This window comes from Nyctereutes procyonoides, unplaced genomic scaffold (assembly GCF_905146905.1).
Source record: "Nyctereutes procyonoides isolate TBG_1078 unplaced genomic scaffold, NYPRO_anot_genome, whole genome shotgun sequence".
NCBI lineage: Eukaryota > Metazoa > Chordata > Mammalia > Carnivora > Canidae > Nyctereutes > Nyctereutes procyonoides.
The window spans coordinates 46,296,316-46,368,404 of NW_026575142.1; positions in this window are offsets into that span (position 1 = coordinate 46,296,316).

The following is a 72,089-nucleotide window of genomic DNA, read 5'->3' on the forward strand; positions in this document are numbered from 1 at the left end:
GTAAGAGCAGCCCAGGATGAGTGGAAGCTGATAAAAAAAAAATGCCAAACACTATAGAGTTGCTTTCAAGTAAGGGAAATGAGAGAGAGAGAGAGAGAGAGAGAGAGAGAGAGAGAGAGAGAGCTATAAAAGTGAAGGTGGATGGCATGGGTAAGCATGTCCTATAAACTGTGAGGAGATGCAGAATTCGAGGAGGCCTGGTTCTGATCAGTGTTAGGCCCCTTCCTTGGGGAATCTTTTGCTTTGTTACCAGGAATCACTTCTATTTGCCCATGGACTGATCTAACAGGAAGAATAATCTTTAAACTGGGAGGGCAGAACAAACAATGCAAGGAGGAAATGGAGTGAAGGCAGATGAAGAGAGAGAGTATCAAGTGCCCTTAATGAGAAAACGTTCTATGATTGCAAAAGCAGCATCCCAAGATGCTGAGACACCTGAAAGATATGATCAAAGGACCAGTCTTGCTGCTTCTAAGAAACCACGGAGAACAGGAGAGTCAGAAGACTGAAGGATAAACACCATCCCAGGTTTCTAACGAGATAGAAGGATAAAGCGTGTGTCTGATGAATACAATATTGTTCTCTAGCAAAAATAGGATACATTTTTCAATTAGAGAGTTTGTGAGCACATTGTGATAAAAGCAGCACACATGAAGAGTCAACATGACTCTCTAAGAAGAAATCCTGGTTATTAAACACACACACACACACACACACACACACACACACAGACAGACAACAGTCCTAGACTGGTAGTTACAAGCAGAACTATAGCCTACAAAGATGTCCTCATTCTCATTCCTGAACCTGTAAATAAGTTAGGTTTACATGGCAAGGAGGATTTAAGGTTGTAGTTGTTAATCAACTGAATTTGAATGCGGAGATTGCCCTGGTTTATCTGGAAGGGCCCAATGTAATCACAAAGCTCCCTAAATGTGGAAGACGGAGGCAGAAGAGTCAATGTCAGAGTGATGCCTTGAATGAAAGACTCCACTAGCCATTGCACCTTTGGAAATAGAAGAGTTCCATGAGCCAAGGAATGCTAGCAGTCTCTAATAGCTAGAAAAGGCAAACCCCCCCACAATTCTCTAGAACCCACAGAAGGAACACAGTCCTACAGACACCTTGATTTTACCGCAGTGTGACCCGTTTTAGACTTCTGATCTCTAGAACTGTAAAATAATAAATTTGTGCTGTTTGAAGCCACTGAATTGGCAGCAATCTGTTTACAGGAGTAACAAGAATTTAACGCAGGAGGTACAGAGAGTGTCTTGACTCCACAAAGTCTCTGAGAGACTTTCCCTGATGGGAAAATTGATTAGTAATATTGTTTAGATGAATTTCCAATTTCTTGAGCAATCATTTCATGTCACCCTGACAGAGATTGCCCTGCATCCTGCCACAGGACTCTGCCCTGGGTTCATTCAGTCATTCAGTCACTTAATAAATATCTGCTGAGCATATTTTTTGTCACAGGCACTGTTATAAGAACTGAGAATTCAGCAGAGAACAAGAAAACAAGGTCCCTACACTCAGAGTTTACATTTCAATGGAACAAACAGACAAAAAACAATTTCTAGTAGTGATGTGTACTTTGAAGGAAAGTCAAGCTGACCATGAGAATTAAAAGAATGCAGAGGATGCCTTTTTCTTTTCTTTCTTTTTCCTTTTGGATAGAATGGTCAGGAAATGAGTCTTTGGGGTGATATTTGAGCAGACAACCGAAAGCCATGAGAAGGTCTGATGAAAGAACGTTTCTAGGAGAGAGGAGCAGACAGTGCAAAGACCCTGATAGGAGAAAGAACTTACAATGTTCTGAAGACAGCGAGAAGGTCAGAGGGGCCAAAATTAAACAAGCAAGAAGGAGAGCAATAGGAGATAAGATAGTAGAGGAAGTAGATCATACAGTGTTTGAGCAGTGGTTACCCATGAGGCATGGTTGGTCTCCATCTTTGATTCTCAACCTCAGAGCTACGACAAGAGAGAAGAAAGCATATTGCTTTGAATCTGGTCGCTTCTTCGTCTGCGGCCACTGTTGCTAGGGTTTGGTATCTCTTACTCTAATACTGCTCACGCTCCTCTCTCTGACCTGAGAGGTAAAGGACACAGAATAATTTACTCCTCTGTAGCATAAATTTAGTTAAGATTCATTTGGCGGTATCACTTCTAAAACCTCCTTAATCTTTACGGTTGTATGATCATGTAATTAGCTCTCCCACGGGACCACATTGCTACTGGTCTATAGCATCTCATGGGTGACAGCAATATCCACTCTTCTTTTCTCTAAAGGTTACCCTGGGGATAGATTGTGATGAAATGTCTGAGAGTATATTACAAGGATTAGAGCTGCACAAATGCAAGTTGCTGTTATTAATAAATGATATTTTTTTTGTTTCTTATTCACTCTTTATAAACCATGGTCATTTTGAGTTCTTACCTAATACTCTCAATGGACACCTTTCTACTTAATAACACTATGAACCCAAATAAAATTTGAATAATCAAAGGAATAACAGTAAATGATTCTAGGGAAATTCCCACTGAATACCATGTACCGTTTCTTTGTATATTGATTGTGGGTCCATTGACAACTCCAACCTCAACCTTCTAAGTGGTTGGAATTGGTGTGATAACTAGGCAAACTAAGATACATGATAGTGTGGTGACTGAAAGTGTAGACTTTGGGGTTGAGTCTCAGCCCTTTCATTTCCTAAGTGTATAAACTTGAGCAAGTAACTTCACTGCTTTGTGCCTCAGCTTTCTCATCTGTAAAATGGTACTAATATATGAATCAATTTATGTAAAGCACTTAAAGCAGCACTTGGCACAGAGAAAACACTCAACATAAGCTATTATTTATTAGCTATATTAATTACTTAATCCTGCATAACAGTATTATCACAAACTTAGTGCTTAAAACAATATATTCGTTATTTCATGGTTTCAGTGAGTCCAGGCTTAATTGGCTTAGCTAGGTCTTTTGCTTCAGGAGATCACAGGCTGGAATCAAGGTATTTGCTGGGGCTGCAAATTCATCTTGACTGAGGAAGCATCTGCTTCCACACTTGTAAAATTATTTGAAGCATTCTGTTCCTTGCACGTTGTTGGACTGCGGACCGCAATTTCTTTCTGGCTTAACAGATGAATGTCATACTCCTCTCCGTGCTACATGAATCTCTCCATATAGAAGCTCACAGCATGGCAGCTTGCTTCTTCAAAACTAGCAAGGGAGAAATCACATACAAGCAATCACATATCTCCTGTCACCTCTACCACATTCCATCGGCGAAAAGTGAGTCACAGATCCTGCTCACTCTCAAGGAGAGGGAACCACACAAGGGTATGAATACTAGGATCATGGGGGCTATAATAGAGTGTGTCTGCGATGTCTATTTTCTCAATTCCCCAATAAATGTACTTCAGATAGAGGAGACATATCATATGTGCAACTGTTCCCTTATGAAGTACTGAGAACTTGATCCAACTACTTCACTGAAATTGTGGTTATTAAAGATAGTAAAATACCTTGCTAGACTTTTGTCCCATTAGATCATAAAAGCAATAGGCTTTCTGTTGATACCAGTGTAGCTGAAATATTAGTCAAATATTTGCTTTTGCTATATATTATAAATGATATAAATTCATGATGAGCGATTCCTAAATACCCTCCCCAACCAAGGAGTTCATAGTTCTGTTGTTACCTTGCAAATGAACTGAATTAAAACAAACTCATTCAGTTGTAAAAATTTGGTGTTTTATTTTATATATATAGTAGGTAAATGATCAGAGAAATAAAGGCTCAGATTTAGAGAAAATCAACATTTTTTTAAAAAATTATTTTACTGAAAAATCCTCATTTTTTAAGTAAAGAGTAAATCTCTTCCTGAGAGTAGAGTTTTTGATAATTTGTTCTTCAAGACTGCGTACTGTCTTCTTGTGATTCTTGCTTTGTGTTCCAGACATTTGTAAGCCACCTACTTCATGATGTGCCCTGCTTGCCTCTTCATCATCATCTCATGCCACTCTTGCCACTCTCCTCCTTTCTCATGATGCTCTAGCCACATTGGCCTTCTTTCTGTGTCTCACACTCACCAAGATTTTCTGCCTCGAGGTCTTCTCAGTGCTATTTCCTTTTCATGGAAAATGCCTCCCCAAATTTCTCACATGACGAGTTCCTTCTCAGTATTCAGACCTCAGCCCAAACATCCTCAGAGAGGCCTTTCTGGAGTTCTCAGGCTAAAGTTCCCTTTTGTCCTGCCACAAAGCCATCTATCACATGAGTTCTTGAGCTTTGCTGTGCATCAAATTCCCTGGAGAACTTGTTAAAAACACAGATTGCTGTGTCAGAGTTTCTGAGTCAGTGGAGCCCAACAACTTGCATTTCTAACAAGTTCCCAGCTGATGGCCCAAGGGCCACACTTGGAGAGCCCCTGATCTATCACATCCTATTTTGTCTTTTTCATTGCACTCATCACTTATTTTCTCAGTATCTATTTACTTATTTATTAGACATTAGGTCCTATGAACATTAAGGACTATTTAACACGTTATTAAAACAGTGTCTAGCTGCCTGGTATATAGTTTCTATTCGATAAAAAATAATAAGTAGATTGATATACGGAAGAAAATTCTACTAGAAGACATATTGGTTTTGGGAACTAAATTGGAGGATCCATTTCTACCTGTGGTTTCACAAGTAGATATTAAAGATTGCTAAGAAAAATATATTTTAAGCTTGAAAATACAATAATTAAAAAGAAACTACTTGTGAATCTATCCACATATAGCACTAGGTTGCCCTAATAATTATATGAGGGTTTGGGACAAGTGTAACATTAAACAGGTTAATTTTATAAGTGGTATGTATTAGTGAAAACATTTCAATAAAAATCTTAAGCTCAATGTATTTTAAACAGGGTAAGTTTTAATTTTATCTGGAAAATATATTTTCCTCTCATTTTATGCTTTTTTCTCTTTCCTGTCTCATAAGAATAACAAGAATTGTGTTTTTGCCCCGGCTGTAGATTGATATATCTGTTCTTCTATCCCCAGAGTGTTTCAGTCACTTTCTTTCCTTTCATTATAACTGTGACATCTTTGTTAGCATACATTCATCATCAATTCCCTGCGACACCTGTGGATATCACATGCAGAATGTAAATCTTTTTAAATGAAGAGTCTAATTAGAGTTGGTATAAGCTAATTATGAGACATATCTTGCAAAAAGGATAAGCCAGGAAAATATACAATAAAATAATTTTATTTTAAAATATTTAATATTACATATTATTATATTATATTAACACACAAATACACAGACACACAGTCTCAAAGTCACTGTGAAATTGGTTTCCACTGAAGGGTGTGTTATGAGGTTGTGTACAAATATCATCAAAGAAGTGAAGATCTCGCAGTTATCCCCCTGATTTTAACCCTGACTGATCAGATCATAAATTCTGTCACCTGAGTTGACTATGGTGACCAGGTGAACCTGATCTGATACCTTTCAGATCTCACTTCCAACTTATATTGAAAAGATATTGCTGTTGAGTAAAATGCAAATATTTATGCTCAGGTCTAAGCAATTTCAGCAAATAGCCAATGCTTATAGCCTTCTTCATCTCTGAATGAATAGCTTTTGATTAACTGTATTGTAAAGCAAAGTCACAAAATCTTGGGTGTTATAGTTAGAAATGGCTCTAGAGATTATTATTTTTTAAAGCTTCTCCTTTAAGAGATAAGGATATTGACACATAGATAAGTAAAGTGATTTTCCCAAGGTCACACAGGAAGTTAATGGCTGAACTAGGACCATATTCATGTCTCTGCAGTGCTCTTTGCCTCTGGCACACTTTTCTCCCACTATTCACATTCCATTTACTGTTAGGTAACTTAGAGAAAACCTACTTGATCTAAGCTACCACAAGTTTTAAACAATGTGAAAAACTAACTAATAATTATATACATATATGTAATATTGCCATAATTTCATGTTTCCATTTAAATTGTATCAGAGCCTGATATGGACTGAATTGGGTGTCTCCCTCCCCCAGCCCTGCTAAACTTCTATGTGGAAGCTCTAAGCCCCAGTGTGACTATATTTGGAAATAGGGATTTTAATGAGGTTATTAAGGTTAAATGAGGTCCTAAGGGTGGAGGCCTTAATCCAAGAGGACTGGTGTCCTTATAAAATGAGGAAGAGATACCAGCAATACACATACATGGAGGAAAGGCCATGGTGAGGACTTTGCAAGAAGGCAGCCATCTGAAAACCAAGGAGAGAGGTATCAGAAGAAACCAAACCTACTTCTAGAAAAAATAAATTTTTGTTGTCTAAGCCACCCAGTTGGTGGTTCTTTCTTATTGCAGCCCTAACAGATGAATACAGGGCTGGCTCAAAGTCAAGTGTTACTCCTAGACAGAGCTTTGGAACTGAGCCCAATTCCACTCCTCCCCCCCGCCCCCCCGCCTTGTTTCTGTTCTTACACTAGAAATAAAGCTACCACATCTTGCCCATAGCTGTATTGTTCCTTTGGTAAACAACTAGGTCTCTTTAAAAATTCTTTCTGAACCAGAAATGTGATTCTATTTGGCTGCACTCACATATCGCACATTAAATTCCTGCCACCAGGGCAGGAAGGCTTTGCCCAGAAGCTCACCTCTTGGGACTAGTCGCTTCTTCCTCTATTTTCTCTCCCTAGTTTCTGCCACAGTGCAGTCATCTTCCCAGTCACATTTTTTGCTTAAGAGGAATAGAAGGTGGGATCCCTGGGTGGCGCAGCGGTTTGGCGCCTGCCTTTGGCCCAGGGCGCGATCCTGGAGACCCGGGATCGAATCCCACGTCGGGCTCCCAGTGCATGGAGTCTGCTTCTCCCTCTGCCTATGTCTCTGCCTCTCTCTCTCTGTGTGTGTGACTATCATAAATAAATAAAAATTTAAAAAAAGAGGAATAGAAGGTAAGAACAGATAAAGAATGTTTATCGAGGAGAAATTGTAATTGTGGGTGAAAATAAGTGAGCAGAACTCTACTCCAAGTCTGGTTTGGAAGATGACCACTGATTTTGGAGATTTGGTGAGAAGAATATTGGATTTGTAACATTATTACATCCTTATCATCATGCACACAGCTCATACCTTAATTTCATGAGTGAGTCACCAGAATAAATGTGTTAGGAGAAAGTTTTGAGATGGGGCATCAGCTGGCTGCAGCCTTCCCTTTTGTCTCTGAGTAAAAAGAAACGTTATAATGACTGAAGCTGCTTTGAGTTAGAGTCTCCATGTGATTCTGGTTCCCTTTTTCCTGCCCCATGATGCCTAGCCCTTTGGACTGGCCTTTGGTGTTTCTCTGCTTGTCTGTCCCACCCGGCTCACCCAGACTGACATCACAGGCCTTCTCAGCACTAGTTCCACCCTTCGGGCTCACCCTTGCTCATCTTCTTCCCAGAAAAATCTCCTTCTTACCTAAATTCTGCCAGTTTTCAAGGACTCACCTTAAATTCCACTGCCTCTAAGAAACCCACAAAGATACTTAATCATCTCAATCTTGCTTTTTCCAAATTGCATTGCAATTTGTCATTACCACATGATTAGTTTCTTAGTATAGACTCTTTGACCCATAAATTGTCTGTTTTTAACTCTGTGCAATACTAGTGGCTACATAGTGTCAACCCTGCATAGAAGAAAAAATTATGGGTTTTAGAAATAGATCTGGGTTAAAATCTCAGATCTGCCATTCATGAGCTGAATGACTTGCGTAAGTTACTTAGCCTTTCTAAGTCCTAATGGCTTTGTCTGTAAACAAGGGTAGTAATAACTACTTTCTAGTGTTTTTGTAAGAATTAAGTTAAATGAGAACATGTAAATGGCATGCTTCCTCCATGAATATTAGTCCTCTTTTCTCCACAGTTAATAATATTGACAGTTATTTAGACTTATTCAATTTATAAAGCACTTTTCATATATATTCTATCAGTTAAGAGCTCTTTCCTTTGTGGGATGATTCTAAGACTCTCTGTGGATGGGAATTAAGTTATCGATGTTTTCCATACTGGAAAGCTAGAAGCATACAGGAAACATTGTATGTTCAGTCAGTTCCAAGCACAAGGCACGCGGAGATCTCTATCACCCTCTACAGAAGAGAGGAGGAAGCTAACAGCAGAAGGGAGCTAGAGAAACTTGTGGGCTCTAACACTGGTTCTTTTGTCCATTTATCCAATACATAGTGTGCACAAAGTCACCATTTGATCAAGGGCCAATACCATAGCAGGTGTAATCTAGTGGGTGGCAATCAGAAATTAGAATCTTAAGAACAGCAAAGTCATTTCTGTGACAATACACTTTCCGGACATCAGTCTACTTCAGATAGATGCCATGAAGAGAAGACACAAATAACAGAGACATTGGGACCATCTCCCAGAAATGGAGAAAGGGAATCATCTTAACCCCAGTCAAGGGCTCCAGAATCCAGAGTAGAGTTCAATTTCCAAGATAATAGAAGCTGAAGTTATGGCCAAGCTGATGAAGATCAGAAGAGCCTAGAAGCCCAGATGTGTGCCCAGGGTCTTGGTAGGCAAAACAGACAGCAGATTCATGGTAACAGGACTAATTTCAGGTCTCACCAGCTGGTCACCTGGGCCCTGTTCTCTTCTTTCTGCTTGCAGTCCTTTGAAAACATTTGACCACCTGGTAAGCTTGGCTTGAAGTGCCAGCCAAGGAAATAGGCAATAGCCCTTGATTCAGGAATATACCAGACATCTCTCTCACTGATCCTTTTGTTCTCCCTGTCTCTACATGCCTTATAGCTCCGACTCTGTATACTTATTTCTCGTCCATCTTTGGAAAACTCATTTAAACTGCCTTTTCAGGCTTAACTCCCTCACATGCATACACATCCAAACATGACTTTTGACCCTGCATACACTCATTTAATTTAAAACAGTGTCTGCCGTTCTTGGAAAAGGTGTCTGCAGCATTTGCTTCCAGCCCTGGCCATGGTGCCCTCACTCTTTAATTATAGCCAGCCTCTTGGACAGAGCAAGACTTGCCCTATTCTGTTTTGGCCCAGGGACCAGACAGGGGATGGGATGGGGTCTGGCTGAGCATGCTGTAAAGAACCTCAGTAACTCCAGCTGGAAGAGCCAGGGCAAGGTCACAAGTGACAGACACAGAAAAAGCCATCTTGATTCTTTTGTTGGGAGACAACCATGAACTTAGGAATAATTCTGCCCTTGATAATGGGGAGATTTAATTTTCAACTTCAGGCTCTTGCCTTGGCTAGCTTCCTTAGGAGCTAAAATAAACCATCTGCTTAACTTCCTATGCCCACTTGCTTGCTGGAAGAATTGTTTGTCTACCCTCCCACCTGGCTAAAGCTCATAGAGGAAAGAAATAATGATGCCCAGAGGCTTTTCCCCAGTGTCTCTTAAAAGCATCATGAGATTTCTGTATCTAGAAATGCATTTCCTGTCTTATTCCTTAGTCATTTTTGAAAGTCTTTTCAGCATTTTCATTGGCTTTATTTTCCATTCAGAAAAATGGAGATGGTTTCCTCAGTACCACAGTATAATCAAAAGATACTTTTCCAATTACCTTGAGCCCAAATTTATAGCATAACTGAGGGGTATATATATCCTCACAGATAAGAAGACATTCAAAGTAATAGCTCCACACTAAAACACATAAAGAATTACACCCTTCTGATCTGTAAACTGTAAACAGCTACACATATGCTTTGTGGAATGCTAACCACGTTGCCATTTCAAAGAGAGTATGACTATTTCAACTGTCCCAAGTTTTTAATTTCACAAATTTTATATAAAAGTGAGGACTTTTAAATAGTACAGCTGGAGGAGCACAAGGAAAATGGCTTTTCAGGACAAACGCCTTCAGTGGCTCTCCATGGTGTAAAAATCAAAATTGCCTCATCACATAATATCTTTGCCAGTTTTCCCACAAGGTAACTTTCTGACTTTATCCTCTCTTCTCTCCTCTAAGTGATTTTGTATCAACATAACACACCAACCTCACAGAAAGAAAAGTGCCCTCCCTGCCCCAAATCACACATTTAAGAGTAGTAGTTCATTTCTTGTTAATGAAATCTTAACATATCTATACAAACTAGATAAACTTCACTCTGACCAAGAGTTGCATCTGAGTGAGAAGTTCTGGCATGGAGTACAGTCTAAGATGTTCTGCACTGCGGGGAGGTCTTGCCCTGAAGCAGAAGGGCAGCTATGTATGAAACCCTGCAAAAATACTTTCATTTTCACAGAGAAAAGTCTATGAACATCACTTTCTAGAATTCTCACAGAATTCTATGAAAGCAGAATATAGAGCAGCTTTTTCTGCCATCAACTTCCCTTCCCCCCACCACCTCCAAGATCCAAACTCAGAAGTAATATACACAAAAGTGTTTAATGCATTTTTAAGGCCCTGATAATACTAGGTTCTTGGAGTCTGGGTTCCTCTGAGGGTACAATCACAAGTGTGTATGTATCTGCATGTTTGCATGTGTGCGTGTGTGCGTGCGTGTGTGGGTATGTGTCTGAACTGGCGTGAATGTGTGCATGTTTGGATGGCCGGCGGGTACATTTTCATGCATTTGGCTCTACCCTCATGGTCTGTATAAGCCATATTGCCTGCTGTTGCTAATCTTGGGACCTACCCTAATTCTTGGAGTTATTGCCCCATTTTTCATTGTAGGATAACAAGTATCTTGACTGTAATCTATTAATTGAATAATTGAATAAACTTGTTTCCCTCCAGTGTGAGCATATTGTTTGCACACAGTGTCATCCTGGGCCCTCCAGCTATGGAAGGCCTGCCAGATATGTTTATTAAACCCCCTGTGCTTGGAAAGAACACAGAAAACTGTCATCTAGAGCAATACAAAAGTGCCTATCTCAGCTGGAGATCTTGCTGTTATGAATAAAGGAAGAGTTTGTGGTACAGTTTTGAGATGTAAAGAGAAAAAGCTTCCCCATGGTGCAAATGTGTTGTAACCCTCAGGCGAGAAAAAAATATTGAATTGTTGCTGGCAGTACAATGTAATCATTGAGTTAGTGGCAGCTATGTTTCTAAGCTTCTTAAGGTAAAAATCATATTAATTTGGCCTTCTCCAAAGGACATTCCAGGTTGTTAAATGGAACTGTTGAAACATTTTTCGCTAATGAACCTAGCCAATGAACAGCCACTTCCACTTAAGTCAAATACTGGACAAGTTGGCAGAGAGAGAGAGAGAGAGAGAGAGAGAGAGGAGATGTGCAACAGTGGAAGCTGTCTTTTGTTAACTTTAGGCTACACTGCCTTAGGATATGTTTTCCAAACTCCTGAGGTTCAGGCATTTGACCCAGGTGGTAACCAAGTAAGCAGCATGATGGAAACTACAGTGATGTACTCAGAAAAGCAAGTGAGTCAAAACTTGGCTTCTTTCTTTAGAAGGACAGAACTCATGGTGCACCTCCTGGGATGATGGGCATGAGGCCAGGAGCTTTCCAAGATGCTATCTTCTAGACAAAAAAAAAAAAAAAACCACTCAGCTCCTGGAAAATGATGGCTTTTGCCCTTCAATTTGATTCCTTAAGTCATTTATGAGTCAGTTAGACCTCACCCTTGAATGGCATCACTCATGCAAGGCCAGGAAAAAAGCCAGGTTTGCTCTGGGATCCAAACTGAGATTTGAGGTTCTCTTGTGGCAGTCAGGTATCATTCCACGTGATACAAAAACCTATATTCTTGTGGTAGGGGTCCTCCATGAAGTGTCACTGGAAAAAAATCCGTGTTTCCAGTAGCAAACAGGCTACGGGAGCCTACTAGGTTCACTTGGTGTGCTAGTCTCTTGGATACTGAGAGGATAATTTTCTTGACAACCGGGTCAAACTCTTTGTAGGTTCCTCCTCCTTACTTTACTGCGTGGGATCAGGGTAATGCACTCAACAGAGGGGATTAGTAGCTAAGGAAGTGAAACTGAGGACCCCTTGACTGTTTATGCTTCAATATAATGTACTAATTGATTCAAGGAGGCAGTGTAGTGTAGCGAAAAGAGTCGAATCTAAAGCAACACTGAACTAGGTTTATATTTCTTAGACTTGTAGACACGGGCCAGCCACTTAACCTCTTTGAGCCTCAATTTCAAAATATATTGACTGAGTTTTAAAGTGCATAATTTTTGAGAATTAGATATGTCTGTAAAGAGAATAGAATTATATCTGGCAAACAGCAGAACCAATGAATTTAGCTATTGCTGTTTTTTTTTTTTTTAATTGATGAAATAAAAAGTACCTAAAAGACCCAAAAGAGTAAATCCAGATTGCAAGGGTCTTTACAATGCAAGGAGTCTCACAAGCATGTATTCTGGGAAGTATAAGAGGTTCTTCCTCAGTTTGGAGCAATTGGAACCTTGTTTTTAAAGCTCCTTCTGCAGTCTGGCATGCTGCTGGTACTTAACCTGAGCATGAGTCAGCAGGAGGACTATTCAACAGATCTTGAGCCTCAAAGCCAGGCAGGAATCCCATGCTTGTATACCAGAGTTTTCTGTGGCCTTTGATGTGAGGCTACTCATTTGTTGATATATATGAGAGAGAGAGAGAGAGAGAGAGAGAGAGCACTTAGTGATAAGTTTTTAAAAGTGCTTTCAAAATACAAAGTCTTTAACACCGATATTGGACTAGATGGTTAGTGGTTTTATTAAGGATGGGCCCCATATATTTAGGATACTTCTCTGGGCAGGAAGAAGGAAATATTCAGAGTTCTAAGATATGACAGGAGAAAGTGAGAATAGCAATGGAGTAAAATATCCATTTGTGAAATTGGCTTCTTCAGAAGTCCAGAAAACTGGTTTCTACACTCAACCAATTTTCCTAAAGGGAGACAGAAGCTCTCCAGGACTTGCAAGAGATGCAATACTTTGGTGTTTCAGCTCTATATGATACATTCTAAGAAGGTAGCACCCTGAATAACATAAGCTGACTGTCCATCATGTGGCAGACCATTTAGAGACATTGCCTATTTATTGATCTCAATGACCCTGCAGGGAGGTAGAAGAACATTTTTATTTTAACGATGGACAAACTGTGTTTCAGAGAGTTGAAATCATCTGGTCACTTTCACACAGCTCCTGATGTTTGACTCCAAATTATGACCTTTCCTTAACATCATACTGCTTCTCATAGAACACAAAGGCAAGTATTTTTCCTCTTTACATCTTGGTTGGAGCTTCCCAGCATGCTTTGCAGCATGAAATGTAACAATAGTCCCCCTCAAGGGAACAAAAGCTGGGATAACTGTGTTACGTACCTTGGTATTATTTGCGTGGCCAAATAAAGCTATCTTGCTACAGATGTAACCTTCGATAATTTATTGATGTAAAAGTGGCCTCAGGTACCAGGTTTTTGGCAGCTGTTACACTGTCAGAGTACACTGTAGAACATGGCATCCATGAATATTTTATGCGGAGAAGAAATGGAAAAATACACCTTTCAATATATCAGTTCCCAGCCCTGATCTTCGTTACTGAAATATGAATCGCATCCCATCTCTGAATTTGATCAACCAAAACTGTGCAAACTGAGCACTCCTTAAATTGGGTTTCAGCAGTGAATTGATTTGAGCCCTAATTTTTGTTGAGTACATCAGCTGTTTATGTCAGCCTGTCCTGTAGTGATGGGTTAGTGACCTCAGTGATATGTTGGAAGCTACAGACTTAACTGTCAATAGGATTGGCTTGGCCCTTTATCCGTCAGCGGCAGATAAATAGAGCCCCATTCAGTAGGTTCATTGTGTGGGGATTTGTTGGAGTTCTATTTATGCAGATTTGGAAGCAGTTGGAGATCATCAACATCCAATACACCCTCTGTCAAATATTTCTCTTCCATTGTCGGGTTATTAAAATATGGGTTGGGAGGTTGGGGGACTCTGTCCTTTTTAGAAGCAAATACTTAAAAAAAATAATCAAAGGAGCATTTTTTTTATTTGTATTTTTTGGTATCCAGGGTACCTCTGAGTAGTAGATTTTTGATCTTTAGCCCATCCTCAAAACTGAAAACCAACTCTCCATTTCTCCAGGGTTTACCTTTTCATCACTTGAAGACCAGTGGTTATATGATTTGGACCCACTGAGGAAGGTAGAATGATATCAGTTCAAAAGTATTGGATACCTGTGGAGCACTTTGCAAGATATTGCAGGATTTTCTGGGCTTTCTATAGAACTACACAGAAGTATTGCTGAGTACTTTGCAATATGAATTCCTGCAATTTGCAGGAATCTGTCATGCTTTTCAGGTGATCATACTAGGTAAGTGCTTCATTTTTATCTCAATTGGTTTGATTTTGTGCTTTCATTATATTATTGCATTTGGGTTTTGCATACTTGGGGGTTTACATTTTTTAACCGATCTTTAATCCCATCTCCTCTGATGAGCACCTGACTCAGCCTAGCTATATCTTTAATTGATGCTCTCTTCAACTCTATATGCAAAATTGCAATTCCTAAAGAGATAGGCAGTTTAATCAATGTACAAGTTACTCTACTTATTTTAAATAAATGCCTTTCAGACATAGTAAACACCATTAGGGGAAACGTGGATGGTTTAAAACAAGGTAAGTGATTTATGCTTCCTCAAATGAAGCCCTTACATTCATCTAATGAACGAAATTCTTATATGACCCTTAGGAAATTTATTTTTGTGTAAAGTATGCTTTTGTTTTCAGAATTCCATAATTGAGCAAGATTCCTTTAAGACAGATTGGGAGTACACCCTTGTTGGCAGCTGTTAGATCTTCTGCTAATAATCTAGGGTTCTAAATTTAGAAGGTTAAGATAGCAACCCCCCATAATATTTTCTATAACCTAAAATTTAACAAAAGGGAATAGTTAGATTATTATTGCATTTAACATTTGAGAACTAAAGCACCATAGTTTTTTAGATTTTAAAAGGGAGTGCCAAATAACTACTGGGTTTTATGAATAAGCCTAAAAATTTTAATTAAACTTCCAGAGCTACCTAACCATAAATGTAGCCATAAATGAACGAGGATGTTGAGAGAATACAGTTCATCACACTTCATTTCTAAGAGTTGAAACGCCCGGGGAATCCCCGGGTTCCATCCCAGTGAGAAAGTAACAAATGCCTGCTTTACTTTTTTATGCCCAACTTCTACTAACTAGCTGATACAGAGTCAGAATTAAAACTCAAGTCTTCTGATTCTAAGCTGAAAGGTTTTTCCACAGTTGCACCTCTCTTGAATGCTCTGCTTTAGCCCTGATATATAAGTGAATAAATCAAACACGAATATCTAGCCTATTCAGTTTTAGAAGAAGAGTGGAAACATACCTTCTTACCTACCAATTGGTGAGCTTGGTTTTTCGCACTACAGTTCTAGAGTACTTGGCTGATCTGGAGCAATAAAGCTTCAGGGTGTTATAAAACATCATTAACTGCCAGAACTACTTATTCTGAAAGAATCATGGGCTGTATTTTTCCTGGGAGTCTCACCTTCAGTATTATTTTTCTTGTACCAATAAACATACTGATACTGATCAGATAGTGGATGCAGATTGCTTATCTCAGAAATATAGTTATTTAACTATAGGATTCCTTTAACTGGAAGAAACTTTGGTAAATTTAAACTATCATGTGCTTCAGAAAATAATCAATACTCAGAAAAAATATCTCTCTCCAATCGCCCCAAACTCCCACCATTAGTCAAAATTTGAGTTAAGTCACCGAAAAGCTCTCCTTTAAATGTCAATACAATCATAATAATAATTACCATTTGTTGAATGCCTACAGAGGGGCAGACTAGGTGCTTTACATACATTATATCTTTAATCCCCAAGTCTGTCATTGAAAGTCTGCATTATTATCCTTATTCTAAGGATCAGGATAAGCAACTTGCCCAAGGCCACACAGCTAGTAAGTCCTAGGGCCAAGGCTGGAATCCAGGTCTCTGTGTTTCTGAAGCCTTTTCATTTCTCTCTATAAGATGGAGTAATGAATGCATAAAGCTATACTGATCAATGACACCAAGTCCACATTACTTTAAAACTAATGCAGGTTCTAAACTGATGGTCCCGAGTAAGATGCCACAGGAGAGACACTTAGGGTGGAGTGTAAAGACTTGACTTCATTTCCTTCATAGTTTTACCTCAAATCCAAACACTTTGCTTGCCCTACTTGATATTTTGCATGTTTTGGCAAGCCAGGGTAGAACTGGCTCTTTTTGGTTACTCAGCCTCTCTCTCATCATTCAAATGCATGCTTTGATGTATAACCAAAGTAAGAATTTCAACGGCATCTGGTTACAAAGAAGGAATAGCCAATCACCACCTGTTAGGCAGTTACAGACAGCAGAATGACCACAGCTGAACCTGCACTGGTCATGTGTCAGCATACTCCCCTCCCACGTTGTACTACCCTGGGGTAACCAGGACTCCACTGCTTCTGTGCAGTGATTCGGTGTAAGAAGTAGAGTTTCCCACCAAACTTATATCAGATTTCATAAGCATGAACAGAGTCCTCAAGTACCCTCAGGGGGTATCCCAGCAGAGGTGACATATTTGTTTGTAGCCATTTTGTAACCTATGGCACATGGTGGCTGGATGGTCACTGATGATCATATCTTTAGTACCTGAAGTTCCCCAGACCCGCTCCTTGTTTTTTTTGCACATACTGTACCTCTCCTTGGATCATCCTGCCTTCTTTTCTTTAGGAGGTTAATGTCTGCACATCCTTCAGGGTTTGGCTTAAATGTTGCCTCCTCTGACCTTCACATCTGGATTTAATGATTCCCTATGTATCCCCATAGTAACCCAATTCCTGCTCTACTCAACAGCAGTTATCACTAATCTGAAAATGGCATTTTAATTCATCTTTCTCTCCTAGAAGACTAAGATCACTGAAGGCAGGGACTTAGAGACAATACTGCATCTGATTAACATGGACTCTGGAATCAGACAAAACTAGTTTTAAATCCTGACTTCAGCATTTACTTACCTACCTTACTCTGTGTAAGGTTTACCTTGGATTAAAGAACCACCCAGAGCTTTAGTTTCCACATCATCAAGATTGTGATAACAATAAAAAACTATCTTGTTGAGTTGTTTTGAGGATTAACTGCAATAATGAACATAAGGTACTTAAGGCAGGGCTTCGTATATAATACATGTACAACAAAGGGCACAGATATTTATTAATTGTTGTACCACATTTTTTACCATAGTACCTACTTAATAAATATGTTTGGAATTCAGATTGTATTAGAGAGCTTGAAAAAGACAGCAGTTAACAACATCTAATCTGAAGTTCCACCTTAGCTCTTGCAGGGGCCTCAGGTCTTTCTTCCTGTGCCATTGTGAATAGTTGATAATTGCTTGTTTAGTGCTAAATCCCCCCATTCAACACCAACAGCTCAATTGCTCCCTGCTTTTTTGTTCCAAATTAGCAGGAGAGGGAAAAGCAAGACATATAGAAACTGCAACTGAAGATCAGAACTAAGGTCTAGCCAGGGCCGAAAGGACTTATCAATAAGCCCATCATTCTTATACATGTCAACCAGACTGCAAGCTCCAAGGACTGAGAATTATAATTTGTGTTCACTATGGCATTGCTAGCATATTGAATAGGTCTGAGACATAGTACATACTCAATAAATATTTTCTGAATGAAGTAGTAAACATATCTGAAAGGTTTGATTCTGTGCAATTTCTGTTAGGAACCATTTAGCCCTGTGATTCACTGGTTTGGGTCACCTTTTGAAACATTTTGCTATAATTACATAAATAATACCTGAAATTATGCAGAGAAGACTTCTTACCAGAGCCTGTATTCACCTTACTAAAGATTGTATTCATCTTCTAAAAGATTCCTTTTTGTTTTATTATTTTCAGGATTTTGTTAACATGTTTACATTAATCATACTATTTGTGATTTGTAGATTTTGTCCATGTGCCTCTCTGGGCTAAAATGATAGAAATTTTGAGACCTGCCCATACATAGCATCCCTGTACTCATTTCAGTTATATTGGTTGAATCCTACACTTATAAGTTACCTTCCATACTGCCAATGCGAGGCACCGTGCAAAGTGCTGAGAATACTGAGACTTTCTGTGGTCCAATGACAATCTTCCTTGGGATTGGGTCATGATCCAGACTTTCCTCCATGTGCAGCATGTTTTAGAGCAGGTCATTATTTGGGGTTTTGTTCCTAATCACCTCCTTGGAGATGCTGGATCTGTATTGGCCTCTTGGATGCTTCTGTATTGCTTTCTTGTGCTGGTTCTTTTTCCTACATGAAAGATCCACTCCATTGCTCAAGACTTTACTCCATCTCAAAAACCCTTACAAGGGGAGCCAGCATTATCTCAAAAGTCTCATTATATTTTTCGACTGGCATTGTTGTGCAGACCCTGTTTTGTTTTTGTTTTTTCCTAAGTGTGCAGGACACCAGTTCTTGTTCTAGTTCTGCATGGTACTATGGAGAACCCTGGATCTGAAGTCAAAAGACATGGGTTCCATACTTAATTTAGCTGTATGACCTTGGGCAGGGCATTTAACGTTGTGAATTTATTTAGCTGAAAATGAAATTAAAACTTAACTCACATGTTTTCTGTGAGGATTATAAACTACTATGTATGAAAATAACATAAATAGTAAACTCGCAAATGTAAATTGTTATTCATTATCACCTACAGTGACTTTTAGAGGATTTCTGTAGATATATTGGGCAATATAATCTTTTAGAAGCTCAAAGAGTTGGGGCACCAGGACACTAATTTCCCAATCTCCACATGAAAACTTGACTTAATGATATGTATTTCTTTGAAGATTAATGAAATCGTCTACGTAAAAACAATGTGAGTTTCTTGAAGGCAAGAAACTCTTTTTCATGAGTTTATAGTTAGCAAAGAATAATATTAAAGAAACAAAGGAAGAGAGAGGTTTTTTGTGTTGTTTTTTGGTTTTCCTCAGCTTGTGCTATAGCTAAACTAGGAAGGAATAAAGAATGTTCTCTCTTAATGATTCACTCTATAAATGTGTAATTCAGTGAACATTCCAATCAACAAACATTGGATGTTTGTTCTGTGGGTACTATGCTAGAAGTAGTTTATCTAGAAGTAGTTTTCCAGTTGTTAAATTTAGACTTTGGTATTTATTAATGTGAAAGCATTAAATTCTCAGTCTTTGGCCAAAATGCAAAGTAAAATGCAGCTGTAGATATGGAAAAATGAGTAAGACATGATCTCTATCTTCAAGGCACTTACAATTTAGTTGAGAGAGAGAGATAATTAAACAACTCACTATAATATGAGCTAGAATAAAGCAAACAAACAAAAAATAAAACATCAAGAGTCACTAGGAAGTAGGGAAGGAAGGTAAGGAGAATGCCAAAGAGCAGTACGTCTTGGCCAATTTAGATCAAGCAGTTCTCATCCTAATAAAGTCTCCTCGGTTAGTGACTATTGATCTTATCTTTCAGAAGTAATGGGATTATTCTATTCAGAATAGAGTAAGGAAAAAATCTCTTCCAAACAAGGCAAGGAAGAGTATTCCTGACTAAGAGTGAGGCTCTTCCTGGTTGGCACAAAAGATGTGTTTGGCAGAAGAACTGGGGGCACGCTAGGGAACGGGTGAGAAGTGTGGTATGTCAGGCATTGGAGGCTTATTTATGGAGTGCTCCCTCTATGCAAACAAGAGAGATGGACTTTATTTCACAAATGATAGGGACCTAAAGAGTTCTGGAAGAAGAACTATGACATAATTCAGGGAATACAACTCCAGTGACAATTCGAAGACTGGATCTAGGAGGTAAGATAAAATGTCAGTGGCATGAAATGATGAAGAAGAGGCTTAGGAATTAACAAGGCAAGAAGAGGGATGAGGCAGTTGTGGTTCTCTGATATACGGGCCAGATTTGTGGTTATTGTATCAGTGTTTGCTTCCCATGCCTCAGTTTCAAATCGAAGCAGACCATACAGTGCTTTATAAAGAAAGCTTTATGTAGAAAATATAAACCGTTTATTCAATAGTCTCATCTTAAAGAAGCTGACTTTATATGAGAAATATGAACATGTAAACAATATCAAAATCAAATAAATTATTTTGAGGAAGTAGGAGGGTGTTGTGTGCATGCATGTGTAGCCAATGCCCTTCGCTAGAGATGGAGATTATAAAGATGCCTATGAGAATAGAATAAGATTTAGTATGTAAAACTCTGCAGAACATCTTGCCTAAATCATCCACAATTGATACTTAGCAAAGAGTGAAATCTACTAATTTTTATCTTTCTGCAATATTCTCTATATTAAAGATAACCCTATATTAACTATATAATTAAATCAAATGTTTTATAACATTAATTTCAAGTAGCAATGCATAGAAGGAATTGCTTGGGTAATACCAATCAACTACATAAATAAAGCCCTCAAAGTTCTTTTAATTTTTTATTTGTTTTACTTATGATAGGCACTATATCTTACAGATGAAAATAGATACCTAAAAGAACTGGTTTGACAATTGAAATATTTAAATCAGATATCTTGCAGTTGATTTGTTTAACTATTATCTTTACTCATATCTTCACTCAGGAGTGTGCTTTCTTACTCACAACTGTTTTTTTTTTGTCTTTTTTTTTTTTTTTTTTTGTCAAACTCCAGTTCAAATCCACTTGCTCCAAGAAGTTTCCCCATTACCCAAAGGAAGAATGAACCTTGTCCTCTGGGCTCTTAGAGCAAAGCTCTGGGCTTTAAGCTTACCTAGGACCACATCTAATCTTGGCCAGAAAGAAGACACATCAATCTACAATTAGTTCATTCTATCAACAATGCCATAGGTGAATGGACCCTACACAATAATATCATATATAAGATAGGACCATCAACAAAAAAAAAATCAGGGAGTCCATCTAGCACTAAGACTTGGCAGCCCCTGGTCAGGGCTTGGAAAGTATACAGTATATATAAAAAGACGCAACAACATCTTGGTTTTCTTTTTATGACAAAGAGAAGATTGTAGATATTGTTGATAAATGATAATTAAAAATGTTCCAATTCTGTTCAGTGTGACTTAGCTATGGTAGATCATTAGCACTGAGGGCACAAGAATTGAAGAGAAGAAGGGCACCCTAACCTGCCAGTTACTGATTTTATGATATTGAGAGAGTCACCTGAACCTCAGTTTTCCCATCTTGTTCACAAAGTCAGGGTACCCAATGAAATAACTGATAGAAAACACTAAGGATGTACCCCACACATAGTAGATCCCAAGTAGACATTACTTATGGAAAAGTGCTTTGAGAAGAGTACAACACTGTACATATCAAACCAGTGCCATTGTTAAAGGTGATAATTATTCATATATGAATAAAATATATATGCTATAAAATAAATATAAATTTATATTTATAAATAAAATATAAAATGCTAGTGACTTCTGTTTGGGTAAGATAGCTTTTGATAAAATGGTTATAATCTGCATATGACTGTAATAATGTTTTTACTATATTAACAGTCAATCTTCTAAATCTATAGTTCCTCTTTTTCTAGTAGGGATATTATAGACATTAACTATTTTTTTAAAGATTTTATTTATTTATTCATGAGAGACAAAGAGAGAGAGAGGCAGAGACACAGGCCGAGGGTGAAGCAGGCTCCCCGTGGGGAGCCCAATGCAGGACTCAACCCCAAGACCCTGGGGATCACGACCTGAGCTAAAGGCAGATGCTCAACCACTGAGCCACCCAGATGTCCCAAGATGTTAACTACTTTAATAAAGTTCATTAAAAAAAATGTTTCTAAAGGTATACGCTAGCTAGGACTTTTCCCCCAAAAATGTATAATAAGTTTTGCGGTTGTTTTTAACACTCAAATGACAAGACAGTCTTTTTACTGCTCTTGCCCTTACTGCTCAGTTGTAGGACACAGAGCCTGTGATGACAGACTGGAGACTTGCAGTCCCCATCCATGTGTCTCTTCTGCCCCATTGACCTGTTGGCATCCATTCTCTTTGGGCTGAGTGTTTCCTGTGGTCCTGTTGGTGGGTCTTCCCTCCTGCTTATGGCGACCTGGTGTGGCCTCCATGTCAAGTGAACTTGGCTCACTTTTAGGTTTTGTCAACTACTTTAGCTGAAAAATGTAAATGGGCAAAAGAGTTGGGTACAGGGGGAATTTGGGGGCCAGTGAGGGAGAGGGCAAGAGACATTAGTAAATAATTTTCCTAAATTGCACACTGTCTGCTCTGGGGCTGTGAGTAAGGATGTGTCGACTGAGCTGGGGGCACGGGGATGCTTCCTGGGCATGAAGAAGGGGCAAGGGGCTCACTAGCTCCGTACTGCCAGACAGAAATATTCCTCTAAAGCCCAGAGTTTCTTTGAAGACAGAGTTTGAGGAACTATTGACTGAAATCTTTGGGGTATAGAAGAGGAATTAATTTGACAAACTTACTCCTTCTACCCACTGTTCATTAAGGGAAACTGACACCTTTTGCATATCTGGGGTATGCACATTAACACAGAAAGATACATTTTTAAATAATCTGAACTTGTACTAAATTACATTAAGCTTCTTTTCCTCATTGTATCTGTAAAAAAAAAAAAAAAGAAAAGAAACATGCTTCACTCACAAAAATCTCTCCTTTTATTTTTGCTTCTACATCATGGTATCTGCCAAAGCCATAAGTTTCCAGTACGACAAAGGAAAAATGTGGTTGGTTTCTACCTAAGTTAATTCTGGGATATGAGCTATAGTTTTATATCAAAGTGGAGCTGTCTAATCCCAGTTATGCTTCCAGTCTGAGAAGGAGTAAGAAATATTGGCGAGAACAGAGGCTTTAAAGACCAGCAGCCTGGGTTTGAATCTTTACTCAGCCCCTCACTGTCTGTGTGACCTTGTGCTCTGGGCCTCACTTACTTTGCCTTTACAATGGGTGTATTAAATTTAAGGATTAGCTCATGTAAAGCCCTCAGCTCTGTGTCTTGTCTGGCCCATAGGAGGCATGCATCCTCCTGTAATCGGAAATCCCATCCTGTAATCGACGTAGAAGAGCTTTGAATGCACAGATCAGGATGTGTTTACAACCTGTTCAACTTTTTCTTTTGCTTTAATTAAGGTTTATTTGAGTTTGAATGAAGAGAGGATATATTTGGGCAAATCTGACAATATGGAAAGCACAGTCCTTTGTTTCAGCTTCCCACTTTGGATTCCTGAAGAGATCATCCTTGTTGAAACCCTCTGAATTCAGCACAAAGCAGGTTCTGATTCTGATGAAATCTTGCAGTCTGTTTAACCTGCACAAAAATATTTCAAGGGTAACTAGAAAGTACGTAAGAGGATTCAGATGTTTCATGACATACATTTAAAATTCTTCCATTTCCAAATGAGAGCACCATAATATGCAGAAGCAAAAGTGCATCAAAAAGATGAGAGTCCTTTGAGGCAGGCGTTTGGAGAGCTGTCTAAGTATCATTTGAAAAATAATTCCCAAAGAAGGATCAGGAGAAGAAAGCATGTAAGTGAGGGGCCCAGAGGCTGAGGCTCCGTATTTGCAAATGAGACTGCAATAGGAACTTGACCCATTCAGGTAATTTTACCAAGTTGTACCAGTTACCCTACCCAAGCCTCTCCCTGAATGTGAGAGCATGCAAGTGGTGCAAACACAAGGGAGCCAGGAATCTGCCTTCGGTGTGAGTTGGTTGTACATGGAGGGTGAGGAGCTTATGTTGCTCTAGTGGGGCATTCTGCAGAAAGATCTACACAGATAGGCTCCCTCAGGCCACTTAGAAAGTCAAGTGCCAGCAAGTTGGCAGCTGAATCAATGGTAGCAACAATGCCAAGCTACCAGACAAGGAAGGACAATATGAGCAACACTTTCCTATTTAAAGAGACCTCAGTATGTACGAAGCACCACTTGAACTTATATATTATTTTGATTTTTGCAACACCTCTGTAAGGAAACATCCATTATCATTCCCCTTTTATAGATGAACAAACTGAAGCTCGATGGCTCACTGACTTGCCCAACATCGTTGTTAGTCAGTGGTAAAACTACAGTTTGAATTCACATTTGCCTGGCTGCAAAACCTCTGTTTACTTATGGGCATAAGAATATAATAACAAAGGGGCACCTAGCTGGCTCAGTCGGCAGATCTTTGGCATCTTTAATGCCTGTTTCCAAAGTTGTTTGACTTGTCATTACTTCCCAGGCAGCAACAAGGATGAGAGAGAAAATGCATGGCAAGTGGCTTCATCTTTGAAGAGATGACCCAGAGTTGCACACATCACTTCAACTCTCATCCCATTGGCTCAAATGCAGCCCCCAGTGGTACCGCACTGCAAAGAAGTCTGGAAATGCTTGTAGACTTCAGTTGGGCAGTCAGTCAAGTACTCATCTGAAACTCAGGTCTTCTGTTATTAGAGAGAAAAGCAAGAGAGAGGACTCTGGGGACAAGCCGCTGCCTCTGCCACCATCTGTTTCCAGTCTGGTCATCAGTCTGATTTCAACTGAGGTGATAAAAGTATTAAGTACCAATCTTAAATGCTCAATGCCAGCAATCTTAAAATGATAAGCAAATAAAACTAAAGAAATCTGATGATCAAGTTTGTGGGCTTCTAGGACACTTAGACCCTTTCTCTGGAAAAATTTTTACAGTCAGATCCACATCAAGCTGGTTGAGTTGATAGTTAATAATCTGGGAGAGTCGTTTATAAAGAGCTAACATTATATTTGTTTGGATGGATGACTAATATATGATTATTTAAATGTCCACGTCATGAAATGAGAGTTTGTTTAGAAATTTAGAGTGAAATTGAAGAAAGAGATCTTGTCTAATTCCATATTTTCACAGATGAGGAAACGGGAGCCCAGAGTGGTTAAATGACTTCTTTTAAGTAACTGAGCTGGGGAAATGGAAAAGCATTTTGTAAAAGAGTTCTATTTACAGTAGTGTCTATTCAGTGCTAGTGGGGCTAGTATGTGAATGAATGAATGAATGTTTGAATTTATATAAATATGAAAGTTAGAGTAAGACATTGTTGAGAAACTAAGTAGCAAAGAAATTGTCATTTTCAGGTAAATAGATGGCCGATTAAAAAGTCACATGGTAGTCATACTTAAATTTTATGAGACTTAAGTTTTAAATGGGCCACCCTGAACTAGACATTTACATTGAATTTTTCCTGAGAACTGTTTTGACTTTGCCTATAAACACATCATCATGACACCATGCAGGTTTCCTCTTCTAAAGCTCTGCTTATTCCAGAATTCAATCAGGTTAGGTCAGATACCTTGAAAACCATGAACAGAATCTTCAAAAGAAACCTAGCACAACTTTTTGAAAATGTATTTTTCCTATTATTAAGACAGGGCACTGTCTTGCTGAGCTGTTTTTTCCTGTACCTCGACAAGTGTTTCATGAGTCACCTTTGCTCAGCCTGACAGCGGAATGGTTCAGAAGGTCACAGCCTTCTTCCTGGCTCTAAAAACCTGCACATTCCTGGAACGAAGGGCATTGTTTCATTGGAAGAAAGCTAATTAGGTAAAGAGAAACATTAATGAGCTCCGCAGGAGTCTATACACAGTAAATAAAGAAGGGAAAGGATAACAAGGAAAAGAAAGCCAAAACACATAATGAAAGCCTTAGAAAGTTGAGTTTTCACACATAAAACTATCTGAAGAAAACCAGAAAGAAAAATTAATTTGCTTCTTCAGTCCTTAGAACACTGATTCCCAACCTTGGTTTTGTGACACTCCAGGATGTCCCCAATTATCTCAACAAATGTCATGAAATGTTCCAAAGGATTCTCAAAATGAAATTAGTTTTATTTCATTTAAAAATAGATGGGCAGTAGCTCTTTCAAGAGTAAGGGAATCAAATGAGCATTTGGCTGCCACCAGCTCGAAAGGTTTCCATGCACCAGGTAAGGGCTGATGAAAGAGGCACAGCCATTTTGGAATAGAAATTATTAATACTTATCTAGACATCTTTATCCCCCTAAGCCATGAGATTTCTTTTTGAAAAACAGAATAACGGGCACTGAGGGGGGCATTTGACAGGATGAGCACTGGGTATTACACTATATGTTGGCAAATCAAACTCCAATAAAAAATATACACCCCCCACAAAGAAACCCCCTAAACAAACAAACAAACAAAAAAGAAAAACAGGATAACAATAATAATGATGACATTGTTCACATGTTTCCTTTACAAATTGACCTCAGGGGTGGGGGGCGGGGGTGGGCAGTAGATCCTCAGAACATAAGAGCATCAGAAGCGACCTTTGAGGTCAATTCTATTGGACTCCCTTTGAGGAACAGAAAACCTGAACCAAGAGGAATGCGGTGGCTTATCCAACCGAGTTAAGGACCACAGCCTCCCATGCAGTCATACTGCTGCCTCTGCCTTGTAGGATGTACGAGATTCAGAATTAGGGGAACAAGTCTTTCTGCCAGACTTAAAAAACATCCCTGCTTTGATTTTCCAAAGCTAGATCTCACATATTATCCTAATTTTCAAATGGAGAAACTGAGTTCTCAGGTGGGTAAAATCTTCTGCCTAACAATAGAGAACACTTAGGAAATGGATTTTGTTGCAGTCAGCCTTAAAGTCATGGGGAGTAGAGAGAGGGCTGCCATGAGACATGAGCATAAAGAAAAGTCATAGGTACAAGTCAACAATTAAGACACGAGCGAGTGATTAGATATATGCGGAACTCCATTCGACCTTTACCAGAAATCTGGCTATACTGAGAAAGGTCCGGAGTAGCCCTTTAACAGGACGTGGAAACCCAAGTTCATCACAGAAGCTGAGCAGATGAAAGGTGCTAATTAACACTGCTAGGAAACCGTTTGCTTAGAAAATTTTGTATAGTTCTACTTCATGCTATTTTATAAACCTTTACCAAAGCAGTCCATTTTAGAATCATATAAGTGCCATAAATATTTTCTTCCCTACCCTCCTTATAGAATTATAGAATCTCGGGATTTAAAAGGTCATTTAGTTCAACCTCTAACTCAAAATGAAAATTCCTTCCTCGGCATTCTAGCAAACCAGCCTCCGTTTGACCACCCTCCGCTAACAAGGTAATGCCTGATTTAGGAACCATCTCTAATGGAAAAGAATCCACAGAAATAGGGCTGGGATAAAGTGAGCATGACTGTGCACCTTACAGATGTGTATTGGCAAATCAGGTTCCATTGACTAATAATGAAAATAACACTCTCACTTCAAGTCTACACACTAAGCAGCACTTTTGAGGATTCCCTTTTCAGATGCTGTTTATGTGTCAGACAAGAGGTCATGCTCGCACTGGAGTTTTAGCTGTGTTCAGCGCAAATACAGCAATATGTGCAAAACAAACAATGGGATAACAGAGGAGAGTGCAAGCAAACAGTGTGGGCTGCACATTTTTGAGAAAAATGCTCCAGGTATGGAAGTGCCCGAGAGGTTAAAAGGTCACATATCAGCCACATGTGTCCCATTCCATAAAAGGGTAATTGGGACGGGTGTTAGAGTAAATTTGCTTTTCAAGGAAGAAGTGACACCTTATCTTTTTTTTTTTTTTTTTGAAACTTCCAACCCAACCCAAGATCAAGAGTCCCATACTCTACTGACTGAGCCAGTAAAAGTGCCCTGAAGCTACACCTTACTTAATGCATGGATCAAGATGTGGCTGAGCCATCCAAATTGCTAAACTAAATATTTGATTAAATTTAACCTCCTTCTGTGCCACAATTGCAAATGTAACCCAAAAATATGTGTTGCCAATCTAGCAGTTTGATCATCTTGTAGGGTGTGGCCGAAAGAGATACTAAGAACTGGTAACCAAAGAAAGTATTCATGTTTATACTTTGAACCTTTGAACACTGGGAAAGTTTTAAACAATTTTTTCTTCATTTATTTACCCCTTGACACTTTAGACATGTTTGAATTATTAGCAATACCTTAGGGAGTAGTGTAGCAATGTTTCCAAATTCACAGGTCACAATTCATAACCTGTCCCGGTTATAAAAACTCGTATTATGTGTCAGGTGCAAGCATATAAACATACATAGAAATGATCTCTGCTCTCAAATACCCTGGAGAAAGTAGAAATGAAGCAATGAAAGCAAAGTTACAGTTTGTCCTCTTTTCATTAAAAAAGATCAAATACTCACAAGTAGATTTTATGTACAGCTAGTAAATAGTAAAGCCAAATTTTAAACCCATCTATTTTCTTCTATAAATATAAATGAAAGCAACGTGAAGTGTTATGGTAAATACACTTAAAATCTACCTGTGAATTTTTCTACTGTTTTAGTGTTACCACTTTGTATTTTTTAGTCATGTAAACATCTAAAGAGACATAGAAAAAATATGTGTTGTAAAACATGTGAACTGGGCCCTGGGTAGTTCAGAGGGTTAGTGTTCAACTCTTAATTTCAGCTCAGGTCATGATCTCAGGGTCCTGGGATTGAGGCCCGAATTGGGCTCTGCACTCAGCATGGAGTCTGCTTGGGATTCTTTCTCCCTCTCCCTCTGCCCCTCCCCTACTCTTCCTCGCTCTCTCTCTCTCTAAATAAATAAATAAATACATAAGTAAATAAAATAAAATAAACAAACAAACATAAACGTTTGAACTAACCATCTGGAGGATTAAAACATGACCAATGTGTTAGTTCTTTTCTGAGAATTCTGACCACTCTCTCTTAATGTTAAGATAACTATCAACACTTACCATAAAATGTTAGTTTATTTTATTACTAAGTTCATATTTCTTAGAATTACAGGTAATGGTTTTAATACAATGTTTGTGAGAATGGTAAAAGAAGTAGTGGAGTGGGATATTGGGTCTGGGGTGGAGGGGTTTTAAGAAGGGAGACTGCTGTTTATCCATTGACAGTAACATCTAAATATGCCCTGGATGCCATTTATTGGGAGGTTAGGCTAAATCCCATTTTTTCTGTAGGAACTATGCTCTGTGGTTGCATAAAGTATAATAAAATTGCATGTTACTAGCACTTTGTAAATTTAAGAATGCCAAAGAAAATTGTCTTATTTAGCATTACTTAGTTACCTAAAAGATATAATGTTAGAAACTAATATTTTTTACAGAAGACTGACATTAATGATTGGTTATACTTCCCTTAAGAGCTTAATAATCTTGATGAATAAAAAATTATTTTCTGAAGAGAATTAAGAAAACATTTTAGAAGCTAAACTGTTGACAGAGGACTCTTTCCTTGTCTAGTAACCCAAATTGACCATCATAATCACCAATTAATGCCTATATAAGTATCTGTCACAGAAGAGAGTTTCAGGTGATGATATAGACTTGCTATGTTCAAGGAAAACAAAAATTTCCTGCCAACAGTACATAAAACAGGTTTCTCATATAAGGTCGACAAATGCTGAAGTAAAAGATGTGAGTTTTGGAAAGGAAGCTTATCTCTAATTTTAGTGTTAAAAATGTTGAGAAACATCAGTTTTAAGGATAATATAATGCGTGTATTTTTGGTTACCTCTTGTGGCTGCTAATTACAATTTTTGTATTTATGTGTCCTCGTCTTGAATTATTTCAAAACTTTCCTGAAAAAGTTTTTTTGTTTTGTTTTGTTTTTATGATTCCACCGCACACATGGTCATAACGCACTCTTTCTTAAATAATAAGCCTAGGGACAATAATAGTGGTCTGTTTTCCGTAGCTGTATAAATGACACATAGTCCCATGCCTGAGCAGCAGTAATAATCAGAGGTTCAAATCGTGAGTCTGGGACTATTATAATCAAAAGTGATGCCCTGTGGAAATCCGTGCTTTCTAAAGGACTAAGGAACTGTATTCCCATGGGAGCACTATTTGTGTTTTTTTACCTTAAGCATTAATCATTTTATTCTTTTGGTAAGGAGACGCACTGATAAAGATGTTAAAGAAAACTCTTAGTGAATAGAGAAATCTTTTTGCTTTTAGTTTTTGTTAGAAATCTTTCCTGTAGTGCCTCTCCTGGCCATTTCAACACTTCCCCTGCTTTCACCCCCCCTCCAACACACAAACACACACACACACACACACACACACACACACACACTGGTGTCTCTCTCAGTCTGGTCTCTGCTGCCTGGGGGGCTTCTGGGGCAGCTGTGATATCCTGAAGGGTGTGTGAAATTGAAGACAAACATTTTTACTAGAGTTTACAGCCTTAACAAAGTAAACTGTGAGCCCTCCAGGTGTCCTTGATGGTAGGAACAAAGGCCTGTGGTGTCTCAAAAAGAGATCTGGATTTTGAATTAGAAGGAGCTACCCTTAAATTTTTGCTCCAAGTTCAAGAGCTGGGTGAACTTGGGCAATCACTTTCTCTCTCTGAGTCTGGGTTTCACCATGAGTCAGCTGGGGGGGCAGCAGGGAGGGGGAGAGGTGGGTAGACCAGATCACCTCCAAAAGTCTTAAATGCCTAGAAACCAAAGAATTCAATTATATTTCAACAGTACTAATGGCTTTGGGTGATTTTTTTCCTTTCATTTTTAATAATTAAGTTGCCTTTAAAAACAAACCAAAGAGAGAGAGGGAGAGAAAAGTTACCTAATTTAAATTTCTCTTTTCAAGAAGCCAAAAGCTAGTAGTGGTAATTTGTTGCCTCTTCCGAGCAAAGGAATTCTTATTTCCTTATTACTCTAAGATAATTCATTTTTCAAATATTTAATAAAAAGCCCTCCTAAACCATAAGGTTTTTTTATATTAATCAGTATTAATTATGAAATTTTATACCATGCATTTTAGTTTATATGCAGGATTCCACTTCCTTATCTAGCCCTGATCCCACTCTTTTAGAATCACTCCATCTGACCAGTGGGGAAAGGAGGCTCAGAGAGCTTATGACTCGGCCAAGGCTTCAGAGACCCTTAGAAACATGATCTGAATGTAGACATCATCTAGTGCTGGTTCCTGTGTAAATGTGATTAAACTAAAGTTATTTACTTCAAGGCTACTATATCATTAAGTGATATTTCATCTGGAAGGAGTCCAGAAGTTTACTTCATTTGTAGTTCGAAGCTTAGATTCCTTGAGTCTATAAAATGGTTCAATAACTGGTCATGGTTTGAGTTGAAAGATTGGTGTATTCATTTGAAGATTGGGAATGTCCTTTGATGGGTAGTAAAGAACCCAATAAATCATTCACAGGAAAAAAAAAAAAAAGAAAAAGGAAAAAGAATAAAGCACATTTCTTCAGAATTCTGGAGCCATTGTCTCCTGATTGAAGAATGTGGATTTGGACATGTGTGTAGGGGGGTGGGGGGTGGATTTGGATTTTAGCACTATGTGGGCCAAGTAGAAACCCTGGCTCTGCCTCTTCCTGGGTTTTACACATTCAGCAATGCATCCCTTGGAGACTCTGCTTAGTCATATATTAAAGTGGAGTTAATATAAATATTTAACTTGCAAGGTCATTTGTAAGCATTAGAAATAATTTTATAAAGTTCCTGCTATATAGTATTTTACAAAATCATCACTTCAATAAAGGTGACAATGGCTAATAGGGTTCATTTCCTTTCAACTTGTTGGGTCTGTTCTGTGATATATTGTATTATTTGATATAAGAAATCTAGTGTTAAAAAAGAAAGAAAGAAATCTAGTGTTGGAGCACCAGGGTGGCTCAGTCAGTTAAGGGTCTGTCTTGGGCTAAGGTCATGATCTCCAGGATCTGGGCTAGAGCCCCTCATCAGGCTCCCTGCTGCAAGGGGAGCCTGCTTCTCCCTCTCACTCTGTCCCTCCTCCTGCTTGTGCTCTCTCTCTCTCTCTCTCTCTCTCTAATACATACACTTTCTCAAACAAATAAATAAAATCTTAAAAAAAATCTAGTGTAAGCAGAGGGAGAGTTCTGTCAATGGGAGAGCAGTTGAACTAGATAATCTATGAGATGCCTTGAAACTCTGAGCTCCTATTATTATAATTTATATTTTCCAATGTGTCCTATCTATTAGAGATTCTAATATGGTAGCAAAATAGACACTATTGTTCTAGATCGATCGATTGATTGATTGATTGATTGATATATTGCAAATAACTTTCAGAATAGAACCTGGCCATATGCCCAAAGGAAAAGGCTGGTCTTCCTGGTGATAAACAATGCCAGAAGGAGATGCACACTGGTAACAATAGTAACAATAGCAGTAATAGCAACAATCATTTTTAAATTATCTACTGTATTTCAGGCACCTTAAGCCACATTACAAAAGTTGACTGTTACCTTAAGACCCTGGAGACCATGGCCCTGTGATTGTGCCAGGGATGGAGGAGACACACTGTGCGCTGTGTGTTGTGATGCTGAAGTGTCCACAAAAGACTGCAAAACATTTCTACAGGGCAGGTGTGCCATGGAAAATATGCTGCTATTAGCATCTTACAATCAGAATCTCTCTCTCATTAGTTCTGAGTGACCGTGCACAAGTCACAGTCTTTCTAGACCTCAGTTTTCTCAACTATAAAAAAAAAAAAAAGCTGAGATAATCTCCTTCCAAGTCTAGCATCCTATGCCCTGATGCGGTATTCAGTTATTTAACTCACCTGAACCCTGTGGGTTCTTCTAAGTGTGTACAATTCTATAGGTGAATACAATTCACTAATTTTCTTTCTTTTTCCCTCCTTAAAACAACATTAATATCCAATTTTTAGCCTGAATAAACTGGAACATGACACGTTTGTATGAATATCTGAACTGACTCACAAATACGTTTCCTAATTAAGTTTTAATTATTAAGATTTCGCGGCAGAATCAGCTCCATCAATCTTGCAATGTTTAAATAGTATCAGAAAATCAAAGCTTTCTGTTGAGGACTGACACCGGAGCAGATTTTCTTTTTGTCAAGTGTGCATTAATTTCCTGTTAAGCAACATTGTAGTTGTCATAAATTTCAGAGTAATCAGACCCATAGGAACTAAATAAAGTGAAGTGGGTGTCAGAGATCCAATTGCTATGTCATAAAAATGTCTACATGAAATTTTGAACTCTTGGCTCAATCCTTTTCCTTCTTCCTAAGTGGCCCCTAAGGACAGTGATATATTTAGGAAAAATCTAGAAATTAGATTGCAAAAAAAAAAAAAAAAAAAAAGTAGAAAAAAAAAAAACAGTACCAGGCAACAGGGGTAAAACTGTCTCTATAAATGTGACAGACATAAAAGAAAGTGAAGGGAAGTTAAAAATTACCATAGGGCAGGCAGGACACCTGTTAAAGAACCCACTGCTGCCAGTCACAGCTGGAAAGAAAAATGAAAGAGATGCAAACAACTGTCCTGGAAGCATGAAATCATTCTTTTGTCTTTTTTTTCTTATGAACAATTACAGTATGCAAAAATTAAGGGGGATCTCAAAGTATTGGGATGAAAATTTCATCAGTCTCTGCATATAAATAGCAGAGGCAAGGAAGTGTGCCTCTTTGAAAACAGGCCCTGTTTGGGAGCTCCCCGTGCATTGAAGGAAGTGGTAATTAATGCAGAGTGAATGACTTTGAATGAAGGATGAATAGGGGGCATAACAATGGGTAGGTTTTTTTCTTTCTTTCCTTTTATTTTCTTTTTCTTTCTTTTTTTCTTCTTTCTTTTCTTTCTCTCTCTCTCTCTCTCTCTCTCTCTTTTTTTTTTTTTTAGGTTAAAGCATTGAAGAAAGAAAGCTGTTAAAAGATGGCTACTGTGAGGCCAGAACTTCAATGTCTGTCTTGTGTGGCTCTCCCTTCCAGGCTGTGGTGGGAGTTTGTTTTGTACCGCTCTCCCATCACAATGCAGTTAATTTGCACCAATTTCATTTTTGTGCGTGCTCCTCGATGTTTTTCCTTTCTGCTGGATGTTTTTTAAAAAATATTATTTTGGCAGGGCTTGGTCCTTTGATGATCCTTTTGAGCAAATGGTTTGCCCAAAGTTCAGATGGCGCTGGCTCCGTCTTCTTTTTCATTTACAACATCAAGAGGATTACAGAGAATAACTTTGTTGCCCCACATCAATGATATTTCTTCAGGCTACTAGAAAGGTAGTTCTCAGAAAGTGTGTCTTCTAATAGTTTAGAACCTCCACAGGCTTCAGATAAAACAAGTATTAAATACAGAAAGCTCACAAGGATACCAAGGAAGGTTAAACTCACGCAACCTCCTTCATCTCAAACACCTGAAATATCTTTTTTTTTTTTGACTGCCGAAGTGTGATCATGGTGAAGACAGCAGTAAGATCTTATATAACAGAAGACAGAAAAAGACAGAGTCACGTGGAAATGCACACACATATTAGTGAGAGAACACAAAAACAATCCTGTCAAAAGGTAAGTAATTTATAACAAGCCAAAAATAGGTGTCAGTTCAAAAGATAATATAAATGGGATACTCACAGTGTGATTTTTCTCTTAGTGAAACCATCTGACCTAACTCAAAATTTGGTGTTAAGGACGTTTTAGGAATCTCACAATTTTCACAATTATGAATATGCAGAGGAATTCCCAAATAGGGCAGGCAACGTGAACCTCTCTCCCCTGGGTCCCAGGAAGCATTTCAGCTGTGGCTGGACATTGAATGTGGATGACTCACTAGCTCCTTCAAAACCCGGCCTTTCCTCTGCCCCTTCCCCTTGAACTAGCTTCTCTCATCTTCTGTCGGGAAATTCTGTGAACAGCTGAAAAGGTCCAGAGGAGGGACCGCTATCATGACTTGGTAACTAAATATCCCAGAATTTGGCCATAGTCTCAATGTGGGATAATTGTATTCTTTTTAAAAGAATCTGCTTTATTGACTGCATAACTAAATATGATTTCAACTTTATACTTTAAAAAAAAGAGGTTTTATTTATTTGAAAGAGAGCATGAGTGGGGAGAGGAGGAGGGCAGATGGAGAGGGAGAAGCAGACTCCCCACTGAGCAGGAAGCTCAACGCAGGACCCTGGGATCATGACCTGAGCTGAAGGCAGATGCGTCACCAACTAAGCCACCCAGGCCCCCCTCAACTTTACACCTTTATAAAGCTTCTCATACAAGTAAATTCAAACCTGGAACAATTCCTTGGTGAGATTGAAAGCACAGAAAGATTCTTGACTGGCTTAAAAATTACTACATATTTCAGATGCCCCTAAAAACCTTTGCCTAAAGATGTCCTCCCTGACTTGTCATGTTACCTGAAATTCCAAAATGAAAAAGAAATTGTGTCCTCAAATCTCCATAGAAAGCAACAGTCCCTGAGTGGGCACTTCTGTCAGCTGGGGATTTAGAAGAGTCTGAGAGAAAGGTTTTGGGGAACAGAAGGTGCAAAGGGGCGAAAGAAATTATAGAAGATCACTTGGTACCTACTCTTTTTGTCATCCTTCTCTCATTTCCATTTTTGCCTCCTTAAAATAATCAGTTGTCATCCCTATCCTCAACTACTTCAGTATTTCTAAACAGACTCCCAGACTTCCTCATCAACCTATTTCAGTTTACCCCTATGCTCCCATCAAAATAATCTTACAAAACATTTGGCTTTGTCCAAGACCCTACTCAAAAATCTTTGGGGTTCCCTTTTGTCTCCCTAAAATATTTAATCCTCCAGTTGAGCATTCAAGGACCTCCATAATCTGGCTGTAAATGTGCCTTTCAGGCCTCTGCTCATGCTGCTTCCTGCCATGCTTCCTGTTACTTCAACCTCTCTAGAAATATTTGATTGTCTGAACATAATTATGCTTACCCACCTTCAAGCTTTTGTTCATATTATTCTTATCACCAAATGCTTTCTCCCCTTCCCTAACCTCCTATGCACCCTGGTAATTTAAATATAGTTTAAAAGGATGTTACTCAGCTTTTAGGAGGGGCAAGGAAATGGTGCAGTTTCTTGTCTAGTTTCTCTGCTCTGGGCCAGTGGAGGTTGTTATAGACTTTCTTTTTTTTTTTAATTTTTTTTATTTATTTATGATAGTCACAGAAAGAGAGAGAGAGAGAGAGGCAGAGACACAGGCAGAGGGAGAAGCAGGCTCCATGCACCGGGAGCCCGATGTGGGATTCGATCCCGGATCTCCAGGATCGCGCCCTGGGCCAAAGGCAGGCGCCAAACCGCTGCGCCACCCAGGGATCCCTGTTATAGACTTTCTGAAGCAGAGTTAGATTATCACTATCAAAATCCTGGAAATTATGTATACCATGTGATGCCACAACTATACTTCTAGAATTTTTTCCTAAAAAATATATATTATACTATATTAATCATATATACAATTTCCATATATTAATTATATACAATTATTAATTATATATACAATTATATATACAATTAATTATATATATAATTTCCATATGTATATGGAAATTGTGGCACCTGGCTGGCCCAGTCAGTAGAGCATGTGAATTTTGATCTTGGGGTCATGATTCAAACCCCATGTTGGGGGTAGAGTTTACTTAATAAAACACACATATGTATGGAAATAACTATTTGGCAAGAAGGATAGTATCATATACAATAGCAAAAAATTTGCAAGAACCTTAATGCTTCAAACAGGTGCTTAGTTAAATAAATGATGATATATCTAGGAATGAAATTATCTTTAGCTATTATAAGTAGTTTTGCAAAGTGATGCTTAACAATACAATATTCTTGATAAATTATTGACTAATAGGATTTCTAAATTGTATAGGTGGTTTGATCATTTGATAGGTGTATATCTATCTATCTTGCTACGAAAACTGGAAAGAAATGCTCCAAATTGTTTCATAGTTTCTATCTCTGGGAGTGTGAATGATGCTTTTTTTCTATTTATAAAAAAAATGAACATGGCTATCCAGTAATGGAAAGACATGAAGAAACCTTAAATGCATATTGCTAAGTGAAAGAAGCCAGTCTGAAAAGCCACCTACTATATAATTCTAACTATATGGTAATTTGGAAAAGCCAGGCTATTGAATCAATGAAAATATCAGTTGTTTCTGGGGGGTTGGGGAAAGGGAGTGAAATATGAAAAGGAGGAGCCCGGGAATTTTTAGGGCATTGAAATTATTCCATATTATTATGGATGGATATTATTATGAGGGATACATCACACTATGCATTTATCAAAACCATTGAACTGTAGAGCGAAGAAGAGAACCCAAATGTAAACTATTGCCTTTAGTTAATAATAATGATACACTTATACTGATTCATTAATTATAACAAATGTACCATATTAATGCAAGATGTTAATAATAGGGGAGAGGGAGGAGTTATGTGAGAACTCTCTGTTCCATCTGCTCAATTTTCTGTAGAGCTGAGACTACTCTAAAAAATAAAGCTTATTAATTTTAAAAATGAACATGATGTACTTTATGATAAAGAGAAAAGTATTCTCAAAATACCTCCTAAGATTCCTTCAGAGCCCAATTTAAGTGCCCACTCCTCCGTTAAGTTTTCTCTTACCTTTCAAGCTTTGTGCCTTCTCCATGGCTGAAGGCTCATTGTGCTCCCACAGCACATACTCAGGCTGCTGGGGTGTTAGGAACAGTGCTCTGCCTGAGGGCAGGGACTGATCATGTCCCTTCCCCTCATGCCCAACACGATGTCTGCCACAAAGCAGACTGCCCATAAACTCATAGGCACAGATGCCCCCCCACACACACACACACAAAGAAAAGCAAATATGAAAAAATATATATAACAGAATATATACACAATGCACATTATACACATTGACTTACTCAGTTTTGAGAGTATTAATTCAGCCTTGGAAAGAGCAACTAATCTACTTGTGTGGGATTAATGATGATTTAGGTCATTCAAAGAAAAACAAATACTCACATAGTTAAATCTCTCTAGTAGATACTACCAGTCAAAAGTGTCACTGCTTCAAAGCTTGGATAATCATCGATATCTTCCCAAATACATGGTTCTTTTTTATTAGCATGATCTTGGTGTAGCCATACAATTTTCCCCAATGTTCCTCTCAATATATAATCTGATGTTTTCAACATGCTTAAAAGTAATAAAAAAATCTTTGATTTTTTAGAATGATCTGAAATGTTGTAATTTAAGCAATTAAAAAGTCACATCTTTATTCTTTGTGTAATTTTGGGGCCCCAATGGCATTTCTGACCCACCCACATTGCTTCTGGAAGTTATACATGCAAAGAATTATAGAAGGGAGTAGCAATGGGATGTAAAACAGAAGAAACAGCGTTCCGTTGTACTTTAAAAAAAGGGAACGTGTAATATACACCAGGGTCCTTAAATAACCCATTTCCTCTCAAGAAGAAAAGACATGTTATTAAATGCATCACTTCTTCAGTTCCTTCCATGACAATGAATGTAGATACTCTTAAACACGAGGTATATAGTGTTGGCTGCAAAGATGGTCCAGCATCTGGGCTCTTTTCATTATTTTGCTTCTACTGGCACTTTAAGTCTCTGGTGTCTTACCTCTACTGAGACCTGGCATTTCTTTGTGTTGGAGAGGCAATTTAATCCATTTTTACTGTCTGCAAACAGACTTTCAAACAAAACCTCAAACTCTTTGAATGTGCCCCAAGGATTCCACCAAACCTATAATCCTCCACTCTTTTCTGGGCTGTGGAGGGTGGTGACAGGAATAGAGCTGGCACCAACTAGGGAGCCTCATTAGTGTTTGTGATTTTGATTTTTGTTACCATTCTGCTTTGTGGCCATTTCAAAGTTGGAGCAATAACTATCCTCACATCTCACTGCACCCTTCCTTCTGCTCCCCCGAATTCAAGCCACCTGGAATGATCTGGAGCAGCGTCTCCAGACCATGGAGAAGGCCAGCAGACAGGCTTTCTCTCGTGGAGTCAGGGGGCCTGATTATAAATAGGTGAGTATTCAGCATCTGGATGTTGACAGTTCAAGTGAGCGGCAGACAGCCAACCCCACAGCAATGATCAATGATCAAGTTCTACATGCTTAAGACTACCTCTGGATACAGGGAGTTGAGGCAAGTGGGCCTGGCCGCATAGGCAAAGCTTGGACAAAGATGAATCGGGAAGGAGAGATAAAAGATAAATGATCCTAGTTGTGTCTTTCTTTGTGGGAAATCACACTTTGGAAAATAGTACATTTTCAAGTTAGTCTTTTGAAAAAAACTGAGGCTAGTGCAGTAGAAGGAACCATGGGCAAACAGCCTTCAACACGTGACTGCCATGTGCCAGGCAAGTGATGCCGCCTAACTCTCAGAAACATCTAGGCATTACCATTCCATTTCACAGATGAGGAAACAGAGGAAGACAAAGTAGCTTCCACATTCTATGTTGAAACTGGACCTGTCTGATCCAGAACACTTGCTCTTACCTGGCTTCTGGTGGGAGCTTGCAGGCATCCATGGTGACGTCTTTCCCAGCTTTCCAAAGACTTGCATGCCTCCCCTTCACTGTTGAATTCGTGACTGACTGTTCATTTTGAATGTAAGTAAGGCTTGTAGAGTACTTGAAATGTAAGCATTTCTTATTTATAGGAGCTATTTAATCCTCTGAGTTTATGGGTCTTTACAATGCACGTTTGATTTTAAACATTAAGAGCTACATCTTAGTGCAAACACGTGACCATTTATGAAAACAACAAAGTGTATCGAGAGCATTGCTCATATCAAGTCTTTAAGTTCAACTGCATCTTCTTGTAGAAGCTTCAAATTATTTGTTCATGTTGGAAAATATTGGTATTTTACCACTGCTGTCTCTATCACATCCCTAGTACCCAGAAAACCATGAGTGGAAGTCATCAAAAAGAAAAGGGCCCATAAAGCTGTGGAGAGAGCAGGGACCTCATGCCAATAGGCTCATGGTTTGAATCATGGTGGCCCTGTTGCTGAGTGTATAACCAGTCACTTATCTCTCTGAGCTTCACTCAGGCCTGTTCATGTGAGAATACAATGACACTTTTTACCTGTACTTTTATTTATTTATTTGTCAGTGGAGAGGTCATCTGAGTGAGTCCTGTATTGACACCAAAACATGATCTTCACAATCAAGACACGGATACTTATGACTTTTAGCAGATGTGGTAATGTTGGTCTGAACCAACAACTTACTTTCTATGTGTCAACTTCCAAGTCTGTAAAATAAAAAATATGTATGTTATAGGGATGCAGGGGCAAGAAGTATAAGTATGTGAAATTGCTTTGCTGTCATTCATGATTCAAATAGTAGGAATTCATCTGGGTCATCTTACAGATTCAAGTGGGTTGGAGTAACTAATACCAGGTTCTAATTCTTTGGAAAGCTGAGATTGGATCTATGTCAATACTAGCCCAGTTCGTAAGCCCAAACAGTTTATCTATTTGCAGAACATTCATATCAGTCACTTTCTTTCTGTCACATTTTGCATCAGTTCCTTTTAGGTGATTTAAGAGTACGTGAGTTTTTTTTTTTTTTTGTGGTTTTTTTTTTACAAATGTTATAGGTATCCACATAAGGTTTCTTTAGGGCAAAAATATGGTAATTTTTAGAAATTTAGCTCTTATACAGGAATAATAATCCTAATAGTAAATGGGGGCTCACTAAGTCCCAAGTATTATCTTAGCCATTTGACCATACAGGCTATGGCAATTAATCCACAATTCCACTTAAGGATATGGCAGCTGAGGCATGGGGAGGCTAAATAATGTGCTTTGGCCTTGCCACCTAAGTCAAAGAGCAATAAAGTGGTGGAGCTGAAGTTTATGTTCAAGAGGTTTGGACCCAAGTGGATACTTTTAGCCACTTCACTGCATCGTATTTACAAATAAATTAATTAACAGGTAAAGTAGTTGATATTTAGGACAAAGAGTTGGTCCCTTAAACTCTTTCTCCTTTCCTTTTCTCCTTTATATATATATTTTTATTTTAGTATTATTTCTATTCTTTCCTCCTTTTGAAGAAGCATATCCCTTCAGAGGCAGGAATGTAATAGGACAACCACATATAAAGTATAAGAATCCAGTGGAAACACTCATTGTCTCCCAAGAACCGGGAGCAGAATTGTGTTCCAAATTGGGAAGTGCCAATTCCACTCCTCTCCTCTACTTCTACATCATTGTTTATTCTTAAGAGAATAAACCAGGGGCTGGGAAAGGAACCACATGACAGGAGATGGGCTACATCTTGCCTTCAGTTATATTGTTTACTCTATTTGAATTCATAAGTAGTGCAATTATTTTTACATTAACAAACCTTTATTGACAGCTTTCTATCTAAACACAGAATATTTTACCACTTTTTAATAAGAATTTCTAGAAAAAGCTTTAGTTCCCAAAGATTCCCACAAGAGACTCAACATGTGGAGTCCCCATTGCCACTGTACTTCTCAGTCCCCCATTGTTTCTCTTGTTGCCTGGGTCTTGTATTCTATCATAATTGATGCTTAAGACCAAAGGACACAAAATGAAGTTATGCTTGTCTCATTATTCAAACGGGACAATTCTTTAAAAGGCTAGTGGTCCAGGCTTACCACAACTACTTAAACATATAGGTGACACCATGAACTGGTGTTTTTCATTTCCCTACTAAATTATTTTGGAATATTTAGCCCATTCAACAAGAAGAGTTAGGCAGTTTCAGACCAGGTTACAAGTGGAAAGACATTTGTCAAGGCTGCTTTCACTGGCAATATACTTTAATGAGATGGCATTGAGAGAAGATGGTTAAAAGAACAAAGTCAGGTTTGTTGTGAGGCCATCAGTAACCCAAGAAGCCGCACTGCTCGGGGGCAGAGGCTGTGGAAAGGGTAATTGCAGGGAGTGCCAATCACACACACACACTACACAGAAACAACCGGCCATTGATGGCCTACACCAATGGAGGGGCATGGAGGCAGGGAGGGTGCAAGACAGCAGATACTTCGGAATTCCTTTCTGTTTGCCTTTCAGTGGTGTTATGTATGTTCCATCGCTAGGAGAAAAAACGAGAAGGAAAATGCTGGTAGGAGCCAGGAAAATGCTGTGAGAGTTTACCCAGCCAGAATTGTGGGATGAAAAGGACAAGAGGTGAGTCCCATTTCAGTACAGTGGTTAATGCAAGGCACAGAAAGTTTTGATTTGGTCTCGATGTTCCTACTGGAAGTATGTGAAAGTTTGCAAATTTAGAGAAAAAGGTCTGTCATCTACAAAAAGGAAAAAAAAGGCTAAAGGATGTCCATGGATATGGATGAGGAATCCTCGCGGTCAGGGCTGGATCACAAATCTGCGCAAACATTCATAGGGCCAGCTCTACAATATAAGCCAGTCCCTCCAAGGTGATGAGAATTATGGACTCCACTGCCATTGTCAGTGCTAGTCTTTTCACTTCCTCCTGGAAACCTGGGAAGGGCTGCAGTAAAGCCCCAAAGTCATATTGCATTACAAGAGAGATTAAGATGAAACACTGGGAGTCCAGGAGCTAAAAGACAGACAAGCAGGGTGAAGTGACCATCTTTCAGATAGATGCCATTAGTATGCTTGATTCAAAGGAAGAGGGAATAGAGGAAGAAACTCAACAAGTGCTTTCAAGGGCGTGGGGCACTGGAGTCGCTAAGTGGCAGCGGCTATTGAGGAAAAGCCTCCTCTGCAGCAAGCCACTGAACAGGAAGAGGTGGAAGCTGTTCTCGTGGCAAGAGTACTCCAGAAATAGGATAGAGTTGCAATACGTATTAGGGCTTGAACAGAAATAACGAGGAATAATTTTGATGAGCACAATCATATGTGATTGATTTAAAAAAAAAAAACAACAAAATCCTCTGATCTTGATTACACACTTTGGTATATAAACCACCTTCCCTCTTTAGAAAGCTTAACCCCTCTGAATAAATTCAGCTCATGTTTCAAATTAAGTTATAATGCCAGATTGAATTCAAATTAAACATAAAATAACGAATTTGTGCTCTTAGTGCTCAGGAACGGTGGCGTGATTTTTATTGTTTCTCCATTCGCTTGGTGTGGTGTCTTTCACCTAGCAGGTGAGCAATAAATATGCTGATTTTCTTGATTTAATCAGCGCTTGTGATTCTTTTCAATACCCAGTGGTTGTAGGCATGGATTCCACAACTGACCTGGTTTGATAGTGACTTTTTGGTTTGTCCTATGGACATTATTAATATCTCATTTTAATGATTTCATCTAGGTTTTCACACTTTTCCTACTCTTCCTTTTTTTTTTTTTTTGTGGAAACTGTCTTTTGGTTCTTGTACTCCTTTTGGATTTCTTTGCAGACCTTTCCCCCTTCTCTTCCAAAACCTTTGAATGCTGTTATTATTTGGTGGCCCAGACACTCTGAGGAGCCCCAAATCCATATCTGCAGCCCAGAGAGGTTTTCAGAGCTCAAGATGAGCTACTAGAAGTCTGTATCTGAATGCCCCAGTGTTAATGCAAAACCAAGTTTATCTATCTTTTCCTATTAAACCTCTTATATCTCTATACTGATGAAAGGCTCAAATTATTTCCAGTTACCCAAGGCAGCTTATAACAACCATTTTAGGCCTCTCCCTCTCTGCACCCCTGATGTTCAGTCTCTAGACTTCCTTAATGTCCTCTTCTTACCTACTACCTCTGCCAGAGTACAACCTTTATCATTTTTTGAACCAGAGCAAGAGTTGCCCTTTCAGATAGCTGAGTTTCTAATTTCCCATCTGTAATCCAGTCTCAAGTCAGCCTCCAAGATGATTTCATAATTTCAAAATTAGAGGCTTGACCAACAGAAAGCATATTTACATGGCTAAGAGGGGGAATCCTAGGATACGTGCAAACTCCAAACCCAGCAGCTGTGTGGACTTTGCAGTTACATGAGTCAATGGCACCCACAACCTTTACTTCCTTACCCTTGTCCCCCACTTAAACTAGTTTGAATTGGTTTTTCTGTCACTTGCAACCAAAACAAACTTAACTGATACAGCATCATGCCGACAGAACAACAATGAAGCTTCCCCATGAGGATAAAGCCTTGTTCCCATTTTCACTCCCCACTCCAGTTTTCCCAGCCTTGCACATGCTCATCCTTTACAATTCAGATTTCTCCCCTCATTCAAAATCTTACTCTTGTTCAAGACTCCTCTGTAAATTTTTCTTTGACTCTTTCATGTTGAAATCGCATTATTAAGATGTCCTATGCTCAGTAGGACCACTTACAAAGGAATCCCAATCAATGGATGATACCATCCATGGAGTGAACTGCTAAATACCTTCAACAGCTTTGAGTGAAAAGCGTGGCTAGAATGAATTCAGGAGAAACTTCCCTAGTTGTCAGGAGACCCTCTGAACTCTTAGAACCTCAGTGCTGCCTTTCAAGAAAGGGATGAATGGAATAGTGTTTTGAAGTGAGAAGACCCTTGACAAATATCTTATCAGGTCAAATAAAAAGAAATCTCTGTGTCTCTATGTCTCTATGGCAAGGGAGCCATGAGAAGGTGGGTAGGAGTAAGAAGTTCCATCTCTTATATAGCAAAGTCAGTAAACCGATGGCTTTAGAAAGTATTCTAGAATAAATGTAAAGTATCACTCAGTTTTCCTGATGAATGATTTCTCTTCATTTTTTGCCGTCTTCAAATCATTGGTAGTATTTGTTTACTCAATTTCAACTTTGACACTTTTAATAAAAATTTACTTCAGATGCAGTATTAAAAATATCTTCTATGTACAGAGAACATGCTTTCTTGATTTTTCTGTTGGGTTGGCATATTTGCAGTCTTCCTGATAGGGAAATGCATAGTGGAAAGCAGGAGCATGGATTAAATACTACTACTCAGATCCTTTGTATGTATTATGTAATTTGATTCTTACAGCATTATTACTCTGGTATGAGTAGTAGTGGTTGAGAGCAACCTCTTCCCTAGTCAAGAATGCCGCCCCCCCCCCCCCCGAATAGATCAGGCCTCATAGAGTTTCCACCGCTCAATGACAGAGAGGAGTGCAGTGATTGGGAATTCATCCAAGTGTGGAAAGAGGGGTTTAAATCTCAGTTCTACCCTTGACCAGCTGTGTGACCATGGGTAAGTTGCTTAACCAGTCTGAGCCTTGGTTTCATCATCTGTAAGATAAGGGTTTTAATGGCACCTCCATCCTAAGGTCATTGTGATGATTAAATGATTTAATAATTGAAATGTGCTTAGAAGAGAGCATGGCACTTGGTTAGTACTATAATGTTTCACAAAATTAATAAAATATTTAAAGATCATCTCTCATCTTTGCACTAAGATAGCAAGGTAAGTACCTCAGTCCAAGCAACATTTAAATACAAGATTTCCAGGTCAGTCTTATAAAAATGTCATCAAACTCACCAAACTTTGCAAATTCCACCAGGATAACTGGCACAAGTTTAGGCCATTAGAGAAACTTTCTAAGTGTGCCAGTCATTGGTGTTCCTTTTATTCTCCTCTAGAAACCTGACATCTGAAACCCAAATATCCTCTAAAAGATTCTAACTCAGACAGAGAGGGGTTGAGAAGGGAGAGTATCCCTGAAAGTTATTTTAATGATCTCTCATCTACTTGTGTGTATCGAGGATATTGTATTGAAGATCTTCTTTTTTTTTAATATTTTATTTATTTATTCATGAGAGACACACACAGAGAGAGGCAGAGACACAGGCAGAGGGAGAAGCAGGCTCCATGCAGGGAGCCCGACTTGGGTCTTGATCCCGGGTCTCCAGGATCACACCCTGGGCTGAAGGCGGCGCTAAATCGCTGAGCCATGTGGACTGCCCATATTGAGGATCTTCTAACCATATCCAGGCTCACTGGGAAGGTGTTTGGTGTTTAACTCATGACACCTTCCATGCATGCTCCTGATAGGCTTGTACTTTCATCTCATGGAGAAGGAAATGGAGACCTAGATAAAGGGAATGACTTGTTCAATGTTGCATATGGGTTAGGTCAAGGATATGAACCACTAGCGGTAGAATGTGTGTGCTGGGGGTGGGGGTGGGATGAACACGACTTAAAGATCACATGTGAAGTCTGTTAACCATTTTCCTGAGGTTAAGACTTTCTTATAGGCGGACTTTACCTAAAAGAAAACACAGTTTACATCCGGACTTAGGGCTGACATACACAAGTATCTCCAAATTAGTAAAAAACAAGCAAACGAACAAAAAAACACCCAACAACATAATTAAAGGTAGACTCACCCAATAGGATTGTCTGGGATGCTAGAAAAAGAGATCCAGAGTTTCACCCCAGGAAACTTCGGTGGTGGTATGGTGATGACTCACCCAAAGTGCAAAGACAAGAGTGAAGAATGATGAGCAAGAAATGCTGGCCAAAAGCTTGATAATGAGAAAAGTCACGCATAACTGCAAACTCATCATGGACCTACAGAAAACAAACAGGTCATGCAGGATCTGGTACCTGGGTGATCCTTTTGGTACTATACATGTCCTCCAAACACTGAGAAGCGGAATCAAGAGACACAAATTTATCTCCCCTGGTGGATCTCAAACAATCTTGGAAATGAACAGATAGATTTATGCCAATATTTAAATATTAACAATGCTGTTATCTGATAATGATGTGTCACTTCATCTGGAAGAATTAGGGAAGACTTTATGCTTGAGTTGCTGAAGTGCCACCACTTTTCAAAGGATATCAAGTATAAATAAGTTCTATTACTTACAACAAGATGCAGGCTTTGTTTAACTACAAAGAAGTATAGTGAAATTCTAATTTAAGTCAAAGAGCTTACTGAAGAGGACACGGCAGACATTATTGTCTCTGAGTTGTCAGTAACCAGTTTTATACTGGCTATGGTGACACAGGAGAAAGATTTCAGTAATAATTGGATTATTTTTTTTTCTAAAATTCTATGGGGTTGCTCCAGATGAATGCAAATAGGCACTTAAGAAGGATGCCTACAATGGTAGTAGACAAATGGTGCATGCCACAGCCCAAGGGGAAAAGCGTACTGTTGATAGTAGAAGCCCCTGTGACTCTCCCGTGTATTCTTGGGAAGTCATGAGTCAGAGTATCTTCACCAGCAGTGTGATACCAAGCACAAGTCTGTGAGTCAAATAAGCAGAAAAGAAAGTTTTGGGAACCAAATAAATATATAAGTAAAAATGTGCAGCACGTGAGAGGATGCATAGTATGTATTTTGTAAGAATGTGTTGAACATGAATATAAAGATGCTTTATTTTCACTTTGAATGTGGTACCTTCTGAGAAATACTTTAATTGGCCCACTTTTATGTATTTTCTGGCTTGTGAATTACCTGTAATCAAATTCAAGCATAGGTTCCCCTTGGCAGGAGTTGTAATGCTAATGGTCACTTCCAAACTTAATTGATATGCGTTCAGATTGTGTTTATCAAATAATCTGAAAAAAGATCTCTCTGCACACAATTAGCCACATGGCAAGATTATTTTATCACTAGAAACTGTTAACGAGAGACTAAATCATTCTGTTACTTGTCTTAAAAACATTTCAAACACTAATCGCAGATCTGTAAAACTGAATACACATTTTTTTCATTGTAGTTTTTGAAATATATTTTTGTTGCATAAATAATTTTTGTAAAAAAAATCAAAATAACACAACCAGTTCAGTTAGGTAAAAAGTAAAATCCCCTATTTATTCTTTACCTTCCAACCCTACTCACTAAAAACAAGCACTGCTCATTTTCATGTATTTAGCAATCCCCAATTTTTTTCTTCACATGTACAAACACATAGATTAGACAGACATCTTACAACTCAGACAGTGAGCACACTGTCTTGCAATTTGCTTTCCCTTTTGTAATAACATAGTGTGAACATTTGCATGCATGGCCCTCCCTTAACAGTGACTGTGGCTAAGTCACTTCAAGTCACTGGAAGAGACTCTCTTGTGAATCCAGTTTCTGTTAGGACATATGTAGTAAGCTCTTACAGATTGTAATGATAGGCACATCGATCTAAGGAGGACGAGGAGTGAGCACAAAGCTGGCAGCCTGGAGAATAGGTTGGGCTGGCCAGGCCCAGCTTCCTGGAACATGAGGGCCTTGAACTTTGTGTAAGGTCGAGGCAGGAAAAAGAAATCTAAGTCGGATTGTGAGGTGAACCTTCTGGAACCAGGTGGAAATAAACAGTTTGAAAGAAAGGGGATAAGGAAAGGAAGAATTAATGTTTTCTAAATAGATACCACATACCAGGCATGGGGCTTGGCCCTCGCTCAAACAATCACGAACATGTGCAGTTCTCACCACAAGCTTGAGGGGGGGTGCTACTGCCCCCCAATTTACAGATAAAGTGGGGCTTAGACATGCGCATTACTGAGAACACACGTAATTAATGTCAGGGCAGGGATCTAAGCCTTCATCCCTAAATCCAAAACCCTAACTCTTTCTGTGGTATTAGAGGGAGATTAAATTATGTTATTTAAACATGCAAATCACCAATTTCAATGCCTAACAAAAGAAGCTGCTCGGAAAAATCTAGTCTTTCTTCTGTAATATATGTATCTGTTTTAGAATCCTCATGTATCTGAAGTTAGGTACATCTGGCAGGAGGGAAGTTTTTTTCTTCATACTTTTTACCAGATATAATATGGTATTGTATAATAGTACTCTGATCATTCTTCGCAAAGTTTGAAGACCAAACTGGTCCTGGCGAAAATGTGATATATTTGAATTTTAAAAGAGAGTCTATTATGATTCTATTTATTTATTGGTAGAATGTGAGGATCTTTACCCTTTCAAGTCATAGCTATGATAGAAAGATCTTGGGTATCCAGTCTTCCTTTCCTAACAGCCCTATAGGCCCTTGGTGAGTCAGAAACACATGGATTGAAATTCCCCTGAAATCTACGGTGAGAAAGCACTTATGTCAGCTCCTGCTAAGCTCTCACTAAACACTCTGCTGATTGTAATTAATCAGGGAAGTTTGTTCATTGCCATATCCTGCAGGTCAATCAGGTTCTTGTGCAGTGATCTGGGGACCAGCTCTTGACCCACAGCTATGACAAAGTGATCTACAGTGACACTCACATAGGATCTTTATCCGTGACTGCATCCCATAACTGCAAAGACAGCCTGGGGCTTAGGAGACTCTCCATGAGAATTTGATGAATGAATGAATGAATGAATGAATGGGCAAACTAAAAATTGATGTGGAGATTTGAATCTGGTCTCATTTCTGCCGCTAACAGCCATATGTCAACGAGCAAGTAGTCAACCTCTCTGGCCTTAGTTTTGTGGTTAATGAAATGAAAATGTTTGGCATGGTGATTTCTGATGCTCCTTGCAGCTTTCTTACTTTTAAATCCTACTTGAAAAGATGTTCTTCCTAAGGATCTTTGTGTCTTTCTTTCCACTCTCTTGGCAACATTTCCCAGGAAAGATCGTTAAATCTCAATTTCTTTCTTTTTAACTCTCTTTTGTTAAATAAACTTATAGTGTGTATACTAACCATTATCATGGCTCCAGGCACCTAAGCAAAATACCTTTAAAGCTGATTGACCAAGCACTGTTAGTGCTAACAAAAGAGTAAGCTTCTGGGGGAGATTTTAGCTCTAGAATAATTCTGTTTGGAATCTATTGATAAGGGTAATGAACTTCATTCTATAATTACTATTAATAGCTTAAATAATATTTTGGAGAAGAAAAATGCTGAAAAATCATACTAAAGTGTGAGTGACCGATAGCAACTGTTTTATTTGGGTAGGGTTTTATTGTGGGTTAGAGAGAGAGGAGGAGCTAGAGAAGGAGATGATAGAAGTTCAAGGTACCTGGAATGAGGAAACGGAGAAAAAGGTGGACTTAGAGCTAAGACAGAAAATGAATGGGACCCACTGAGGGTCTGTTCTTTGTTTAAGCTTCCTCAAAGAAAAGTTCTAGGGGTGCCTGGGTGGTTCAGTTGGTTAAGTGCCCAACTCTTGATTTCAGCTCAAGTTATTATCTTGGGATTGCGAGATCGAGATGCTCCCCAGGCCCCATACCTGCGCTTGGAGTCTGCTTGGGATTCTCTTTCTCCCTCTCCTTTGCCCCTCCCCCATCCATAAAAAAAATCCTAAAAATCCCACTGACAAGGGGTAGAATTCTTTAGGAAACTGGACAAATACACACACACTCATATTTGGTAATCATTTTTGTTTCAGCTATCCTTTTTCCTTCCTGATTAGTTTTTTGTCTTTGAAATTCTCAGTAAATCAACTAATACTACTGAGAGTTGCAGTTCTGCTTTTAAAAAAAGACACTTTGGAAGACATAACCTAAAACTTTCCTCATAGCATCTGTTTATGGTTAAACTGCTAATTGAATGGCCCTTAATAGAATAGCGCTATATTCCTGTTGAGCACACAAGTCTTAACTGCAATTAGCAAGCTCTTGAGTTCCAATTTTGTTCAGGGAATATTTACAAAATGATTTTTTCCATCACATTTAAATGGTTTACATAAAGAACTGATTTTTGAGCCAGAGAATCCATTTTTTAAAGCTCTAAAACTTTATGATTATAACAGTTGAAAAAAATCCATTTTTAAGAAGCCTGAAAACATGGACAAAGTTAAAGGTCAATTTAAAATTGTGCAAAATGAATGAACATGCAAAATCATGATCTCTGCTAGGTGAAGGTTCTGTAAATACCAGTTCATCTTTATTTCTCAGTAGGCACAGAGACATATCTGGCTCCATTCGCATTGATGGAAAGACTTACAATCTGAATTATTTAACAAGTGTTCCTTGAACATTGTAGGATCTCAAGAAGTGGTTTTATGACTGAGTGAACCACCTTATCCAAGACATTCAAATGAATGCAAATAGAATGGCAATGAAGTAAGGCTCCATGTCACAGATTCAAAAATGTCTTGAGAGCATATATTGTTGGGAAGAACTAATTCAATTTATTAGGAATAAATATGAAACTTACTAATTTTTAAGACTTATTAATTTTAGAAATAGAGCATGAGCAGAGGGAGGGGCAAAGGGACAGAATCCTTAAGCAGACCACCCATTGAGTGCAGAGCCCATCACAGGGCTCAGTGGGGGGCTCAACATGGGGCTGGATCTGGGATCCTGAGATCATGACCTGAGCCAAAATCAAGAGCTGGATACTCAACGCATTGAGCCACCAGGTGCTCAACTTGAGTTTTAAAAACACCTATACTGATATAACATAATAGAGGGTGTCCAAAATATTGGAGATTTTGGTTGACTTTAAATTTAGTAAGTTAACAGTATGTCATAGTTTCCCTAAATAGAAAGATAGAAAGCAGCTCAGTTTGCATTATGAGCAATATAGTGTCCACAATAAAGCAGGTGATATTTCCATTCTCCTTTTCACTTAGATATGATCTGCAATATTGTGTTTGGATCTAACCATCTTTTAAAAAATACGGTCAATTTTTTTTAAGTTGAATAAATCAAAGTGTCTCTGCTGGTGGGCACCTAGACTGTGGATAGGTCTTGGATCCTATCATTTGAGTGGAGATGAAATAAACTAAAATCATCTAGTGAAGATCAAGACTTGAAGAAAGACCAGAGCTTCCACTGAAAGATAGTAAGAGAGTGACCAGATCAAAGGAAATATTAGCCACAAACTGCCTTCTGCACATGTTAGACAATATCTGGATTATAGTGCTTGGATCTAGATATAATTTTTAAATTAACTAGTTTTCTTATAGAAGTAATGGATTCCCATAGAATAAATAAAATAAAATAAATAAAATAAATAAATAAATAAAATAAAATAAAATAAAAAGCAAATACCCTGACAGTGACAGGTGTAAAGTAAAATTTAAGTCTTCCCACCATCATTCCAACATCTGAATCTCATTCCTTAGAGAAAACTAATGTAAATAATTCAATGTACCTACTCCAGAGTTTTTCTATTTGTGTACTAACACAGGCTACTATATTTCTTTAAGTAAGCATGGTATCAAGTTTATATAGTTTGAGATGTTTTACTTAAAAATGCTTGGTTATATTTTCATATTATCCATATATTACACCCATTGTTGCATAATATTCTATAACATGAATGTATCAGTTGATTAATAATTCTCTTGACTATCATCGAATATTTAATGATGTTCCCTTGATAAATATTTAGGTTGTTTCCACTTTTTTATTGTAAATAATGCTGCAATAAATACTTTTGACTATTCATTGTACACCCTTACAAGAATATCCAGTTTGGGCAGGCCTGGGTGGCTCAGCGGTTGAGCACTGCCTTCAGCCCAGGGCGTGATCCTGGAGACCCGGGATCGAGTCCTGCGTCGGGCTCCCTGCATGGAGCCTGCTTCTCCCTCTGCCTCTCTCTCTCTCTCATGAATGAATAAAATAAAATCTTAGGGAAAAAAATTACCCCTTCACAAAAAAAGTAATGAAGGAAGGAAAGAAAATAAAAAGAAAGGAAGGAAAGAGGGAAGGAAGAGAGGAAAGAAAATAAAAAACTCTTGACTCTGTTTCCCAGTGCTTGTGCCCCATATCTATTTACCTTTCAGCAGGAATCCTTGAGCTGTCTCTGCTCTCATGTGCCAGCTCTTCCTCAACCACTCCCCTAGGCTTTCCTCTCCACCACTCCTCTGAAGCAGTTTTTATCAAGGTCACTGATGTCTTTCATTTGGTAAACCCATGGTCAATTCTCTGTTCTCATTCTACTTGACTCTCCGTATCATTTGACACAAGAAATTATTCCTTGTTAATACATTTCCTTCCATGACTTTGGGGCCAGCACATTCTCCTGCATTTCTTTCAACCTCACCAGTCATTCTCCAAGTATCCTCTACTATCAAATTTCTTCCATTTAACCTCCATGCATTAGAACACTTCAGACCTCTCTTTCCCTTTCCCCCTCGTCTCACCTCTTTTCTTTTCCTCTCTCCTTCCCTCACCTCTCCTTCCTTCTCTTCCCATGCTCTGCTCTTTCCTCTTTTCCTCCACCTACTTGATCTTATCCAGTCCTACAGCTTTTAATACCTTACTCCTTCAATGTCAGTCTCTCCTCTGAGCTTCAGTTCTCTGTTTTGTGGTCACACACAATCTCTGCTTGGATGTCTGGTAGACACTGGGCGCTCAATATGTCCAAGACAGAACTCTTATTGCCTGAGCCGGTTCCACTTATTCCTCCCCTAGTCTTAACCAGAGGTGCAAATGGCAACACTGCCCTCTCCCCATTAGTGAATTTGGCACTATCCCTGGCTCCTCTCTTCCCTTCATGCTCCTTATTCAATCCATCAGCAAGATCTGACAGCAGCACTACTTCCAAAATACAAGTCAAGGCCTTATGTCCTCCACTACCTGCCAAAACTTAGGCCTTCATTCTATCTTTAGTCCAGGGCTCCCAACTGGCTTGTTTCCTGTCTTGCTTCCCCACTCCCCTGCAGTTGGTTCTTTATACAGTAAATAGGGTAATCTTTTATTTCTTTTTTTTTTTTTTAGGATTTTGTTAATTTGTTCATGAAAGACACACAGAGAGAGGCAGAGAGAGAAGCAGTTTCCCTGTGGGAAGCCCGATGTGGGACTCGATCCCAGGACCTCGGGATTGTGCCCTGAGCCAAAGGCAGATGCTCAACCACTGAGCCATGCAGGCGTTCCCAGGGTAATCTTTTCAAATCAGACCCTGTCACTGACCAGGTTAAAGTTTTCTGATGAAATTCAGCCACTTAACATGAAGTGTAGGCTCTACAGGACCTGACCGTTGGCTTTCTGACCACTCACTCATCATCCCCTCCCTCACTCTCTCCCCTCCAGCAAGTCTGGCCTCATTGCAGTCCAGTGAACTGCCTCAGGGACTTTTGTTTTTGCTGGTCCCTTTATTGAGAGGATTCATCTCCCTGTGGGTTATAGGGCTGATTCTCTTCATTCTTAAGGTTTTAACTCAAATGCTATTTCTACAACAGGTTTCCCCACTTACCCTAGCTAAACACACCTGCCCACACACCCATGATCCCACTCATTCTCTACTTTACTGCCCTATTATATTTTCTCCATCTCACTGAAAGCTTAAATGATAGTATTTTCTGTCTTCCTCAATGGAATGTAAACCCCACAAGTAAGTGATTTTATCTGTCTCATAGATGTATACACAGGCACAGCTAGATTTGTGCCTGAGACATAGCAAGCCCATAGTAAGTGGAACATGTTTTGATAATTCTAGAAAACAAACAAACAAAACCCACATTGTTTATAATTTATATATTTACTTATTGAGATCACATAGAATTTACAGATTACCATAGGGAGATATGACATTCTTAACATATTAAATCCTGCCCAAGAACATTGAATATGTCTCCAATTACCCAAGAGTTTTTTAAACTTTGTTTTGTTTTGTTTTGTTTTATCAAATTCTGGTAGCCCCATCCCAGGGGAAACTTTTTATACTTTAGAGGCATATTTATTTAAGAGAAGCAAACTCAATGTTACTATCATATTTGTCTCCAAATGTGATGTCATGTAGAAGAGGGAATTAATTTTTTCACCATATTCCAAAGACTAAAACTGGACAGGAGTTAAAAGATAACAAAATTCCCGCTCAAGGAAGAAGTTTCTAATAATTAGAATATGGGGTAAACCGTCCGTGAGGGCATAAACTCTCCATCATAGGCAATGTCAAAGCAGAAATTGTGAGATTATAATGGAAGTTCCTGTATTTTATGGGACGCTGGACTAGAAGGCACCTACAGACACTCTTAACTTTGAGACTATGATTCATTTTTCTACTACAAATTCCTACCAGCTTGATGCATTCCAAGAAATTAAATCAACTGAAAGTTTCCCCAGTCACAGATATTTAAGGGGCTCTGAAACTGAGTGATTTCATGGTGAAGTCCAGACTCTATTCATGTACTTCCATCTCTGCCCTATGAATTATATCTCCTTTCACTAAATAAATCTTTAAGACTGGTTTCTCCTTGGACCTAAGTTTTCTGACATATTTTACTGTACTAAGGCACCATGAAATAGAGGGTGTTAAAATCCAAAACGACTTGGTATTTTCCTTAAGAAATCAGAAGACAAAGCTGAACAGCCAAGCCAACAGGTTTTGCAAGATGTTACTTGTCTCTGCAAGTTATTGCTTTCAAATGGGCTAAATCAAATAGTGTGAAGCTTTATTGAAGAAGTTTTGTCCAAAGTTGTTCCTACTGACCCGCAAACCTGGATTTTTTTTTTTTTTTTTTTTTTTTTGCCACCTCCAAAACCTTGAAACATTCACAGGAAAAAAAAAGAGTAAGAGGGAAAGTAATAATGATAGTAGCCTTGCTTGCTATTATCTTCATTTGAAAGAAGTGATATTGTTTGCAAAAGGTCCAAGGCTGTGGAGCTCAACCACAATTCTAGATAGCTCAGCAAGGCTTACCAGATAGCAGAGTGAGCTTCTTTGTTCCAGTGCTTCATGGAAAGGAATCATTTCACAGCTTGTATGGATTCTGCAAAGACCTCAAGCTAGGAAGTGTAAGGTGACCTGTGGGAGGTGTGCAGGGGTCACTCGAGTGACATGAGACGTCTCTTTTGGCTGTTGGATTATACTTACAAGCTCTTACAATGTGACTGCCACTCTGACCTTCTTGCCGCTCAAGTCCAGGGATCTTAGGAGATAGGAAAGAGATTCCAAACCAACTTAGACTCATGCTTCACGATGTCATTCATTTGTCAATCCAAAATTCAAGCAGAAAAGACTACCCATTCTCAAAAAAGTTTTTAGACATTTTAGTGCCTCAAAGACATACTTTATACAACAGAATCTTCTCTTAGGAAGTCCATCATGATGTTAGTCACTGTCAGCTGCCTAGAAAATCCACCGGGCTGGTTTCGTGGAATTTCTAGAAGCCCATTCAGAGCTTTGGATCACACCTTCTTATGTGTATACCACAGGCTGTAGTTGGTAGCAATAGTCAGATTTATAAAATATCCCCTTTAAAATTCCATTAAACAGAGAGACCATGGATGCCTGACATCATGCAGGAGCCATGTGAGACATAGGAGCTTGCATTTAAGATTTGCTTCATGACTTTTCATCTCAGGAGAAACAAGGCTAATGCAATGTTCCCTAAATGCCAACATGTCTTCCAAAGGAAATCCCATTTGATGGCACTCCGGCTTCAATACCAGATCCTAACCAGACACAGGGGTTGTGTCTCCTTCTCCTTTTTAACTTTTACTGCCTGGCTTTCATTTCTTTATTTGTAAAATGGTATATTACCCTCCTCTGTATTTCACAGAGGATGATGAAAGAAGCTATTAATAAAATAATTTATATAAAAGTACCTTAAAGATTTTAAAGCCCCATTCAAATAAAAAAAATGATGTTATTACCTAAGACTTGAATTTAATTGTAGAAGTATTTTGTTTGTTTTCCACTTGCTTTCTCTGTAGATGACAAAAGGATTTAAGGAATGGGTCTAAGGAATAAATGACGTGTTAAATTCTATCCATTCTCAAAATATAGCATTTCTGTGGAAAGGAGGACACAATGTATGACACACAATGAGACTTTTCTGGGTGTGCCTTTTAGGATACTAAAAGTCTCACTACTTTTCAGGCATACCTACATATGATAAATATGTTCCTAAAGCAAGTAAATTTCTCAGAATTTAAGTATAAAGATTGTGAAATGCATTCATTGCTTCAAAACATTTCCTAAGAGTTGCTTTCAATTAAAAAAAGTACATGTTTACATTAAAAATGTTGCTTGAATTCCTGCCTCCTCCCTAACATTATTAGCTGCTGCAAATGGGCAAGCAAAATTCAAAATTACCTTATAAAGGAAACTTCTACTGATCATCATCAGATTACCTGAATTTATTCACTTGGTGTTTGGACTATTTTTCATCATTATTTGAGTATAAATTATACATATAGAATAAAAAAAAAAACTCAGCCCCAGGAGGAGTTTCTGAAATAATCCTCTATCCTCTGGTTTTATAGAAGAAAACACCAACCCTCAGAGATGGTAAGTGATTTGACTGAAAACACACAGCTCCTGTATGTGGAAGAGAGAATAAGATTCACCACTTCTGGCTTGCAGCCGGTGCCTTGTTCCACCCCATGCTACCTTAGCCCAGGGTAAGAAATATTTAATTGAAGGCTAATGATGAAAGACAATGAAGACATATTGTATTTCTTCTTTGGATTTCTTCACATATCACAGCAGCACCTAGGAACTCAGATAATTATAGCATGAGGAGACAAGTGACAGGAGAGCAAAACACCTCCTCTAATTCCTAGCCCTCTGTCAAATGCAGAGGATGTGGCAAATTGCTACCTGTAGGCTCCTGGAGGCAGGCGGGAGAGGTGCATTACTTCTGCAAAGAAGCAATCTTGGCATCTCCCTTTGTGAGATGTAAATCTCAGATTTGGGTAGATTTCAGGGATGGGGAGGGAAAGCCCTTAGCCTCAGGTCTTGGACTCAAAATATTCCTTCCTCAGTTCCTACCAAATTAACTTGAGCCACAAACAACTCCCTTAGTGGAGGTGCAGAGCTGGGTGGGGAATGTGAGGTTGATCCCCTGTTACTGAAACTCTTCAGGTCTTCTATTATCTGATTCAGCTGCCCTCTTCCTAATGAAGATCAAATTATATCCAGGATTCTGTTTTGCTGAAAAGAGAGAGAGAGATCATGGGACATATCATTTTACAGAAGACAATACCAGCAATTTCTGAATGAATCTGGCAGCTAAGCCCAGCAATTATTTGGATCGGCAATCACTGGTTCTTTAGAGATGGACTGTGCTAGTGGGGCTTTACAAAGGGGCAAAGCTGTGGTGGCATCCAGTCTCCAGGTAGCAGAGATCATTGGTTTTCACTGTTCACTCCAGCACATTCTATTAAGTCACAATATTTTCCAAAATTCCAACGTACTATAATGAAAAGGAAGAAAAAACCAAATCACTCCGTTCAGAAAAATGTTAATTCTCTACTTAAAGTCATTAGAAAGAAACTGCCTCACCAGAACAAGAAACAACTGGAACATTCTCTACATTAAAATATGGGGGAATATTTGATTTTTAGGTGAAAATGTGGATTTTTTAAAAATTATAAAGAAATTTGGTATCAATTAGCAGAAAAGGATTTGTGAAATAGCTAATTCAAACCAGATGCCTGGGGAAATTGAGTTCGCTGTTCCTTCCTCAAGTATATCAGTTGAGTATGTGTCTGTGTTGCCCTTTGCAGATGAGCTGTGCAGCCAGTGGTTAGAAAATAAAGGTGAATTTTGGTTCCATGTTAGGAAGAATTTCCTAATGACTGGAGCTGTCCAAATATGTAATGAGCTGCATAAGAGGGTCCCTGTGGCTGGAGATGTTTCTAGAGAAGAGGGAATGAAGCCGAGACGAGGGAGTGGACTATATGACCTCTCAATGCCATTGTAGAATTTTCTAAAACTCTTTTATCCCTAAGAAACATTTCCCTGTGCCCATGGCTTTTGCAATTTAAAAATCATGGATTGTTAGAAATGCATATTCAACATTTATCCAAATATAATAAGGGAAAAAATGAGTCCCAAAACAATAGCTTTAGAGAAAAAGATTTTTATTAAAAAAAAAAGTCTCATCATGCATCTATCCTTTCAAGGGATTTTTCTAAAATGATTGGAAGTTGCAAATAACTACTGAGCATTCAGTCCAGTTGTCTCTGGTTGGTGATGGCCTTGAAGTGGGGGTGTCACCCCTCACCTGAAAGTGGCATAATCTCATTTTCCTGCTATGAAAATAGTTGATGTAGGCAACCAACCCTTTTACCGCGTTTCCGCAAAGCAGTGTAAATGTTAGTAGGTCACAATGGAACAGACAAAGAGAATTTGACAAGTAATCTGTTTATCCTTCAGATTATAAGACCGCTCTCAGGGCCTCATTAAAGGAACACTCACCTGGCCAAGAGAAAGAAGCCATCGCTCTGTACAGAGAGGAAGGCAGCTTTCAGACAATCAGGAGAGCGATGGTGAGTCATCTTGCCACCTCTCAAGGTGGTGACAGAGAGCAGAAGTTCTGCCTCAAAGGCCAGTACCACAAATTTAAAGCACAATGTTGGTATAAGGAAAACAACAGCAACAAAGATAGGCTAAAGGAGGGGAAAGTGGCCTTCAACATTTAAGCCACTTAATGCATAAACAGGAGCAAAGCACATAGGAGGAAATATTCTGATTGTTGCAGTGTCACAAGTCCGTGTAAAGAAGCCATCAGTTAAATCGCATACACCCAGAGAGATTTAAAACATCTGAAATGCAACTTTGTCCTTGAATTAAGGTATCTAGTTGGCACTTGATTTAGGCTTCTGTGAAGTGCCACCAATAACTGCCATTTCAGGTGCACTTTGTCTCTGTCTCTCAGCCCTTCTCTTTTCTTGTACCTGTCTGCACGTGTTCCCTCTGCCTGGAAAAGTTGTCTTCTTTTAATTTACCTAGATGAACTCCATCTTATTCCTCACGTCCCAGCCCACGTGTCACTTTCTCTTCAAAGCCGCCTTACTTGATGCACATTTCATTCTTTCCCTGAGTCTTTTCCTAATTCTTGTGTTTGCCTACAACACAAACGTCTGACTACAACACGCTCCAGGGACCAGAGACCTCACATCCTTCATGATTTCTATTCAGTCTCAAGGAAGGCGTTTTGATAAATAAATGAAGAAATATTTTTTGATAAATAAATAATAAACAAATGGCAGAATAAGGTCAGAGTGGCAATAAGCAAGGAGGGTCCTCAGCACCGAGTGTCAATGCTGGTGGGTGTTTACCTTCCCCTTTTGTGCCCCAGGAGGCAGGTGCTGTATACTCTAAAGGGTGCGGGTTTAGATGGCAAACTTTTCTGATGGTGATGATTTCCAAAGATCAAAACAACCTGATGCTTCTAAATTCTCTGCTGCTAGGTAGATACACACGGCTCAGATTGCCTTACCATAGTATACTCCCTGGTGAGACATTAGTGGTAAGAATGGCTAAAAGCAAAGAAGACTCTAAAGTTGTTTATATCTACCCAATGAAACAAATCCTTTTGCTTTCACAGAAATGCTTTGTATATTAAAGTATCACATGAACAGACAAATAAGTTAAAATCTCTAAACACAGAGTTACATCTTGCTTTTTTCTTTTTTTTTTAAAGAATGTTTATTTTTTTAATTTTTTTATTTATTTATGATAGTCACAGAGAGAGAGAGAGAGAGGCGCAGAGACATAGGCATAGGAGAAGCAGGCTCCATGCACCGGGAGCCCGATGTAGGATTCGATCCTGGGTCTCCAGGATCACGCCCTGGGCCAAAGGCAGGCGCCAAACAGCTGCGCCACCCAGGGATCCCACATCTTGCTTTTTTCAAAGCAGCAGCTGGACTGAGGGACTTCCTGACCAGTCAGAATGTGGCCTTGGGTGCCTCTTCTTCCTAACACTTATCAGAAGTGAAACTTTACATTTCTTCCTGTGATTATTTATTTAAGATCTGTGTTTCCCAAATAGATGATAAGCTGCCTGAAGTTAGGGGCATTGTCTGCTTTTGTTACCAGTGTCTCCCTAGCACAAAGGCCAAGAGAGATTAGATGAATTAGTGAATGAATGAATGAATGAATGAATGAATAGGACTTACATTACACTCTCCCTACACCTGGCTTATCACCAGCTTGCGGGGTACCCTTGAATAAGTCACTTTATCTTGCTGGTATTCATTCTCTCATTTGAGAAAATAATGATATCATTTTGACCCCTCTGAATAGAGTTTCAAGGCTCACATTGCATGAAAGTGACAAAATTTTATTAAAATGTAAGCCACTGTTCAAGAAGTACTCTTGCCACTGGAGCTTTAGATTCAGAAAATGGAGCAAAAGCAGATCTGAGTTCAAGTGTGTCCTGAAAGCAAGTGTGGGGCTAAGACTGAACTAAATACTAACTTCAGGAATTTTGTAATCACTCTCTAGCACCCATGAAAAGAAGGAGGGCAATGTGGCAGTTTCAGGCAACCCCTGGGTTGGCATTCCAGAAAAATTGGAGAGACAAACATTAGCCCAACCTTCATGGGAAGGATATCAAGGCTACATACTGAGTCCCAATGGCTCAGTCCTGGTCCTTCAGCTCAAAGGAAGCACAAGATTGTACTAAATGTGTGGACCCTAGCCAACCCGGACACTAGAAAAACCAATTTAATTTTCCTTAATCAAGTGAGTGGTAGACTCAAGAGCAAGACAACATTTGAGGGGAGAAGTATCTTGATGCTATGATTATCCAAATAATAATAAAATATTTGTTGTATAGTATATATTAGAAGCTTTATACTCTAACATTAGCTCTTCAGGGTAGGTGCCTCTGTACCTATTTTATAGATGGGGAAGTTAAGATTCAGAGATCAAGAAACTTGATCACACAGCTAGGTGGTGCAGCTCAGATTCAAACATGGGACTACCTGCCTTCAAATATGCTCTTTCCACTCTGCCTTCCAAAAAAAGAAAATTAAGATTTTTAAGAGCAGAGGAATAACCCAGGCATGGGGTTCTCCTGAGTGTGAGACCCTGTGTGCACAGATCATAGGCCCAAGGAGCTGGTCCTGCAAACTGTTCAAAGTTGGCTAAAAAGGATCAGGTAACCAAGTAACCCCTACCTCTTGCCAGTTCTGAGAATTCCCTATAGTTGGCACCTTGGCCAATGGAGTTGAGGTAGGGCAAAGGGCAGTAGCATGGGGAAGAGGCAGGAGGAAGGGTCACAGAAGTAAAGTAGGTCATTACTAGTACGCCTTCCAGGGACCCAAGCTGCCTGGGACAAGCACCAATGGGACCTGAGAGCCCAACAGCCTGGGAACAGCCCTACAGCTGAGGCCATAGTCAGACACCATGGCCATCACCATCCACACCCTGGTTATCCCCAAGACAGGTGCAAGGTCTGGGGAAACAAGATTGGCAACTATGACATGAACATACAAATATTTAAACAGAATGAAGGGGGGAAATTCCCATGAGAAACCAAATAAGAAATATTCGTTGCTAAAAACTCAAGTTACATGGAGGCAGAACCAACAAAACAGGGCTTTTCCAGTCTAGTTTCCGTCAATGTCAGAGCCAATAGAGCAGGACAATCCAAGGGCAGGAAGTTTCTTAAGAACAAAGGAGACCAATCTAGTGGAAAGCTATTGTTGACTGACCAGAGTGTGTGGGCTCTGAGTATGCTATTTTGGGAAAGGATGGATATAGCGACTTTTTATCAAAATTCATTTATTTTTAATACTGATATGAAAATCATACATGCTTGCTCAGAAAACTTGGAAAAGAGAGAATCACAGTGAAAAAAAATCATGTATAGGTCTGCCATGCAGGGATAACCATCAGTAATTTGATCTTTTGGTAAACTTTTATTACATAAAAACATGTATATATTATATATAAAATAACTTATATATAATATACGCACTGATGTACATATATAATATATATAATCATTTTCAAGCATGAAAACCTTAGTAATATATTATGATTTCTTTCCCTTGTTAAATAGTATTCTGTATAGTTGCTAATAGCTGCATAGGAGCTCACCAAATAAATCCTCTAAGTCAAGTTTCGTTCTTTTTTTTTTTTTTTCTCTTTTTGGTATTTACAAACAATGCTGGTATAAACATCTTTGGCACACACATACACTTTCACCAATATAATTACTTATTCCTGGTGTTGCTCAGAAAACATTTTCATCTGATGTGGCATTTTCTGTTCCCATTCTTAGGAAAAACCATAGAAAGAAAGTGTTAATGATAGTGCAACAACCTGGACAGATTGCCTTCTCTGTACTCCTAATGTCCCCCTAGCACTTCCCCTGCACATCTTTTATGGCACGTAACACCCTCTACCTTCTTGTTATTTATGGTGCAACTGGATACTCCTGAAGAGAAAAGCTGTGTGAGACTCACCTCTGCATCCCTCAGGGCCTTGTCCATATTAGGTGCTCTATAAATATTTATACAATAGGGGAACAAGGTCTCCCAAGTCCTGTAGCCAGTCCTAATTCCCAGCCCCCTGCCAACTTCCCTCCACAATTGATGTGACATTTCCTTCTCAGCTGAGGGACTGACGTTTGGGGATATGTCCTAAGGGGTAAATTAGTTCCTTTGATGTGTCTACCGTCAGGTGACCAGAGGTGGGTCTTTTGAGAAACTTAGCAGTCAAGTGGTTTAGAATTTCCTAGGTGAGTATAGAAGAATTAAGAAGTCGGGGCTTATACTACTCTGTGCTCTCCAGAAATGACTTGATGTTTTACACCCCAGATTAATTATAGTTTTTATATTCAGAAAGGTGTTGCTAAACTTACTTCTAGAGACCATTCAATATTGTGTAAAGGAAAAAGATGATCTAAAGTACAAATGGCATACTGCCTGTTTTTAAATGCAATGAACCTCTCGTTCTAAACATTTGCTTGGCTTATTCTACACCTCTTGAAAGCTGTTGGCTAGAGCTGTTCCCTATGTTAGCTTTAAAATAGTCTCAGTTCTCATCTGTTAGAAGTGTTATACCACATTCTATCTCTTAGGAGCAATATATATATATATATACATATATATATATATATATATATATATATATATATATTTAAATCAATTCTCATGAACTGGTTAATTTCTACAAAATCTCCTTCCCCTGTACTGGCCTCCTCCTAGGTGCTACACTATTGCTTCTCACTATATAGTAAGCTTATGTTAGGAGCTGGGGTGCAAATATGAATGAGAGATGGGAGAGATGGGTTCAGAACAAAAACCAGAGCTCTTGAGGGAATTCCACGGGGTAGAAAATCAAATGAGTCAACTCCACATTCCTGGTTCCCGGGGGGGGGGGGTCACTATTCTCGCCTTAACCCTGAACACTTCCTTCCCCCCAAACTTCTACACTGAAGAGGCATCCTAGTGCAAGGGAAACAGTTGGGGAAAATCTAGCTTTGGATTTGGCTCATCTCTTTATTAGCTTTGGGTCCTGGGTAAGTCTCTGAGCATCTACAAGCAGGATGGAATATGATTGCAATAGCAAGTGGTAAAGAGCAAGTGGTCTGCAGCCAGATTGCTTGGGGTCAAATCTCTCTCAGCATTGTAAGTTGTGTGACCTTGGGTGGGTTATTTCAGTTCTCTGGGCTTCAGTTCCATCAGCTGTAAAATTGTAATAAAAGTAATACCTACTCTGTAGGCTTGTGGAGGTTAAATATATTAATCTACATAAAGTGGTTAGAGTAACAGTAACTCTTATGACAGTGATTGCAGTTGCTATTTACAGAAGTCATAATGGTGATGGTGGTGGTGGTAGTATGAGTTTTAACAGTCTGTGCCCAATCACAAGCCCCAGACCCTCTCTGGTTATATTTAATTACCTCTGGTTAATTCTGTTAGGATTTGAAGAACCTAAATTACTTGCACCCTTCATACCTTATTAATAACATCAACACCTACCGAGAGCTTTTCATGTGTCAGACAAATTCTAAGAACATTGGAAGTACTGGCTTACCTAATTCTCACTCTAAGGCCAGGTACGATTATTAGCTCCAACTCACAGATAGGACAACTGAGTCACAGGGGAATAAGTGGCTTGTCCAAGAGTAGATAGCTAACAAGAGGCCTGGCCCCATCCCATGCAATGAAAGATGAATCCTCTGGAGCCTGATTTCCTCCTGTTAGTAGCCAATAGCTATACAATATCATTTGAGCTTCTAAGTACAAGGCTGTTCTGTGTACTTGCAAGACTCTATTCTAAAAAATATTCACAAAAATGACCAGCTTTTCCACTGAAAATGATGGTATTTTGAGAATTTGGCTGAGCATTGCTGTCTGGCTGCGGTATGGGGATAAGAGGGAGTGCTCCTGTTTGCATTAGCGAGGGAAGGACTGTGAACTATTATCTTACCTTGTTATCTGAGCTGCTGGTGCACAAGGAAGTTTCCTTTGCTAATGGTTGAACTGCTCTTCAGATAAAGGCCTCCCCTGGATCTCCGCAGCACTAATTAATCAGCTGTTAAAACAGTAGTTGATAAAGACAGGCTTACTTAAAGTTCGAATTGCCTGCAATCAGAGATAACCAGCGAGTCCCTTTTGGCAGTGAGATATGAAAACAGGAGAATGATCTCTTATCATAGTGAACATGGCACTAAAATGAAAAATGCAGTTCAGAAAATAGTTAAAGCAACTTCAAATTGAAAAGAATAAACATATAATTATTTCTTTCAACCTGTGTAGATAAAGTGAATATGGCACAAAACATACACACAGACACCCGCACATAAATATGATCCATACTAACGCTTCAGTCCAAGTTGGATGAGCAGAGCCAGAGTGGGCTTCCCTAATGTGGTTACCTGAGAGGGTGACATGTGGCCACCATTTCCCTTTGTTGGCTTCTTATTTGCTACCATTGCTTATTTTGGAAAGTTGAATTAAAAATTTGAGTTCTCAGAGGCAAGGACATGATTTTAAAATTTTATTTATTAAAGAAATCACCTGAAGAAAAGGAGCATATGGGGTGAATGGAAATCAACTTCCCTGAGAAAATGCTTAGATGAAATGGAGAAATAAATCATGTGAATTGGTTTCAATATTAATAACAGCTTTCCAATGGGTTAAAAGAGAAAAAGGCTAGCTAATTGGCATGGATAGGGAGGGAAGGAAGATTCTCCCTCCTGGGGAATGAGATTCAGGGAGGCTCCCCAGGTAGAAATATAAAGTGTGATATAGGAGCTTGTCAAAGACTCTAATATTTACAGAAACACAGAATTGAAGTGTCTAGATATAATGGCTATGGTTCAAAGATCTTCTCAAAAACTTAAATTTTATTTTTAAAGAATCAAAAGCAAATATAATTGTTTGAAGAATTGGATTACAAGGAAACTATTGTTTGAATAATCTATAAAATATTGAATTGATCATAAACATAAACATGAAATGTGTAAAGCTGCCCCCAGACACGTAAACTTAGGAAGATTTCCTAAGCGGTGCTGTTGTTAGTGCTATTGCTAACATTTTATTTTATCTTTTTTTTTAAAGATTTTATTTATTTATTTATTTATTTATTTATTCATTCATTCATTCATTCATTTGAGAGAGAGTGAAAGAGAGAGGAAGAGGGAGCATGAGCAGGAGGAGGGGCAGAAGCAGACTACCTGCTAAGCAGGGAGCCCAACTCAGAGCTCGATTCCAGGACCCTGGGATCATGACCTGAGCCAAAGGCAGACGCATAGTTGATAGAGCCACCCGGGTGCTCCTGTTAACATTTTAATTTACTTGATTCCGTATACTTAATATAATGAAATGAAAAGATCAGTGAATTTGGAATCTGGAAACCCGATTATGGAATAAAAGTCATCATAAAACTTAATAATTGATATTCACTTGCAAAAATAACCTGAATCTCAGTTTCCTCACCTTAAAAATGAGTGAGCACAGTGGGGAGATCACCAAACTACATTACCTCTAATATCTATTTTATGTCTTACAGACTATAATTTTAGATTTCACCATGTATCATTTGTGTCCAAATACTATATATTTTATGGTTTCAAGTCACAAATCCAAGAGCAAATCAAAAGTTTTTAAGGTGCTTGGGTTCCAAGAAAACATTGTTAGCTTTAAGATAACAAGTACAAAGGTCCAAGGCTTTCCCAAAACATCTTGGAAATTTTGATCTTAAAAATGCAATGGTAATTTGTAATAATTAGGAAGTTATTTTATTTTATTAATTTTTATTAATTTTATTAATAAAATTCCTCTTACCCATGTATTTACAAAATGCTGGCACAATGGGGGTTAGATACCACTGAATTTCCATGTGAGCAACCCCATTTTGCATGCTTGAAATTCCCTTCTGCCTCTGGATGCTTTTTTCCCATTCCACTTGATATGTATTATCACCATAGTACCCAGCACTTTACAAAATAGAAGTCAATCCTTATTATTATTATTGTTTTAGACATGTGATGGTTCAGGACATGGCAAGTGTGGATGGCTATGAGATTGATATGTATCCAGTGGTGAACACCCTCAGCACCCTGTGCAACTTTGGGCATTGCATCCCATTTGGTGTCTGTGAGTCATATTCCTCTTGCATGAAACTCAGATAATACCCAGCCACTGTCACCACATGCTGCTGGCAGAGGTTCAGATGTGGTTCACCTGATCTAAAAAGCCACAGGGACTCAGAGAAAACGGTACAAAAATTCAGGGAACTATTATTAATCTACAGGATGATTCTCTGCAACCTAATAAAGAACCAAGTGCGGCAAAAAATAAATAAGGAAGGATATAAATATCCCTTAGCTGGTTACCAAGAAATAGTTTTTGAGAAAAAAATAGGTGCTCAAAATTATTTCTCTAAGACTGACAATAGAGAACTTGTGAAGTAGGTTTAATATGCCTGGAAACAGTTAAAAGCAAAACAAAACAAAACAAACTATGAACAGTTACTGGATTTGAGGTATTGTCCTATGATTTTGTACTCAGTATGTCCTGTAATCCTCACAAATACCTGGGGTGGGGGGGGTGGCTGTTACCATCTCCATTTTATGGATGAGAAAATGAGGCAAAGAGGTTGAGTAAATTTCCCAAGGTCATGTAGCTAATAAATTGCAGAGTCAGAATTTAAGTCCAGAGAGAGTAGCTCTGGTATCTGTGGTTTTAACCCCTCCACTGAGTAAAGCTTAGAACAACTATGACAACAACAGGACAATAATTTGCCCTGATTCTAGGGCCCATATGTGACCCATCTGGCAGCCCAAAACTAATCTTCCTCAAGCAGGGCTGTAGGTGTAGGCATGTGGCAGGTGTTTAATAAATGTTAGTTGCTCTTCCTTTCTTTCTTTCTGCCCTCCCTGCTTCCTGTGGGCACAAGAGCTAAGTATTCATAGGTGGACTCACGTAGATTTTTAATATGACTGGTAGTGGTGGTGGGCAGGCACTTTTTGCCAACAAATTGAAAGCTTAAAGCTAAATAACATCCCTTCCCCCCCCCCTTTGATTCCTGCCACACACCTGTTCAGATGGGTAATCTTCAGCAAGGAGGGCCAATTTTTAATTCTCACTCATATTTACAGATAGAAGTCTCTCATCCAAATGCTATCTCCATTCTGTTGCATTATGGTGCATGCTAGTATTCAAGAAATGCCTTCTACGCTGTTGTGATTGGTGTGAGGAATTGCTTTGGGCAATTCAATATCTTTTCTGGACTGCTCATGACTTCCCAGGGACTAAAAAGTGAAATGTTTTCATCTTAAATTCAATGTGCAGATTCCACCCATTCACTAATTAAATACCAAAGCAATCTGCCCTTATAAACTACAGAGACACGAGTCATACTTGCCTGGATTAGTTTCTGGGCCCAGATTTCTTAGAAGGATTTTCTTTGCGTTATTTGCTACATTTTTGCTCCCGGTGCTCAACAACGAGCGATGAGTGAAGCCAGATCTTCACACGATGCCTTGAATCTGGCTGATGTCTGCTTGTTCCCAAGCACCTGCTTAAACAAAAGGCATAAACTCCCCTGGCCTTTCTTACTATTCACAGTGGCATGCTTTCCTAATTGGTTTGGGGTTGGGTATATGTGCACGTGTGTATCTGCTCATGTTCAACAAAACGTTTGCTTGGTTCCTTCTTTTTTCTTGCTTCCATCTAAATGCTGAACTGGGAAAAAACAGAACCAAGGTGCACGTTTTACGTCAGGGTAGAGAGGAAAGAGGACTCAGAAAGGTCCTATTGAGAACAAAAGCCTTTTGTTATGAAGGTGTTTTAATATTAGTGTTACGGCTTTAGAGGATGAGATAAGGTAAGGAAAGGTAAGATGGGGCAAGATAAGATAAGAGGAGGTGGCAACATCAATAAGTGATATAGTCTTAAGGGTATAAAAGTGAACACACTAAAAATGTTTGAATGTGAAGAGCAACTGTAAATTTAAACCCTGGTTCTAAATGGGCTCAATGTTACTCTAATCTATGCCATAGAAATTCAATAACTGACTCTATAATCTCTAGAAAGACTTGTTCTAGAGAATGCTGCTTGAAAAAGCTTGGGTTTGGAATTGCCAGTTCTGTAGACACTATTATAAAGGGGCTGCTCCCACTGGCAAAAAGTGCACTGGGCCCCATTTGGAGGTGGTGCATTAATTCTTCCAAATGCTATGTCCTATTTACCAAATGTCTTCTCCTAGTTGGGTTTAAAAATCAGTGACACATTGCAAAAGTGAAATCAGACCATGCTAGTATTTTCCTCTCTCTTCCCTGATGAAAGAGATAAATAACAGGAGAAAATGTCCTTTGGAGTCATATTGATATAATCACCTTCATTTTATTTATAATATTATTATGCTCATCTTAGTCACAACAACTTAGAACTGAGTTATCTTAGTCCAATATCCCCATTCTACAGATGAGGACACTGAGTTCCAGGGAGAGGCATGGTTTTCTGAAGACTATATTATATAGTTGGCACTGGAACCCAACTCCCAGGCAAGCAGAGATTCTTTAAATATATTATACTGTCTACCATGTTTTTGGATTGTTATTGTTAATGGTGAAAGTTTTGTCTTTTGGCCGTGTCATATTCCAAAGAGCTGCCCAGAAAACTTAGGATGCAGTTCTCTTTCATTCTATATAGAACACTTTTTCAACGTGAAAGAACTTGGATTTCCATGATAATAGAAGAGGGGAATCATTTGTAGCAACTATTGGCCAAGTTCCTCTTGCAGCTGGAGGAACATTCTAGGAGTCTTGTAAGCTTGATTCTAAATTCCATTTTGCACTGTTTTATGCTTCCAATCTGAAGTCTAAACTCAATGGGTAAAAACCTATCTACACTTTAACATGCCCACTAAGTCTCCAGGGAGGGAGGGAAGGCAGGGTAAGAGATGAACAGGAAGCAAAGAAAGCCTCCCCAAAAGATTACATTTTATTTATTTTTTTCATAAACAGGATTACTTTAGTACAAATTTCCTTATACTCTATGTCCTTCATTTTATGGCTCTTTTTCTTGCCCACAACTGGATGAAAGAGAGGGCAAACAAAACAGCCCTTTTAAAGAAAAGGATTTCCATTTTCTTTCCTTTGCAATGAGGAACACCTTTGACTGAAAATTGGTAACATTTCAATTTCCAAGTCTTCTGCTGGTCCTCTTTAGTTTTATAGCCTGCTTGGCTTTAGAAAATACAACTGTGATTTTGTGAATCCGTAAAAAGAATCTACCCAATTTCCAAATCAATATTTAACTATAGAAAACATTAAAGAATATTATTCACTCATCAGTAGCTGATTGAATTATTAAGTGTTTAGGAGCAGATTTACATGGGAAAAAAACTTTTATGCAGTTACACATGATCAAAAGGAAAGCCAAAAGATCATAGGAAGGGTAGATTTTTAATTTGTAACGTTGGAAGTAAGTATGGATCTTGATATTCCCAGCTACATTTGAAAACAATTTGTTAAATGGGAAATGGGCAGACCACAGGTATCTGTAAAGGCCATGAAGTCTGGCCTCAGATAGGCATGAATTCTACTCTTGACCCTTCTACTTAAGAGCTCTGATCTTGGAAGGATTCCTTTATCTCACTGTTTTCTGGTCTGTAAAATGGAGACATGGATGATAAATGGTAACATTTTGCAATAGGTTTTGTTGTAAAGACTACACTTTCAACCATATATGTAAAATCTTTTGTAAGTTGTAATTCACCATGAAATTATTTACTGTTATCATTATCATCTTCCTCATTATTAAATAATATACGATCCTTTCCAAAAGCTGACATTGCAGAGATGTGCTCCTAGATGTGTTGACAGCTTGAGAAGTATGGCAGCCATTAGTTTCCCCTCCCAAAGTAACTTAGATGTGGCTGCATCAGGAAATAGGTATTGGGACTTCTAGATTTTAGATAATTAGGAACATGACATCCCAAGATCATAAGAGTTCAGAGGCCACTTCTTCTAAGGTAATCAATCACAGGGAAAGGTGACCTAATACATATGGAAAACCCACAGTGGGCCAGAGTCAACAACAACAAAAAAGACTCACAAATCCAACATGGAGTTTAGAACTAACACTTCAGCTAACAGTGAAGATGACCTTGGGCAAGTTCCTTAGGCTCTCTGGACCTGTGTAGTCCTATTTAAATGTAGATTGTATCAATATCCTATGAAACCTTATAGGACTGTTAGGGAGACAAATTATGTGCCTAGTAGAGTACTCCTCACACAGTGATTCAATAAACACTTGTTGAATCAATGAATGAATGAATGAAAACATAATAAGGGTAGTTGAAGCATAAAACATGTGGACTGTGAGGAAGTTAACTCTGGATAATGGCAAAGAAATGTAAGCTAATTCTGTCATCTGCATCAGTTTTGATCAGATTTAATAGATTGATTTTCCCCTTCATCCTTTCCTGCTTCTTTGTGTGCCTGTTTTTGTTTTTTTTTTTCTTTCTTTAATTATTATTGGGTTCTAGACCTTATAATTTACTTTGTTGGGTACTGCATATTTTTGTTCTCTCTTTAAAAAATTCTTAAATTTAAATTCAGTTAACATATAGTGTATTATTAGTTTCAGGGGTAGAATTTAGTGATTCATCAGCTGCATATAACACCCAGCGCTCATTACATCAAGTGCCCTCCTTGATGCCCATCACCTAATTACCCCATCCCCTCACCCATCTTCCCTCCAGTAACCCTCAGCTTGTTTCTTAGAGTTAAGAGTCTCTTATGATAATTTGCCTCCCTTTCTGTTTTTATCTTATTTTATTTCTCTCTCTCTTCCCCTTTGTTAATCTGTTTTGTTTCTTAAATTCCACATATGAATGAAATCATAATGTATTAGTCTTTCTCTGACTGACTTATTTTCCTTAGCACAATACAGTCTAGTTCTATCCACATCATGGCAAATGGCAAGATTTCATTCTTTTTGATGGCTGTGTAATACTCCATTGTATACACACCACGTCTTCTTTATCCATTCATCTGTTGATGGACATCTGGGTTCCTTTCATAGTTTGGCTATTGTGGACATTGCTGCTATAAACTTGGGATGGCTCTTTGAATCACTATTTGTCTATCCTTTGGATAAATACCTAGTAGTGCAATTTCTGGGCTGTGGGGTAGTCCTATTTTGAACTTTTTGAAGAACCTCCACATTGTTTTCCATAGTGGCTGTACCAGTTTGCATTTCCACCAACAGTGTAAGAGGGTTCCCCTTTCTCCACATCCTCGCCAATATCTGTTGTTTCCTAAGTTGTTAATTTTAGCCATTCTGACTGGTGTGAGGCGGTATCTCATTGTGGTTTTGATTTGTATTCCTCTGATGCTGAGTGATGTTGAGCATTTTTTCATGTGTCTGTTAGT